This window comes from Periplaneta americana, chromosome 1, assembly GCF_040183065.1.
Source record: "Periplaneta americana isolate PAMFEO1 chromosome 1, P.americana_PAMFEO1_priV1, whole genome shotgun sequence".
NCBI classification, from domain to species: Eukaryota; Metazoa; Arthropoda; class Insecta; order Blattodea; family Blattidae; genus Periplaneta; species Periplaneta americana.
In genome coordinates, this window is record NC_091117.1 from 24,778,973 (window position 1) to 24,851,061 (window position 72,089).

General features: G+C 35.6%; 2 protein-coding genes across 5 annotated transcripts in view; one reads left to right on the forward strand and one right to left on the reverse strand.

Moving 5' to 3' along the window:
• Positions 1–3,433: 3,433 nt before the first annotated feature.
• LOC138716296 (serine/threonine-protein kinase haspin homolog) lies at positions 3,434–51,752 on the reverse strand. Of its 4 annotated transcripts, none has more exons than XM_069849269.1 (12): positions 51,504–51,752; positions 49,959–50,348; positions 47,356–47,495; positions 33,210–35,303; positions 30,274–30,486; positions 27,189–27,339; positions 25,687–25,857; positions 22,660–22,793; positions 19,115–19,248; positions 11,705–11,857; positions 8,326–8,468; positions 3,434–4,342 (listed from the first exon to the last, which is right to left on the reverse strand). In XM_069849269.1, the coding sequence occupies exons 2-12, from the start codon at positions 50,336–50,338 to the stop codon at positions 4,141–4,143; spliced, it is 3,915 nt and encodes a 1,304-aa protein (XP_069705370.1). In that variant the 5' UTR covers positions 50,339–50,348; positions 51,504–51,752; the 3' UTR covers positions 3,434–4,140. The 4 variants fall into 4 exon arrangements, with proteins under 4 accessions (XP_069705370.1, XP_069705539.1, XP_069705455.1 ...); XM_069849438.1 differs by having other exon boundaries at positions 33,831–35,303; positions 51,504–51,751; XM_069849354.1 differs by lacking the exon at positions 49,959–50,348.
• Positions 51,753–68,721: 16,969 nt separating this feature from the next.
• The window catches only part of LOC138716480 (major facilitator superfamily domain-containing protein 6), a 66,122-nt gene continuing 62,754 nt past the window's right edge, over positions 68,722–72,089 (forward strand). Inside the window, exon 1 of the mRNA XM_069849649.1 lies at positions 68,722–69,097. The gene's annotated coding sequence lies outside the window, so the exon portion shown is untranslated. The remainder of the gene's footprint in view (positions 69,098–72,089) is intronic.

The following is a 72,089-nucleotide window of genomic DNA, read 5'->3' on the forward strand; positions in this document are numbered from 1 at the left end:
TATCAGAGCTAGAAAAAATTTTAAATCAAGAGAAAGATAAGCTTATTGGACAGAGGTACGAGGGAGCAGCTATGATGAGTGGTGTATTAAATGCGATACAAGCAAAAGTTAGAGACTGTTACAAATATGCATATTTTGTGTATTGCTATGCCCATCGGTTGAATCTCATAATGGAAAGAGCCGCTAAACAAAATACAAAGGCTCGCATATTTTTTGCTAATTTATCCAGTATCCCTGCTTAATTCTCTTGATCTCCACATAGATAGTCTATATTAGATTCATGAGTTTCAAAAATAATTCCATCAGCTGGGGCAACAAGATGGAATTTAAAAATAAGAACAGTAAATGTTGTTCATGAGAAGGAGCCATTGCTAGAATATTTTGAAATTAAACAGGAATCTGAAACATCTAACAACGTCACAAATTAGGTAAACATCCTGGTGCGTACTCTTGAAGATCCTGAATTAAATTTCGGGCCCAGTTTTTTGTCATTTATTGATGCCTCATGCACATATATTATACAACCAACTACTGCACCGCCAGTTAGATGTTTCTAAGGTTCAAATCTGCATATCAAGATTTGTTAATGCCATACAGACAATACGGAACAATTGAGCAGCGAGAACTGTGAAAATGAAAACCCTAGCAAGCGTCGTAAGGTTGAAGGGAATCAGACAAGGATTGTGGCAGCCAAGGAAGTGTGTGACCTCATTATCACACAAGCTAACACTCGATTACAGTATCTTCTCTTCTGTGTCATCAAGAAAAATTTGAATGCTACAAAAGCTCATTTCCTGAAAATGACCTAAATGTATGTGTGAAGCTTTTTCCAATGTCCGATAAAGACAAACTAAAAATGGAACTCAAAAATTCAGAAATATCAGTGACACAGTCAAGCTCTTGCAGTTTCTTCTATCTGAGAACTTGCAGGCCTCATTTTCAGAAGTTGTGGAACTACTATGCATAGCTATCACCAGGCTTCGAGACTTTGGACCCAATACAATAAGTTTACTGTGCATGCACTATACGTTGTTGACTCTCTGCAGGTAGATAGAGATGTGTTGAGGTAACAACGTTGTTATTTAGAGTAGAGTACGGTAGTATGGGGAAACACACATATGTACATTCTGAAAGTAAATATATATTACACAATGATGTCAAAAGAATGTGAAAAGCATTTATTCTCCTGTCTTTTATAAGCATTTGTGTTTAATTATACACAGTGTTAATGGTGGAAATAAGCATGTAGCAATTTAAATTTTTTCATTTATCCTATTGGTTGTCTTTAGGAAGTGCAGTTACAGTACCGAATTGCAATGTACCTACTACAAGATACATTCTCAGTGTCTCAAACGTAAATATTTTTCGGTTATCCCTCGAAGTTTGTAGTGTAGAAAGCTGTGCTCTACGTCGCATGACGTGATAGGGCAAAACGAAAAAACCTAACATCATTGCAGTCTCTAAGAGACAGTCCTTTATTCTCGGGTGACTCTATGTCCACTAATTTGCTGTTTATGTTACACAATGTTCCATATCCGGTATTTTTACATAAAATTGATTTCCACTTCTGTTTTAGACGTTCAACAACCGGTGTACTTTGTGTCTATGCATCATTTTCTAAATTAATTTGAGGGCTTCCGGCATCTCTTGCTCTGACTTCTCTAACCGTGTTATAGTTTCAGACACAGATTGTATGAAAACCAAATTATTCGTCAGAACCTTCAAATCCAGAGCATTTTCCTTTGCGTATTTGTTGGCATTTATTCTACAGTACCCCCACCCACTGTACGCTTTACCACTATACTCAGTACGGCATTATGCGGATTTCCCACTGAACTGCTCTATCGGGTCCGAAGTCTCGAAGCCTGGCTATCACCATACCAATAACAACTTGCGAACCAGAACGTTGCTTTTCATATTTGAAAAGAGTAAAATCCTATCTTAGAAATACGATGAGAGAAGAGAGACTGATCGCACTAGCCATTTTGTCCATTGAAAAGACTATGTTGTTGTTGTTTTCTAATGCCAGGCGTTTGACAATAAAGTCATTTGACCTCTTGCACTCCAATATTTTTCAAAGATATTATCATGGTCAGCCACATAAGCACAGATTTTGAGGTGTTCCGAATCCATTTCTTGGTTTGAGTATTGAAAAGACTATGTTAAACGACATATCGGACTTTAATAAGGTGATTCAAACGTTTGCAACCTACAAGACAAGGCGCATGGAACTAATCTTTAAATAAAATAAGTTGCATGGTTTATACTGTATGCAGTCCCTCTGAATTCAATACCCACGAGCTGCCACTGTATGTTAGTATTTTGTTCTTTCAAACGTTATTGTTTGTGTGCTATGTGACCTCGCAGAGCAGGCATGTCAAAACCCTGCACATTGTGCACTGGTCTCTGTGCAACGTGCAGTTCCTATTCCCCTACCTGGAGGGAGCAAATCGGCTTGGAGAGGAATGCAACAGGGCTGTACAGTACCTATAGTAGCAGATCAGCTTTTGTTTCAGTAACACAGGTCAGTACAGGTGCTCATTGAGCTGTGATTGTGAATGCGTTATGGAAAATAAAATGAGGAGTCCACAGATATAACGAAGAAGAGAAATCACGAATCATATAACATAACTGTTATGATGTTTTCCTCAGCCAATAGTAATTATTTTAAAATGAAAGGCTTTCATCATATCATGTGGACCTAATAGTGATATGAGAATTTAAATCATATTAGTAAAGTTCTCAAAATATGATATTCACCTGCTCTTATTTCTTAATTAGTACTCTCACGGCAAGACAAACTTGACAATGTTGTTTTGGAGTTTGTACTAACAGCGATCAATGGTTAGACGACTTACAACTTTTATTTGATAAGCTGATAAGTGATGAGAATAGAGTGAGGAATACATGTGAGGCTCTTGAGGTTGTAAGGGAAGGAAGAAAGAAACTATTTGTAAGGCGGAAAAATAATACATAATGGCGAATTTTCCACCTCACGTTACTATATTATCTTAATACACTTAAGTTAATAAATCTTTAAACCTGACATAAAGAAAATGTCCTCGCTTCACAGCTTGTGAAGTACTCTTTTAACTCAATTCAGTAATGCTCCCAACTTGCTAATACTTGCTCTCAACGTTTTCCAAATAAACTATATATAAATTTAAATTCAAGCTTAATTTATCCAATTTATTAATAATAACGTGAATTTATATTAATATACAGCAAGGAAATGATTCCAGTGTAAAAGCCTCACAATGTCCTATTGCATGTAATTGGGAGTAAAATATTTTCTTTAACACTTGTGCACCAATGGTCCCAATAATGCTTGAGGAACAATGAAAGAGTATTACTTTGAATTAATCAGTACCTACTACGTAAAATGAAATATTATGTTCGTTTTTGTTGTTTCGAAATTACTGCAATATTTATATTTTCTTCAAATACTGTATACAAATCATGTAAATAAATGATTCTTTACAAACGACTGCATTGTGAATTGTAACTGAGTAAGTCTATTGTTTCTTGTGTTACAATTATTGTCAAATATAGACACTGACAATAATTGTGTTTTTTCCTTCTGCTAAGTATGTTTATAATGTCCAAATGTCAATTTAATTGAACACTAGAAGCGCAGAATAGATTCTTGTACATCCCTCCTGCTAAGAACTGGTAAGAGCAACACGTGAATGATGCAATCTGCACAGACCGGCGTTCCGCGCACATACACTGCTCTTTCAGTGTCTGATTTTTGACATGCCTGTTGTAGAGTGTAAGAGAAGGTCTTATGGTCTTAACTCTGCCAGTAAAATAAATAAAATAAATAAATAAAAATGCTGTAAAAGCGTAAAATACTTTGAATTGTTATAAATAAATCTGATCATAATTTTCAACAATCAATACAAAGTGTAAAGTATCTTTTTTGGATCTTTATCTGAATACTTAATGACTAAAAATTCAAATTCAATAACAATACTCTCTACTCAATCAGATGATTGAGAACGGAGTCAGTTGCACTATATACAGTATGTACATTATAAAGTTTTTTCATTGTTTATGTGATCGAATTAATTTTTAGTGATATTTAATCAATGTACACATTGCATCCTAAAGAGATTTCTAACATCTTTCCACTCAATTTTATTCAACCAAGTTACTGAGAACGAAATCAGTTGCACTTTGGTGGTCAAGTACCACTTTATAAAGCTTCTTCAGCTCTTCAATGCCCTGCTTATGCAATCTCGTTGATTTTCGGCGATAATTAACCAATGTACACATTTTCTCCAGGAGATAGTGCAACCACAGTATATTTGTAAAAGGTTTAAAAATATCCCACTTGTCCCTGAAATAAAGAAGAAACGTAAAACAATTAATTCTGTGTCAATAATATCATTCAATGTTAAAAATTAACATTACTCACATCATACACATATAAAAGCATGAATTACAATGTATAATACAAAGAAAAACCATAACGAATTTCAGTTTCCCACAGAAGTCTATGTGCCCATGCCTGCACATGCACACATTAGTCCCAACATCCAAATAATGCCCAGGCAGAAGGCTTTGTGTTGGTTATATCTTTCTTTGCGCACATCAATACTTGTAATACCAAGCAGTGTTGTCACATTTTCGTTGCAAAGATTATTCCTGGTTACAATAATTATTATTTTTATACCGACATTGATTTCTACTACCACCATCAACAGTGAATAAATGTTAAGGGGAGAGGATGGTATTTTTTGGTGAAAAATTAGTAAATTAAAAAAAAAATTCTTTAAAATACTCTGTGATATGTGTGAAATGCATAGCATAACATTTTGTGGGTATTTGTGCCCTTATCGGATATTGAGTCGCCATTTTTAAACTTCCTGCGTTATGGATTTTTAAATCACTCGCCCACTTTTATTGTTGTTTCCGGTAAATGAAATTTTCAAAAAAAAATTTTTTTTTTCTTTAAAATAGTCTTTGACATGTGTGGAATGTATTGCATAACATTTTGTGGGTATTTGTGCCCTTATCGGATGTTGAGACGTCATTTTTAAACTTTCTGCGCTATGGATTTCTAATCACATGCCCGCTTTTATAGGTTTCCAGTAACTTCATTTTTTTGCTACATTGCCAGAAAAAAATGGATATAATTTCTGAACTATCAAAGATACATGCATGAAATTTAGAACACACATTCTTTAGACTATTAGGAAACTTTTCTCTGTAACAGAATTTTGTTAATTGATTTCATTTTAAAAATACGTCCGTTTGTTTACAAGAAAGCAAATCAGAAAATTGTTATTAAATTTTAATTGTTTATTTTACAAACGTAGAGACTAATATCAAAATTCTGTTACAGACAGTTTGTAGAACATGCTTTAGCAAATACATTGCAAAAAACTGTTTGAATCTATCTTTAAAAACTGTTTAGATATATCGATTTTAGTACAATCCTGGATTGGGTATATTTTTTTTTCAAATTTGGGTCCCCAAATAATTCTTTTTTTTTTTTTCAAAATATTTTTATTTGGTTGAGTTGCCACAGCTATGAGCTCTCTGCATACAAAAAATTAATATTTTTCACCAAATAGGAAAAAAGTTTTAAAAAATACTATCCTCTCCCCTTAAGCTATAAGATTATTTTTAATTAAAATTAAAATTACTAACTTTTTTCATCATCAATCAACTCCAGATATGACAACATTAGTTTTTCTAGTGATGTGGGATTTAATTGAGTTATCAATCAGTTTCTATTGTAAAATTCATTGATAAAAAATGTTTCATCCAATAATCAAGTCGATTAAAATTGATCAGTTGTACTTGATATTAATTATTATTTTGTTAATGCAAACTCAGAGTAAAAATTCCGACAATATTAGACTCTCAGAAATTGCTTACTTCAAATACGATAATACTGTAATTTTGAAACTGCAAAGCAGTCTATCCCTATTGAAAGTTGAAACACAATGCGAAATCCTTGTCAGTTTGTCAGTTCGTTTTCCTAGCATATGAAAATACATACTTTTCTGGTATTGTCCCCCTCATCCCTTAGCCATGGCTACACTGTGTGCAAGTGAGAGAGTAACTATCTTCTTCTCTTTCTAAAATTTTGTAACCTGATTACAATAGGGGCCAGTCTGCTGTTCTGATGCAGTTTCTTTACTGAGTTCCTAGATGAAGCTTGTGTGTTTTGTTTGCTTAAGAAAAAAATCAGATTTCTGTGGTCTGTGGAAAAAGTAAAATCTCCATTATGTCATAGGCCTATGATAATTTTAATTTCACTTTGCTCACATTTTTGTCCAATTTTAAAGTGAGAAGTCATCCACGAGCTTGTCCAACACAAGTTACAAATTCAGGGTGGATCAACCAGGATCTGAACATGGGCCTTATGACATATTAAATTGCTCCAAATTTCGTTGTTCCATTTTTGTAATACGTCACTATTACACCACTTACACAATTCTCTGTCAACTCAGCTACTGAATTAAAACTCGTTCTGAGCATTAAGTAGGAATGTATGTCTCTAATGGTGTGGGTGGAGGCATGGTTACAATGTTGCAAATTACCAAGTCACGTCTCCAATCTCATTACTTTTTGAACACACCTCATATGCATTGCAAAACTGTACATTCAATTAACAACATTAAATTACATTCTCAACATCATTTAACCTCATTTAAACAAACCCACAAATGTGTGCACGATGCACACACACATGTTGCATATAATACTTACTTACTGCTTTTAAGGAACCTGGAGGTTCATTGCCGCCCTCACATAAGCCCGCCATTGGTCCCTATCCTGAGCAAGATTAATCCAGTTTCTATCATCATATCCCACCTCTCTCAAATCCATTTTAATATTATCTTCCCATCTACGTCTCGGCCTTCCCAAAGGTCTTCTTCCCTCCGGCCTCCCAACTAACACTCTATATGCATTTCTGGATTCGCCCATATGTGCTACATGCCCTGCCCATCTCAAATGTCTGGATTTAATGTTCCTAATTATGTTAGGTGAAGGATGCAATGCGTGCAACTCTGCGTTGTGTAACTTTCTCCATTCTCCTGTAACTTCATCCCTCTTAGCCCCAAATATTTTCCTAAGAACCTTATTCTCAAACACCCTCAATCTCTTCTCCTCTCTCAAAGTGAGAGTCCAAGTTTCACAGCCATACAGAACAACCAGTAATATAAATGTTTTATAAATTCTAACTTTCAGATTTTTGGACAACAGACTAGATGACAAAAGCTTCTCAACTGAATAATAACAGGCATTTCCCATATTTATTCTGCATTTAATTTCCTCCCAAGTGTCATTTATATTTGTTACTGTTGCTCCAAGATATTTGAATTTTTCCACCTCTTCGAAGGATAAATCTCCAACTTTCATAGTTCCATTTCGTACAGTATTCTGATCACGAGACATAATCATATACTTAGTCTTTTCGGGATTTACTTCCAACCCTATCCCTTTACTTGGTTCAAGTAGAATTTCCGCGTTTTCCCTAATCGTTTGTGGATTTTCTCCTAACATATTCACGTCATCCGCATAGACAAAAAGCTGATGTAACCTGTTCAATTCCAAACCCTCTGTGTTATCCTGAACTTTCCTAATGGCATATTCTAGAACGAAGTTAAAAAGTAAAGGTGGTAGTGCATCTCCCTGCTTTAGCCCGCAGTGAATTGGAAAAGCATCAGATAGAAACTGGCCTATACAGACTCTGCTGTAAGTTTCACTAAGACACATTTTATAATAATAATAATGAACACTGACTATCCATTTACTAAATGTTTGAGCAGAGTAAAGAAATTGAAAAACACACATTTTTTAAATAAGAAGTTCTCTATAGTAGGAGATTAATAGATACCAGTACCAGTACTCTTGTTGTGGACCATTCTCCTAAATAAGTAGAAATACGAAGATTCAGCCATTTTTCCGTGAAAAAGTATTAGGACAACATTGTTAGGCAATGAAGAATTTTTTACTTGGTTAGTTAATGATGCTGTCTCCACTAGGTTATTTAATATCGATGTAATTGGTGATAGTGAGACGGTGTTTGGTGAGATGAGGCCAAGAATTCGTCACAGGTTACTTAACATTCGCCTAACAGTTGGGGAAGACCTCAGAAAAAACCAACCGAGGTAATCAACCCAAGCAGGAATCACAACTATGCCTGAGCACAACTGAGGATCAGCATCCAAATGTACTATCATCTGAGCTATGCCGATAGCTATGAAGAATTTTCAGAAAGTCAACAGCATACTTTAAAACCTCATACCTCCCAATTAAAATCTATTCAAATCTAAGTAAAAGAAAGCAAAATGGATAACTTACTGGACACTGTCCCTCATAAGGCGATATATCTCAAACTGGTAATCGCCTACAGCAGTGAACAATGTTGGATCCTTTGACAGATCATTGTAGATACAGCAGCCATCATATGACATTCTGGATAGGGTGAAATCAATGATTGTTACCTGAAAAAGGAATTATTTTCATAATCAAGAAAATACAATGAAGCGATGCACATGAACAAAACACATTCACTATAAAAGCTGTAACAAACCAATATTCACAAATCATAATGAAGACAACTTTCCACAGAATCGCTAACTACTTTTATCACTGTCTAGAACTGTTATTACTGGTATTATCCAAAGAATAAATATTGGTGCAAGAGAGCTATTAATGAGCTCATATCGAAACCTTCCCTGAAGCCGCTCATATTGTTAGATCCTCACAGAGAATTGACATATATTAAAAATTAACTGCAAAGTTGCGAAATTGAGGGCTGCATGAAAGATTATCGAAAAATTCATTAGTCTCAGGCCTTGAGAAGCACAGTGCTTATTCAGCTGCCCCTCTAACAGCTGTTCATATTGACTGTCATTTTATGATGATTGTTGCCTTGTAATCACAGAAGACCAAACTGAAGAGCACAGAATAATTAGAATAATATTGCTGTAGCTGTTCTCTTGACCAAAATATAGTGTGGTAATCGACCAGGTACAGTTGTACTATCGATACTTAGCGCGGCACACTAGCATGCACTATCGGATGCAACAAACAACTTCAGTTATTCTATTATCTTTCGTAATGAAATAATGATGAAACTATGATATGCACTCTTTTTACTGTAAGAAAAATCCTAATGTAAACACAAGCACATGGCTGTCATATCCGTGATTGGCTAACAGTCGAAACACTCACACGATGCAGGAAAATATAGTTCCGTATTTGGAAACCATAACCTTGTATTATTTGAAAATAAAAATTGAATTCCAATTATTAAATACGATAAAACATATACCTTCACTCATATGTAAAAGAAAAGCTACTTTTATATTTTGTTATTTATTTTGAAAGCGGATGAAAATGTTATGGTTTATTTAACAATGCTCGCAACTGCAGAGGTTATATCAGCGTCGCTGGATGTGCCGGAATTTTGTCTAGCAGGAGTTCTTTTACATGCCAGTAAATCTACTGACATGAGCCTGTCGCATTTAAGCACACTTAAATGCCAACTACCTGGCCCGGGATCGAACCCGCAACCTTTGGCATAGAAGGCCAGCGCTATACCAACTCGCCAACCAGGTCGACTGAAAGTGGATGAATATTAAGAGTAATACCAAGGTAGTCTGTTCTTGTAATATGCTGGCGCCAATTAAGCTTCCTATCGTAAGCACGTGATAGTATAACCTGCATCCTCTGTGTGCGAGGTTACTACTATACATACATAAGAGTGGAAACACTCTCAAAAGTGGAGAGAAAGAAATCGTGTTGAATGTATATAGTAAGTGAGTTAAGAATTGGAATATATCAGTCCCCTAACTGCCCTTTGTACAACTCAAACCAAGAAATGGATTCGGAACACCTCAAAATCTGTGCTTCAGTGGCTGACCATGATAATATCTTTGAAAAATATTGGAGTGCAAGAGGTCAAATGACTTTATTCTCAAACGCCTGGCATTAGAAAGCAGTTCTGCATTGTGTAACTTTCTCCATTCTCCTGTAACGTCATCCCTCTTAGTCCCAGATATTTTCCTAAGAACCTTATTCTCAAACACCCTTAATCTCTGTTCCTCTCTCAAAGTGAGAGTCCAAGTTTCACAACCATACAGAACAACTGGTAATATAACTGTTTTATAAATTCTAACTTTCAGATTTTTTGACAGCAGACTAGATGACAAAAGCTTCTCAACCGAATAATAACATGCACTTTCCATATTTATCCTGCGTTTAATTTCCTCCCGAGTGTCATTTATATTTGTTACTGTTGCTCCAAGATATTTGAATTTTTCTACCTCTTCGAAGGATAAATCTGCAATTTTTATATTTCCATTTCGTAGAATATTCTGATCACGAAACATAATCATAGTCTGCAAAAGAATACAGAGACAAAACAAAGGAGGCCGACTGTTTTAGAGAAAATATTTTAAGAGTCCATTGCAAGAATGATGGATGTCATTTGGAATACATTTTGCAGGAGAAGCAATTGAAAGTTTGAAATGCTTAGTGCTCAAAGCTTAACTGTGATTTTCCGATCATTACTGGACAATGACTATCAGTGTTAATGCCATGTAACTCTCTATGTACATTCTATATGTCTTAAGCTATGCATTGACAGTCTTGGTTCATTTTCGACAAGAAAGTGACATCCATCATTCTTGCAGTGGACTCTTCATTTGTAAAACTTCGGAAAGAATAATAATTATATGATATTACCCGCTCCTTTAACATCTATTATGTCTTAGGTCCTATGATAGTCAATCAATTGCGCTGCAATTTTTTTAATTGAGATGAAATGGATGCTCTTAAATTGTGTATTTCTTTGATGTAACAGAAAGTATTTTTGCAGCACTATATTAAAATCGTGTTCTGACATTCTCAGCAGGTTTTTGAATCCAAACTGATCTTCAACTTTAAGCTCGTTTAGGATGTCTTTTGCATTGTGTCTTTTACTAAGATATTGCCGCACCCACATTCTCATTTTCTTCCTTTTCAAGCCCTTGTAACAAGCAATAGAGGCAATTACAAAAGTCAAATCATCATCGGAGTCCATTGTTCAAGGCTTGAAAACAAGACACTGCCTACATTAAAATCTCATAGACGCAAAGAAAGTCAAGTTTAACAAGTTCAATAGTGTGGACAAAGTGTTAAATGAAATTAGCATTAACATGTTCAATCAATATGTTGGGATGTTAAGGGGACACTCAACTTAAAAATTGGAGAAAAAGTGTCATAGAAATGAAAAAATTAAATTTCTACACTAATTTACGTGACAGAACTAAATCAATATGCAGAATTCTTCCCCTATTCATTGAGAAGTCACAGTCAAATGCACAAAGCCAAAAAATAAAAAATGATAATTAAAAGTGATATTTCAATTAATGATTGATTAAAAATTGAAATATTTTTTATTTTGAAAAGTATTGGATCTAATGAGCTGAGATTTTGCATGTTACTTTCCATATGTATATTAAACTTTTTCTCCAAATTTGAAAAAGATTGGTCAAATAGGAAAAAAGTTCCAAAATATAGTTGGTGTCCCATTAATGATAAAAAAATTTAACATTTAACATGTTGTTGTTAATAGTGGAGATGAGCCTTTATTCTTTCAAAGACAATATACATGCAAAACACAGTCAATTTTTCTCCTCCGTGTCCAGAAGAAAATGTTTTGAATTCACTACTGCTTAAACTACACACTCACCTGAACTCCTTTCGTAGGAACAGAAAATTCTTGTCCACATATTCTGAATACAACAGTCTTTTGAACAGTTTCAGAAATAAGAACATTTCCCCAGTGAAGATCACGATGTTCAAATTCCAGAGCCATTTCGGCAACAGCCAGTGCAAAGGCAGTCTGAGAAAAGAATATCTTAGTTTACTTCAGTGAAATATATGATTTATATTGTACTACAACGTGGACAGGAAACTTCACAAAACATTATAGATATATGATCCGCTTCTACAATATGGCGATGTAAGGGCAAAATTGATACAATAAAAATACCAATATAGTAAAAACTGTATCTATACTAGCCGTATCCGTGCGCTCCGCTGCACCCGTTAGAAATAAATATAAAGTAATTACATAATTAAAATAGGACATTTGATCCAGGGAACATTCGTGTTTGATAGAAGGATAAATCGTTTAATATGTTACTTAATTTAAATTGTATACAAATAATTAAAATGCGATCATTTTGGTCCAGAGACACACATTTGGTGCAATGACAATTCCTTTAACATGTTTCTTAATTTTTATTACATGCAACCATAGTTTAATGAAGATTGACATCATTTAGATTTAATGTGTATATTTTATTTTACTTGTTATAGGTTTCCATTGAATTATGGCAATAACTTAATTTTAACCCTGGTTTTCTACATATTCAGTAAATGGCGCTTGGCCCAGTATGGTTCTGAACCCTTCAAATAACTTAAATTATATTATATTATATTATATCAGACGTTACTGTAATAACATTATAGCATTATGTCCATCTAGAGAAACTACACTTTCCAATGGTGAAATAATAATTAATTATAGCCTACAAATTGGTTAATTTAGCTTCTGATATTACTTCATACAAACACAGAAACATTCTCTGTAGGCTATCTTTCATAGCTTTCGATTGTTGCTGTCCAAGGCCCCTTACAGACGAAGTCATTTGTTTTTTAATTCATTACACGGCTTTAGATGGCAGTTATTTTAATTTTAAAACTCATTTATCTCATTAAATATCAGTCCTATGAAAATTTTTCAGGGAATAAAACTTAATTGCAAATTATTTTTAAAGAAACTTTTGTTATGTAACATTTTTCACAAAAAATCAATAATAAGCGAGATATTTCGATTTATTTAATTCAGGCCCCCTTTTAAATAATGTATTTTGAATGCCATATAGCCTAAAATCTAAGTTTATATTCCAATTTTCATCAAAATCCGTTCAGCCATTATCGCGTGAAAAGGTAACAAACATACAGACAGACATACATAAATACAAACAAAAATTTCAAAAAAGCGATTTTCGGTTTCAGGGTGGTTAATTATATGTTAGGACCAATTATTTTTGGAAAATAAAAAATTACCAGAAACATTTCGGGTACAGATTTATTATTAGTATAGATTAGGTATATTCCCCTCCCCCTCCTCCCTCTCTCTGTCCGGAGAAAGTTTGGAACCTCACAATCTCGTACACAAGAATTTGCAGCACCCTTTCAAATTGACAGACCCTGAAGAAATACATGTAAAATTTAGGGAGAGAAAAAAATTACTTTGGCACAAGCAGTTTTGTAACATTTCTCTTTAGTGAGACGATCTCATCCTCAAGAATGATACAGTGTCAATGATGTTGACTTTCCGTTATGTTACCTGGTAGGCGCAAATACAGCAATATAAAAACTAGTGTTGTGGGATTTAATCGATTAAAATTAATTGGTTGTACTTGATATTAATTATTATTTTGCTAATACAAACTTAAATTACAAATTCCGACAATATTCATATCTCAGAAATTGCATACTTAAAAGCACAATAGTACCGTTATTTTGTAACTGCAAACACAGGTAGCAGGTAGCACAGGGAAAATTTTTGCACAAACACTTCAGAAAGAAAGTGTAGTGACCTGATTTACCCCTATTGAAAGTTGAAACACAATACGAAACTCTTATGAAGTTTTATGGTTTCCAAGAAAACTTTCACCTTGTCTTCCTAGCATATGAAATACATACTCCTCTAGGATTCGCCCCCCTCATCCCTTAGCCATGGCTACACTGTGTGCAAGTGAGAGAGTAACTAACTTCTTTTCTTTCTAAAATTTTGTAACCTGATTACAATAGGAGCCAGTCTGCTGTTTGGACCACTGCACTCTTTCAGGTTCTTTACTGAGTTTGTACCTGAAGCTTGTGTGTTTAGTTTGCTAAAGAAAAAATCCAGATTTCTGTGGTCTGTGAAAAGTGAATATGCCATTATATCATATGAGAATTTGAGAGGTAAACTCAGTGAAACGTTTGGATTTAAATTGAACGATTGCAGAGAAGTGCTTGATAGAAAAAAAGTTTTTTTTTTTTGTGTTTAATGATGCAGGTAACATTGTTACTATACTGAATACAGAGCGACACTTAATTCGGAGCATGTGCATGCACCCACATGTTTAAAATCATGAATGAAGCAGTATTAATTGGGTGAGTCTTCATATTTTTTTTTGTGTTTGTCTCAAAAATCTCTGGAGAAAATGAGACAACAAATTATAAGTCTACATAATAAATATGTTAGTAAATAACTAAAACGGTATTGTTTTTGTAATGATACAGTACATACAGATATACAACATTTTATACTTATGCTTATGACCGAACACAAATTAAATATAATAATAATTGTATAATAATGACAAGTAACAATAACGAATTAATTGAAGTACAGAGTCGAATCGCTGCAGCCAATAAGGCCTATTTTGCATTAAGCGGAATATTGAAATCTAACTGTGTGCACAAGGAAACAAAACTTAAAATATACAAAACAATTATTAGAAGTATTCTCTGTTATGCAAGCGAAACTTGGACATTATCTAAGGAGACAGAAGCTAAACTAGGTATATTTGAATGCAAAATACTCAGAAGAATTTTTGGACCAGTGCAAGAAAATATGCAATGGAGAATACATTATAATAACGAGCTATATAAATTATATAGAAGTTTCGATATTGTTACTTTCATCAAATTAAGGAGGCTTGAATGGGCCGGACATGTCTATCGGATGGAAGGGAACAGAATACCAAAGATCTTAGAAGGAAAAATACATGGTAAAAGACCAATTGGAAGACTCAAAAATAGATGGATAGATGCAGTAACGATCGATTCTGAGGACTATCTCGGAACAACTGCCTGGAGAAGACTAGCACAGGACAGGGAGAGTTGGAGGAAGAAAATTGAGGAGGCTAAGGCTCGACTTTGGGTTGTGATGCCATCGTAGTAGTAGTAATAATTGTATATTACAGTATATTAAAATATTTCTCAAATTGATCAAAGCTCGATTAATCGATTAAATTCAAAACATTAATTGATTAAATATTTTGATTATAAGTTATGTGACGTGAAATGTGGATGCCACTTAATATTATGTGTTGACAGTGATATTTGATGGAACAGCAGAGTTCAGGATGTCCTGTAGTAGTGAAAAACACAACATACATACTGTACAGGCCAGGCATGCAGACCTAGGCGACATTTGTGGCAGACATCATAAGCCAGAATACGTCACTCATCCCTTCCTTAAACCCCACGCATCATTGACATGGTAGGGTAGAGGGGGTTTGTATTCAGTGTCTAGTGCTACATGGTTGCAGATGGGTCACTGAGATGTCATTCAATGCCGGTGGACTGTGGAAGGGGAATCAATGCTTCCACCCTTCTCTCTCCCAGTTCTGCATCCCTGGTACAGGTCATCTCACCAGAAGTCTTTTTCTACAAATGCTCTATTCATTTGTCTGTGTAATAAATCAGCTACACAGAAGTTAGCAGTGTAGGAATTAATCTTACATTGTTACTAGTGGCGGCTGCACCCTACGTGCTAACGTGGTGTAGCACACCATAAAATTATCGTCGAAATAATATTGTTAAAAAACGCACATAATACAAATTCTACTTACAATAGTTCAGTATTTTCGATAATTTGGTGCTATAGACTCAATGGAATCCATCCTTACTCTCGTGCTAATTCGCAATTTAGCCCGGCTAGCAGTGTCTGCTCATGCGCAGAACAGCACTTCACCTCGCCCCTCCTTGATATTTTGTCCTGCTTTTTCACACAACACCGTGCTCACTATTGTGCAGCACGGTACGCTCTTCTTCACTTTGTTTTGGTGAAACTTTCTCTCTTCCCTTCTACATTCTTCGGTTCGTAGCAGTCGACGGAACAGTGCTGCCTAGACACTGCTAAAGATATAACTTTGAAACAAAGAAAATACGTTTTATATATGTAGCTTATTTTTGCTTTTTGTGTTTTTCATATTGAAATACATTTTTGAACGTTTGTGTAAACAGGTTTACTTTTATATAACCTCAGCAGATAGTTTTGAGTTTATTATCTACATGTTACGGGTCTATGTTGGCATGTCTTTTCGCGGGAGTCCGTTAAAATAGGGATTATTTTCCACTTTCAAAACAATGTGTGCAGGTTTATGGGATTTATTATCTTTTGTACTGTGGTCATTATAAATGTATATTCTGCCGTGTGTCTGTCTATATTTTGTGCCTAGTGTAATTCAAATATATAATGTAAGTTTAATGTGTATGTTAATCCAGAGACAGATTTTAGTATTGGAATTATAAACAGTTTCAAAAATATACTGTAGTTATATCACGATGAACTCAATCGATTCATTACTCAAAACTGCTTTCTCCAAGCAGCCATAGAAGATTAAATTAGAATAAAAAATCTAGGCGGCCAACACCAATATTGTGCAGAAAGTAAAGGATGTGTACACTAGGAAATGTAACAGAACAGATTATGACAACAGTGACTGGATATGTGGTTGCGAAATACGAAATGCTCTGTTCTGCTTCCCTTGCCTCCCATTTAGTAGCGGTGATTCATGTCTACGACAGGTATCAAAGATCTTGGTCTCTGAATGAATATATAAAGAAACATTCACACAGCAGGAAACATAAACCCATTTCATCTTTGTACGATTGGCACCGCAAATATTGAGCTTATGAAGAATCAGCATAGAAACATGAGAAAGTCGAAAAAATCGATATACTTTATCGAAAATAATTGATTGTATTAATTTTTGTGGGAAATTTGAACTAGCGCTACATGGCCACGATGAGACGGAAACGTCAGATAATCCCGGTATGTTCATATGTCTTACTAATCTGATAAGCAGCGTGGACAGTGTAGTGAGAGAATACATTGAAAATAACATAGTGTTTAAAGGCAATTCTAAGTCGATTCAAAATGTCGACGGATGGCTTTCACCTTAAAAAATTAGGAGAGTCTAAAAATATTTTTAGCACGCTATTATTTTCAGGTACGAGCCGCCACTGATTGTTACTACCTTTTCATTGAGATTATGAAAGTGTAAATCTATTCACCTGACAGTTGAGAAACACTGGTGAACATACAGAAGAATTCTTCAATATGACTGGAAAAGTTACTGATCTTCTCTTGATGGAAGAGTGCGAATCTAGTCATGACTATATCCACAACATGGACTAGAACCTCACTCTTCCACCAAAATGAAGAGCATACTTCATTATGATGAAAATCTTCATTATCTTTCAGCCTATGACAACACTGTGAACATCAGGTTGATATCAAGCAAAAGTTGGCTGGTCTCTAGTAGCAGAATAATTGATTCGCATCATCTTCTCTCTAGCTTCTCAGTAAAGCCCAGCAAGTTTCTGTTTGTCTATGTTGAATCCTTCACAAGTCAGCAGATGCTCTCCTACAATATATCTTCGGCTACATCACAAATTTTGCATTGTACTGCACTTGATATCCTGGTACCATCAATGAGTCAATACGCTGTCAATCAGAAAAGTGCTACTGTTCTGGGTAAAACTGTATATCTGGCAACTCTAGATAAGAGGACATTGAAGACATAAATGTTTAGTTGGCAGTGCCATCTGTACCTAGAAACTGAAGAAGCTATGCAGATGATACAAAGTCTATTCTGGGGATTTTTATATCAATTTATTGGCTGAATGTTATTAGATAACTTTGTATGAGATATGATCAACTTTACTTCTTTCCGACAGAAGCTGCACTTCTAATTATTTTAGGAAAAACATTCATTACTCTAAGTCAGAGGCAAGTAGCCTACAGTAACCACTACACTACAGTAAATTCTCGATTTAACAGACTACTGAGGGCGAAGGACTGTCTGTTAAATCGCAATTTTTTTAATATAACACTATAATATTAACATATTAATGTAACACGTTAAATGCACATACAATTTTTATAAAGCCAACATACCGTATATACGCAAATACTCCGCACATATTTTTCACGAAATTTAGCAAATAAAAACTGGGGTGCGTGCATTATTTGAAATAAGATTGGTACTGCTTTGCCTCAAACACTGGATCCTGTTATCCTACAGTGTTGGGCAACATGATTTTTTTTTTTTCAGAAGTTGATTACGACGATTCAATCACTAGTGATGACGATGAAAATGATGATGAATAGAGACTTTAATATTTTATTTCATATAAAAAAGGTAAAGGTATCCCCATAACATACCATGAAGGCACTTGGGGGGCATGGAGGTAGAGCCCCATGCTTCCATGACCTCGGCACTAGAATGAGGTGGTGTGGTCGGCACCATGCTCTGACCGCCTTTTAGCCCCGGGAAAGACCCGGTACTCAATTTTATAGGAGGCTGAGTGAACCTCGGGGCCGTTCTGAAAGTTTGGCAGCGAGAAAAAATCCTGTCACCACCTGGGATCGAACTCCAGACCTTCCAGTCCGTAGCCAGCTGCTCTACCAACTGAGCAACCCGGCCGAACATTAAATTCATAAAAATTGTAATTTGCATTTTTCTTTTGCTAATGTAGGTAGATAGATTTTCACATGCTTCTACAACAGCATGTGAAGATTATGACGCATTTCTTAAAACAAATTTATATTTTATTTAGTTTTGGTGTACACCATTATGTAGATTAATTTCTTGTAAATGAAACACAAATTACAGCAAATTTTATTTGTCATTTTCTCTCCTAAAATTAGGGTGCGTGGATTATTTATGTATATATGGTAATAACAGATCACCACATCACACAGAACTAACGTACATTTTTACCTCATAACATACAGCATGCTTCAGCCGACAGCCTAATCATAATGACAATTGCATGGCGCTAAATCGCATCACCACATCACAGAGGATTATATTTTATCACACTATATAGGGCATACTTCCGCTGGCAATCACAAATAATAATAATAATAATAATAATAATAATAATAATAATAATAATAATAACAATAACAATAATAATAATAATAATAAAAATGTCCGCAAAAAAATTGTCTGTTAAATCTGAATTCCATTGAATGGGAGGTTTGTTAAACCGAGTGAGGGTTTACTGTATATCCAAATAATACCTGTACAAAGATGGAATGTGACTGTGCGGCATTATTAAAATGGTAGGCTTCCAAGTCACGTCCTCCATTGGCCAACTCCAAGATTATATACAACTGATCCTCTCTGAACATAGATGGTGAGTCGTTTTCAGAACCTGAGAATAGAGTACATTTGTTAGTCTTCTCAGATTACAATACCAAATTTTTGGCAACACAATCACTGCAAAACCTTTTCCATTCATCTTACAGGTAACATTCTTGCTATTTCATAGCATTACAGTCTGGCAAGTGACGTTTCACGTAACTAGTGAAGTATTTATTGAACGAAATGGAGAGAATCTTACCTGAAATTCAGGGCATAAACCTCATAAAGATATAAGCATACTGCGCAGTGCTCAACGTGGTAAGTCTCTCAAAGGTCAGAACACATTGTTACTTTCAGTGTTAGTTCCTTCAAATACAATTTCAGTGTGTGTGTTTGTGTGTGTGTGTGTGTGTGCACTCTCAGTAAATAAGATCGTTAAATCATTGAAATGCCAGCAAAGAAGTTAATGTATTTTTATGTATGACACACATGTGAAAAGAGACTCATATCAAGACATTTATAAGCAATTGAAGACCTTCTTTCCAAAATGACGTAAAATCAAAATTAATGATTTTTCGAATTTGAATAATTTCAAGGGAAAACTTGTTCCAGGGCTGGGTATCGAACCCAGGACCTTTGGCTGAGTGCACCAATGCTCTACCGACTCAGCTACCCAGGAACTGTAACTGACACAGATCGATTTTTCCCTTTATATCCACATACCTCAAGTGGGCTGACAAGATGCCACACAATCTCTGTGCGATTTATATTGTGGTTTTTTTGTTAACAAACAGTGACGTTTATTAAGCAAATCTGGCATTCAGATCTTCTCAGCTCACTTGACATATATGGATATAAAGGGAAAAATTGAGCCAGTGTCAGTTCCTGGATAGCTCAATCAGTAGAACATTGGCGCATTCGGCCAAAGGTCCCAGGTTCGATATCCGGAACAATTTTTCTCTTGAAATTATTCAAGTCTCAGCTTCAAAGATACCTGAAAGTCAGATCTGCATAATGATTTTTCATTTTTTACTTTCATAAAGTAGTTTATAGATTCTCTCATCTTATAGCAAAAGTTTTAATCTCAACACGTCTTCAATCCCATGTTAATAGATATCTGAAAACTGCATTTATGTGCAAAGTGACGTAACTCCAATGTGAAAACTTATTTCCAATATGTCTTATATCCATGTTGACCAATCTGCTGGCTCTCTGGACGTCACATAATGTAATGCAGGAATATGGCTGCTTACAGCTGGTTGTGGAATAGTGCTGAGGACTTTTTTTTTATTTTTATTTTATTTATTTTGAAGAAGTTGTAGAACATCAGTTTGGACGGACTGCCAGAAAAAAGGCATGTACACTATCCCACTGGATGAAAAATAGAGAGAAATTGAGAAAATATGCGAGTGATGGCTCCATTTTTAATCTTATGTGTAAAATGATATACACCTATTGAGTGCATTACAGTAAATACGAAGTTAAATATACATTCAAAAGTATTTGTTTACCAAAGAGATCTATGGCACAAGCAAAATATCCGTTTTTGGGTGAAGCCACAGTATTTCTGTTCAGAAAAGACCAAACATAAAAAGAGCGAAAGACAATTGTGTAATACATTATTTTAAAGCGTGAAATCTGTATTACTTAGATTCATGGCTAATTTTGCAAAAATGTACAGAATTTTGAAAGGGAGCTTGAAAATGTTTCCAGTGGGGTAATTTTGTGTTAAGTATGGGACAAAGTTTAAAAAGGCTTAAATTTTAAATAATTTATTTGAAATATTTCTACCTATGTTTTCAAAGACATGTACTTAAAACTCTTTCATCCCATATATTTACAAGATTTATCCAATTTAAAAGTTAGTGGTATTCTGTTAAAAATGAAGTGTCCCATACGTAACTTACACCTCTCAGAAATTATATTTTTGTGACAGGAACATGTAAAGGAAAATCTTTGATCTGATAGCACATGTTAAGTATATATTGTTATGTAATGCATTTTAGCTACAAGTAGTTTCAGAAAAAAATAAAGTGAAAATAAACCAGTTAATGCTGATTTTTCTGCTGTCCCGTACCTAACAGGTATTAATGTTTTTTTTTTTTTTTGCATTGAAATGAGATTTTGGATTCCTGACTTTGGTATAATGTAAGCAAAAGCATTCTGTTGAATTATATAGGGTGGCACACAAAATGTCATACTATTTAATTATCACATTAAAATGTTAATATTGTAGTTTCGATATTTCTAACTGCGCTAGTGGATGCCGAAATTCATGGAAAATTCGATAGGTAGCATCACAATTCGGATGTAACCATAGCTACGAGCACAAACATCAATTTGTGAAATGGCGGACAACGGGCGATTGACTGTTGAACACAAGGTGAAAGTTGTTCTGTGTTGTGAATAAACAAAACGTTCGAGGGAACCTCCTCGCATACTGCATGAAAAAGAAATGTTTGGGGCAAAAGTTTCTGTATGGGCCGCAATTTCGAACCACGGAATCATCGGTCCAATTTTCTTCGATGAAATTGTCAACCAAGTTCGATACAAACCATGTTGGAAAGCAGTTTTATCCCCCATTTCATGGCAAAACCTCTCCCTATTGAAACTCAGTGGTTCATGCAGGATGGAGCCTGTCCACACACTGCAAACACCGTTCTGGATTACCTGCACGAGATATGTTTGATCTTCGTGTGATGTCACATCGGTTTCTGAACGACTGGGTGCGGCAAAATGTGGCCGCCTCATAGCCCGGACATTAATCCGTGAGATTTTTTTTATGGGGATTCCAAAAAAGAGAAAGTCTACCAAAGGACGCCAGAAGATGTGGTGCAGCTCAGAGCCCTTCTAGTGGAGTTGTGCCGTGCGCTATCTGAAGACGTGTCGAAAAGTGGTGACGAATGTAAGGGTTCATTTGCAAGAGGTTGTGAGGCAAAACGGCGGTCATATGGGACATGTTTTGCATTAGAGATAAAATTCCAAATCCTAATTATTAATTCTGTATAATTTTGTAAAGCTTTAATACAAATCAATACGTATTACGTGTAAAATAAATAGTATGACATTTCGTGTGCCACCCTGTATGTAAGTATGTATTTTTAAAAACTGTAAATTATATTTCAGTTCAGGAAACTGTATTGCAAAATGTCCCTACATAACACACAAATACTGTGGCTTTAATCTTTTTCGCATTATCTGGGTAACTCTTCCCAGTCATTAGTCGGATAATCGAGAGTTTACTGCAATAGAGAAATTGAAATCGAGAAAAAATGTTGTACAGGATGGGAATGTAAAAGCAGAATTCGACTGTAATTCATTAATGTCTTTATACATGAGCTTGTGTTCTACATCACAAGTAAGTCTGTACACAATGGATGATTTTATTATGAGTAATGGTGTAGCAAATACCATCCACTTTGATACCAGAGCACACAGACAGAGTGGCTTTTCTTGAAGACAATAAAAACTGCAAAATTACCTTTGTTCTCGTTGTATTCATCCCAGAGGTTTATCAGTTGTTTTGGGTATTCACCCTGAACACAGGAACACCGTTTCATTTCAGAAAAACTGTGTGTCGAATTTTCTTTGCCACTGCGAAGGTTGCTGAGTTCCCTAAAAAGAAATAGAGTACAGTCTGCTAATAAAAAATCATTATAAATTTGCTGACTTTGAAAAGGAAATGCACAAAAGTTACAGCCATAAACTGATATAATTTTTACAGTACAAAATCAGTCATTCAGGAATATTTCAACATATGAGAAAATTTTTTAAATTCACTATTATATAATATGTAGGAAGGAGGGAAGCTTTTAAATGTACATTATACAGTAGTGTACACATCTCAAAACCTTGCTAGAAAGATGAAATTTTGCGAACTCTTTCCCCATGCTTCCATCCCTCTCTTCCCCAGTTCTACAACCCTGGTCTAGTTTAAAGCTATGAAGAACTACGAGAATAAAAAAATTAAACTCCTTACATAATTCGTAATTTAATCAAAATTGGATACTCTTTTTCCTTTCAAGAGCCTTTTTCGTTAAGATTTCAAGCATCGAAAAAATAAGCATGGGAAACCTGAGGTCGTTTATCCATCCCATCTACAGTACAATGAACAACGTCTATGATTCCTCTGATGACATGGAAGATGATATGTATTTCTTGTCTGTTGAAAATATGGAGTTTAAAATACATGTATGTTTATTTTCTTTATGTAATTAAAAAATTAACTTTGTTACGAACATTTTACACACGAAGTCTGAGATTAGTCAAAGTTAGACTAAAGGTATTACAGCCAACATACAGCGGTACAGATAAAAGCCACAAAATGGTCCATAATTACTGAAATTGTATATATTTAGTACGAGGTTGTTCTGAGAGTAATGCTTCCTATTTATTTTCACGGAAACTACAACTGATCAGAGAGCATAATAACACAGTTAAATAGAGCAAGATTTCATTTACATACAGTTATTTTTCCACATAGTCATCACCATTCGTTATGCATTTTTGCCAGCGATGAACAAGAGCCTGCATGCCATGCTCATAAAAATCTGAACTAGCAGAGGCAAACCACTTTCTTACAGTTGCAAAGAGAGCAGCCTTGCCTGGAAAATGTTACCCACATAGTCCTGGACTACACAGCCCTAAATTTTGAAATATCAAGAAATTCTGTTCAGCCTCAGTCAATCTTCATTCAAAAGTTCAGGAAACAGTATTATTATTGAATTTCCAAGTTTATAGAACCCTATTTTACCCGAAGGCATATTAGGACTGTAATTAAAGCATACGTATTATAGCCCTGTACAAATAGTTACATAAAATGTATACATAATTACATCATAAAATACACATATTACATTAAATGTGTATGACAATAAAAATCATATTTATATTATACAAAGACAAAGATATAAGATAAAATATATATAACATATAGAAATAGATACACAATATATGAAATGCAGACATATTAACATATTACATACAGTACTTTCCCAGGACATTTCACACAAAGATTTGTTACTTAAAAAAAAGTGAGGATTTCGTAGAAATATACATATTACTTTTAAGGACGTATATGCCATAAAAATGACATGAAATAGACATGACATACTAGTGCATGTTCAAAACATAAGACATAGACATATTATATACAATACACAGAAAAGACAAATAAAAAGGAAAATTACATAAAAACATACATGATATGAAACAGTGATATTATAGCTATTATTATTATTATTATTATTATTACTATTACTTCAGTTTTGAAACGCTCTTGCCAAATTCTGAGTCATCATATTCACTCTGTTTAATTTTTTTTTATTCACTTTATATTCATATATGTTTATTTTAATTTTCTTTCTACAAAATTCATGTAAACATTTAATATTGTAAAATTCATATAGGAGAGTATACTGAGTCCTTCTGGGCTACCTCCAATGGGAGGCAGTTATTATCTTATCTATTTCCTTTTATTGCAGCCTGTTTTGCTCTTTTGCATGTTAAATTAATGATAAAAAAAAAGACCCGGAATATATACAAACAAGATTAACACATTCATATATCCTTTATAATTTCATTAACTACAACGTCTCTTACTATGGCAGAAACACATAAACTAGCTATTTATAGTGAATTGTGAATATGTGATATGAATTTCTGAAATTCTCTTGAACAGCATTTCTTTTTAAACGTAAAACACAGGGGTTTTTCAAATTGCCCAGAACATGAGATGACATGTGACAGTAACAAAAGGCGAGTTCTTTCGAAAATTGGGCAATCAAATAGGAGGTGATGAATAGTCTGGTCACTCTCCTCGCATTTACATATGGATTCATTTACATTATTGATTCTGAACCGTTTAAAATATATTTTAAATTTTCCATGGCCTGAAATGAATTGCGTAAGCACGAAATTGGGTATCATGTGTTTACAGTTTAACCTACAGATTATTGTAGGAAAGAATAAGTCCCTAGTTAGAGAGCCGTTATTACTTCCTTGCCATTGAACATCCCAGCATGCTAACATGTGTTCCCTTAATTTATGTTTTATGAAACTGACAGGAATTTTATGGTAATTATCTACGGCATTCATGGAACAAGCAAGCTTGGCTAGGTGGTCTGCCCTTTCATTCCCTAATATACCCGAGTGCTCTCGAACCCAGTTTAAACAAATATGTTTGCCGGAGTTTGCAATATTGCGTCTGACATTTACGCCAATCATATGCGTATTATATTTGTCCCTAATACAGTTCAAAGTTGCCTGTGAGTCACTGAAAATAAGTGCACTGTAGTCTTTGCTGATACACCACTCAACAGCCTTATCAACTGCAAGCATTTCAGCTTGGAAAACTGTACAACACTTGTTAAGTTTAAACTGTTGATAATGGGTTTCTTGTTCTCTTTTGAAACAGACGAAAGCACTGCCGACAGCCACCTCATTCTCGTTGATAAACATACGAGAACCAGTAAATTGTCAGGAAACAGTAATATACAGAAATACTTACATTGCTATTACAATCTCTGACAGTATCTCTTCGAATTTTTTCTGTGGCTCCCCATTAACAAGACAGTCACCTTCAATGGGAATTATTTTCAAAACAGACTTATCCTCCCCTTCAGACATGAAAACTTCACCATAAACTCCTTCACCAATCTTTGTACATGTCGACCAATAACTGGAACAGATGATAAATACATAGTATTGTACATTATTTTATATACTTACTTACAAATGGCTTTTAAGGAACCCAAAGTTCATTGCCGCCCTCACATAAGCCCGCCATCGGTCCCTATCGTGTGCAAGATTAATCCAGTCTCTATCATCATATCCCACCTCCCTCAAATCCATTTTACTATTATCCTCCCATCTACGTCTCGGCCTCCCTAAAGGTCTTTTTCCCTCCGGTCTCCCAACTAACACTCTATATGCATTTCTGGATTCGCCCATACGTGCTACATGCCCTGCCCATCTCAAACGTCTGGATTTAATGCTCCTAATTATGTCAGGTGAAGAATACAATGCGTGCAGTTCTGCATTGTGTAACTTTCTCCATTCTCCTGTAACTTCATCCCTCTTAGCCCCAAATATTTTCTTCAAACATCCTTAACCTATGTTCCTCTCTCAGAGTGAGAGTCCAAGTTTCACAACCATACAGAACAACCAGTACCGGTAATATAACTGTTTTATAAATTCTAACTTTCAGATTTTTGGACAGCAGACTGGATGATAAGAGCTTCTCAACCAAATAATAACACGCATTTCCCATATTTATTCTGCGTTTAATTTCCTCCCGAGTGTCATTTATATTTGTTACTGTTGCTCCCAGATATTTGAATTTTCCCACTTCTTCGAAGGATAAATCTCTAATTTTTATATTTCCATTTCATACAATATTCTGGTCACGAGACATAATCATATACTTTGTCTTTTCGGGATTTACTTCCAAACCGATCGCATTACTTGCTTCAAGTAAAATTCTCGTGTTTTCCCTAATCGTTTGTGGATTTTCTCCTAACATATTCACGTCATCCGCATAGACAAGAAGCTGATGTAACCCGTTCAATTCCAAACCCTGCCTGTTATCCCGAACTTCCCTAATGGCATATTCTAAAGCGAAGTTAAAAAGTAAAGGTGATAGTGCATCTCCCTGCTTTAGCCCGCAGTGAATTGGAAAAGCATCAGATAGAAACTGACCTATACGGACTCTGCTGTATGTTTCACTGAGACACATTTTAATTAATCGAACTAGTTTCTTGGGAATACCAAATTCAATAAGAATATCATATAATACTTCCCTCTTAACCGAGTCATATGCCTTTCTGAAATCTATGAATAACTGATGCACTGTACCCTTATACTCCCATTTTTTCTCCATTATCTGTCGAATACAAAAAACATTATTTTATATAAGAGGACAATTTACAAAGTTGGCAGAAAATCTCCTAATGCAAGACGCCTGTTATAATAACTTTGTAGACTGTTATTGCAAAAAAATTCAGTTTGTACCTGGGAGGATATGCCACAGAAAACGGGACTGGATTCTTTTGGTTACATCGCTGAAGCACTGCACTTCGGGCAGTGAAGAATTCTGGCTCATGTACAAATGACTCCTCAGTTAAACTGACCTCTTCTTCCTCATCCTCTTCTATGGGTGAGGCTGCAAAACAAGCTCTATTACACACTGAACAATGTATTTATTTCATCTATTATTTTTCTTAAAGTTCTGAACTAAAGTTATAACTGACAATAAAACTGTTGAGCTCATGTCAAAACCACTCTCAATTTGCGCACATTGTTGGATCTCTAGAAAAGATAGAAAATTCTGAAAAATTAGCCGAACATACAAAACTGTAAGGCTGCGAGATTAAAGGCGAGGTAAAACATTACAGGAGGTGACAGGTGAAATTTTGGTCATTTTCAGTCAAAAATAACATTTTCGTTTTCTTCTAAAAATAAATCAGCTATCTCTTATTTATATGTCGAGCAAGTTTCAATGCTCTGCGGTGCTCGAAAGCATGGGCTTTATGCTTAAATGAATATTTTTTAAATAAAAAATGAAATATTTATAGTGGCAATGAAAAATTTATATTTTTAGGTAAGGAGTGGTTATAAATTTTTTCCCCCCTTTTGAAGTAAAGATATAGGAAAACTGATGCGTGATGCGTAAATATTGTATGCCAATGGTCTTGGGGGGAAGAGGGGGGGCGGACATTACTAAAAAATTGAGCGACACATTTCATTTTGAAATATGCAAATTTTTCAGAATAATTTTGTTAACTCGGAAACTAATTAATTCACATAAATGAAACTTCGCCATATCATGATTACGTGTACAAAAAAATAACGGACCCAGCTTGAAAAATGTAGAAAACAGAAATTTCACCCATCATTCCCCTTAATGAAAAATTAAGCAGCCACCTGAGCAAACAGTGTTCCCTCAACTGCATTCGGCTAAGTATTGAGTTCAATCCGCTAGCTCATTTGATTCCCAGGTGGCTTTCTTTGAAAAGTACCAAAATGGATGGTCTCCTCCTCTCCTTACTTTAAGAATGACAAGCAGTGAGTACATTGTTGCTATGTTTCCTATGGTTTATAAAAACAAGAAAGAACTATTGTTACAATACGAAGAAAAGGAAATAAAGTTTATTTTGATTAATATTGCGCCTATCATAATAGTATAGAAAACAAAAACTAGTTCATTCACTAATGATAAAGTAAGTAAGTTGTACTTTATACTATACATTTTGAGTTTCTAAATATTATAACATTAAATTGACCGAGTTTCAAATATCCTCCCCCTTTCTTCTCTCTCTCTCTCTCTCTCTCTTGGCATGTTAGGATTAGAGGAGTTCGGACTAACATCTACTGTATCTTTGTTATAAATGATTTATAGCTCTTTAAACAGACAGAAAAAAAAAAAGGAAAGAAAAGTAACGCTAAGTCTTCAACTCATAACTAAGCAGCGGATTCCTATGTAATTAAATATTTTTCTTGCGTGTGATAAAACACAATTAAGAAAGTTAAAAATTCCGAATGTCAAGTTTCAAGTTTAAAACCCGAATTTTATTTCACATAAAAACATATATTTTCACAAAAAAATTATGTAAATACTTATTTTCAGGAAATCTATTATAAACACACAAATCTTGGAGTTTTTTTACTTAAATAATTGTTTTACAAGAACTTTTAAATATTTTAAAACTAAATCAATTATATCATTCAGAAATACGTTATCTTTTTAAGAATTCTTGGTTGTTTCGTGTTTCTATGGGCTGTGTGGTGTATCCGTGATCCATTTTTGTAATAGTATCGCCTCAAGTTCTGAGAACTGCTAGGTAGCATATCAGTGTTATAATATGAGAATAAATTAGCATGGACAAGAAGGAGAGATTTTGCAACACATAATTAGGAATGTTTATTGTTGCTGAAGATGATTTCATTCCGTGCTTTGTTTGTGAAACACAACGGATAAGAGCTCGGGTATAAACATGATTTAATTTAAACAAATCTCTCGCCTCTTGTTCATGCCTATGAAGTGAGGGAATACATCTTGTTGTGATTCCCCGTTACCGGACCATAAGCATAAGCTGCGTAGTGTAGACGTGGTGGCGTCGCTATAGGAAGCTTTCCTCCGACATTGTCAGTCAGTAGCTAGAAACATTTTTTTTTACGTGAAGACATGTGTATATTAGCCTCTTAAGATACCTAAAATCAAATCGAGTTTAAGTTCGCGTCTTCAGCAATATATAGATGAATTTAAAAACATTTTTACTACCGACAGAAAAGTGTTATTTTGCCAACCATGTGGTAAATCAGTAAGTGCAGATCAGAGCTCTCAGGTAACTCAATTTTTTCTGGAAACAAGCACATTGCCGCTGCTTCACATGTGCATTCACAGCAAAATAGTGGATATAAAAAAATGTGTGAAGTTGCTCAAGTATTGGAGGGTGTGACTGTAGGTGTTTGTGACATTCCTCTCTTTAAATATGCATGTCTGACGTCCTGTGATGTGGAAAGATTGTTTTCACAGTATAAGTCGTTGTTCAGAGATAATGGGCATGCATTTGTGATGGAAAATTTGGAAATGACCTTTGTTGTTCACTGCAATTCTCGGACAACTACTAGCAACTGATACTCAAGTGTGATTGTTGAGTACCTAGTAACATTTTTTATTTTTAGCAAATATTTTCGTACTTTTTAGCACATAAAAAATAAATATATTTAAATTTTTTAGCACATAAAAATCCGCTCCCTACTCATAACCTCTCATTTACTACGCAGCTACATTACCTCTAGACCATGGGTTCCATGCAACAATATTATTATTTGAAACAATGACAACAAATTATTGGAACTCTGCCATTGCACGAGAACTTCGTTCACATGTAAACCTAAGCTCTCACAACATCAACCTGAATCTTCCAAAGGGGACTTAGCAAATGTTTTTTTTTTTTGTCTAAGATGACACATGGTATATTTTGTGTCAAATCCAGTCACATAAGCACAAATATTCTCTCATACACATTATCTCTCTCCATCCCACCTCTCTCTGTCATATGTAGTAACATTAAAAAATAAGAAAGAGAATTACCAATAATATTTCTCCTGCACTTGGTGGTGTAGATGTTGGTTGGAACATGATACACATCACGGAAGCTGGGTGAACACTGTTGCAACTCTTCCTGCACATGACTAGGAATCACTACATGTGAGCGTCTCCTACAAGAAAGACGTCTCAACGATCTCTTCCTCTCTAGGCTAGTATTATGATCAATGCTGGCAGGCTTGCGAAATATTGCATTACCTGAAGAAAAAAAGAGAAGCAAACACTGGAACTACTTACGCTCCATTCAAGTCTTTGAAATTTGTTACATTTCATTACCAACTGCTTGAATTAGTTATTTTTGTTACTGGTAGATACCTTGGATTGTGTATATTGCTTTCTTATCACATAAATAAAACTGATGTTTGCGTTTTTCAACCAATTTACACAAATTAATGCATTATATATCAGTAGAAGTGGGACTATCATCGAGAAGTGTCTTATACAATCGAAACCAGGAAGTGAAATTACAATGTTGAGAAGCTTTTTGCTATAAAATATGCCGAAATGAGGGCCTAAACCAAAAACAGAGTAGTGAAAAAAAAAAAAAAAAAAAAAAAAAAAAAAAAAAAAAAAAAAAGTGAGCCAAACACGAAAAATAGTAGACTGGAATGAGTCCGAAAATGCAGACCAAGGAAAAAGGCATTTTCTAACCTCTCTTCTTCAGTTTACAGTGAAACCTCTCATTTACGGACATCGAAGGGATGTAACAATCTGTCCGCATCTGGGAGGTGTCCTTTATTGGGAGGGAGGCTACCCAATCTAACAATAAATTTATAATATGCATTATGTATCCCTTCGTGCTTTAAATGAAATATATTACTGTAGTTTAATTGTAAATACAGTATACTACAGTAAATTCTTTGTAATTTTGAACTACAGTAGATAAGACCGAAAAAGGAAAATACAGTACAATGCCATGCAATTTTATTCTACGCCTACAGTTACGCAGTACTGTAATTTACAGTTTTCAACCTAACCTTTACATTCAGGTGCCATGTCTCTCGAAACAGAACTGATTGAAGTGAGAGAATAATCCTACTAACCCAACCATGTGTCAAATACAATTTTACGATCGCGGAAACCTTGGACCCATCAGACAGGTTAAATTTTATGACTCTGTTTATCCACCCGCTTCTAGCTAATAAGGGGTAGCCAGCTGGGCTAGTGATAGCCTACAAGACCCTTCTTTCATGTTAAGGAATTTCTGTACAGTTCTCAAAACTAAATTTTTCATTTTTGTAACACATTAGGTCTTGAAAACCAAGTTCTGTCCGCCATCAGGAGGTAAAGCAAGCTTTAGGACTGTGAAACAGCTGTCCGTGTCCGTGTCTGAGAGGGTCCGTAAATGAGAGTTAAATTTATCATTATTTCTACATTATTTCAGTTGGGACATTAAAATCTGTCCGTATTTGAGGAGTGTCCGTATCTTGTGGGTGTCCGTAAGCGGAGGTTTCACTGTAGTTTCAAAATATCAATGATTTAGTGTATGTTCCTACACAGCCACCAATCAATGAGTGCAATGCCCATTCCAACTTGTGTCAGCAATTTAGAATTAAATCTTAGTATGCCATATAAACACTTCAACTCAAAAGTGCTCAAGTAATTGAAAATCAATTTATAAACCATCAATTTGGTTCTGTGTGCTTCCTTTTTTATATTTTATTTTATCTATCATAAACCAATTGTTTAATTTTTAAATTCTGAAGAGTAACTTAAATTTATTATGTCTCACTATACCAACACTTAGAAGATTACCGCACATTTACAACTTAAGAAGCTCCATACGTAGAGGTTTCACATTCTTTTTTAGGTTAATGCAACAAAATACACAAGCAAAATCAAAATACAATAGAATTACGATAACTCAAAATAATACATTACATCAAAATATCTACTAACTAAAATACTGTTAACCATTTAGCAAATTTTAAGCATGTAGAAATAATATTTCCATTTTAGTATGCACTTGTACATAATCATGCTCAAAAGTGATAAAATGACTGTAACAAAATAAACAAGCAGCATTCCGAACAATGGTAAACAGATTACTCAACATACCAATGAAACAACAGGATTACAACGAAGAGCTAAACACAATCAAATATAGCACAAGAAAATGGATACAACTCTAACATAATAGACAACATAATACGTAAGACAAAACATAATCACAAAAAACATAAGAATAAAACACAAACACAAGAACACAAAAAATACATCACACTAACATAGAAAACAAGAAATTAAATTACAATATCGCATACAGAACAAATAATACTCTACAAAAACATCTCAACACACAAACAACACAAACAAACAAATACAACCACACAGGCGTATACAAACTCAAATGTAACACCTGCAACAACTTCTACATAGGACAGACAGGCAGATCGTTTCAAACACGTTACAAAGAACACATCACAGCCATAACAAAATTACAAAACACCTCCACATATGCAGAACACATCACAAATGCTAACCACACCCACAGAGACATCAACACAGACATGGAAATACTACACATCCAACCAAAAAGCCAGAAACTAAACACACTAGAACAATATGAAATATACAGACACACAAAAACACACCCCAACGAAATTCTCAACACACAACTCAACTTCAAAAAACACACACTCTTTGACTCTACACTATACCACAGGAACACACCCTCACAGGAAACAGAACAAGTGGCGCCAAGACCAACCAGTTCTGAAGATGACCCATAAATAGGTCGAAACATGTAAATGAGGTACGTTGAAATTTAACACAGGAAAGTCTTACCACACATATTCCGAAGTGATACAGTGTTAGAAGTTGTGTAATCAAGATGTATAAAATAAACAATTCACATGCACCACCAAAAATGCTAACGAACCACTGTACCATTAATATCCAAACAGGCAATACTAACATACCTGTACTTTCATTTTCTTCTTTTGAATCCTGACAACTCTGTCTTGCTACTTTAAAATGATGACAATCAGATGTTCCTAAACCACTGGAATATAATACCTGATCAATGTCTGGTACCACTGGTGACATGGTTTGCATAATATTACCCTCACATAACTGTCCATCTTGCACAGATTCTTGAGCAAGCAGCAATTCCTCTCTATTAAATATCTGTACTGAATCTCTTATAAGCATTAAAGGTATGTCTGAAAGATCAAGGGACGTGTCAACATGAACTGAACTTCCTTCTTCTGAATCCTGACAACTCTGTCTTGTTACATTAAAATTATGACTATCAGGTGTATCTAATACCTGATCAACGTGTGGTGCCACTGGTGACATGGTTTGCTTAATATTACCCTCATATAACTGTCCATCTTGCACAGAAACTCGACATTCTTGAGTATGCGATTTCTCTCTATTAAAAATCTGCAATGAATCTCTTACATGTATTAAAGGTATGTCTGAAAGATCAAAGGAAGTATCATGTACTGGATTTTCTTCTTCTGAATCCTGACAATCAGATGTACCTAATACCTGACCAATGTCTGTTAACACTGGTGACATGGTTTGCTTAATATTACCTTCACATAACTGTTCATCTTGCACAGAAATAACTTCACATTCTTGAGCAAGTGATTTCTCTCTATTAAAATTCCGCACTGAATCTCTCACATGTATTAAAGGTAAGTCTGATAGATCACACAGCGTATTATGAACTGAATTTTCTTCTTTCGAATACTGACAACTCTGTCTTGCCACTTTAAAATGATGACAATCAGATGTTCTTAAATCACTGGAATGCAATATATGATCAACGTTTGGTACCAATGGCGACATGGTTTGCTTAATATTACTTTCACATAACTGTCCTTGCACACGTGACTTCTCTCTATTAACAATCTGTAATGAATCGATTCTAAGTATTAAAGGTACTTCTGACAGATTGAATGATGTGCCATCCTGAATTGAACTTTCTTTCACTCTTTCTTGATTCATCTCACTTTGATTGCATGAAATGCTCAAAGCAAGATTTCTGTTACATTCTGGACCAATAGAACTTTCAATACAGTCTATACTGTTTTCAAAATCGCAATTACTGTCTATTAAAACTAAATTCGAAAGATGAATTGGCATCACCACTGAGTTTAATGCACTCTCGTTTACTTCACTTTTGCAGTCTTGTGTTACGTTCTCGGCAGCTACAAGTTCACGCTCGTTTGCTGATTTAATGTTCATCATGTCAGATTCTGAGAATTCTAGGCGTGATGATTCGGGAATGTGATATGAACTCTGCGCATCAGAAACAGATGAGAAACCTAAAAAACTGTCACTGCTACTACTTTTTTTAAAGTCTTTTTCACTTTCTTGCAATTTTACATCACTATCTTCATTTAACTTGTCTACATTATTTGTATCTGACGTGTTTACTATAGAGTCACAATGATAGTCAGACTTAGTACTCCTGTTTTTAACACAACTCACTTCAGTCATCGATTCAGAATACTCGCCATGTCTACTAACATCTCTGGCAACTTTAGAGTCACTGGATTCTAAGGACGCAAAAATATTCGAAACAGACGTATCAGGCACTAAATTTATGACATCTGCAGGCAGACTCAACTTTCGGAATTTTGATTCGTCTTCATTTTGCCAATCAGCTGATACTAACTGAATATCGTTACATGGAAGATCAGAATTGTACTCTTCAATCAATTCAGGATGAACTGAAGTTTCTGTATTAACGTCATTATCACTTTTTCCTATTACCTGAATACTAACACACTGTCCTGGATGTGATAATGCACTCTGAGATTCTATTCTGTCTGTAGTTACATCACTTACAGTTCTGCACTGTTTATTGAAGTTTATGGAAATGGGGGAAAAATGTGGAGACTTTTCTTCATTTTTCTCTTCAATTTTTCCGTTTGGTGTACTTGTAAGGCATGTGTTCACTTTGCTTACAGTCTTAAGACTTGACATTCTCAATTTTGCAGGAACTTGTGAAATGGATAGTTCTTTTATGCCAAGTGTTTGCAATTCATTCCTGGCTTTTCCTGAAGAAAAAGAAAGAAAAATTAGAATAATTTGGATAGAAAAAGATACTGCGCAAATTTAGAAACTAAAAGAAACAAATAGATGTTTATATGCACACCAATAGCCAAACAGAGCATCAGCTTTTTATTGTGGCCAACTGACCATTTTGTTTTTATATTCATGACAATCTCCATTTAAATGTAATATGAATGTCAAAGTTTATTAGACCCTGGATTGTTGGTTTCCAGGCTTCTGTCACATCGTCTCGACCCTCTTGCTGTGGTTGTCCTCAGAGAGTCGAAACATTAGCTCCAATAATCGAGATGACGGGGCAGAAGCCCAGAAACCAAGAACCCATGGACACCGGCTGTGGAAACCTACGTCAACACCTATACTAGACCTTGCTTCACTTGTTCACTCAAATCTGTTTATGACAAAAGATACCGATTTTTGCACAATGAGTCACTTTCTGCTCTTAACTTTTTTCTGATGTAGCCTGAACAGTTCTGAGACTTGAAAACTTTGCAATGAAAATTACAGTTGAACTTGGTTATAGTGAACACAGCACGTAACATCTCAGCTACAATGATAAACATTAGGTAGTACGGTTTTTATTTGTATTGAACAAATATGGTTTATTATTTTTATAATTAGAGACGAGAATTTCATGCACTATAAAATCCCAAAATATGCATGCATTCAAACTAAGAAAATGCACTATTAAGCGAAAAATACATTAAAATATGTACTTTTATTTTTGTTCCAAATTTATTTCACTTGATTTTATTTTATTTTATTTTTTTTTTGCAAAGTTAACGACTAACAACATTTCTAAATTCCAGTGGCGTAGCGTCAATGTAAGCTAAAAAGCTCAGCTTCCCCATTTAATAATAATAATTTCATAATAAACCTGCAGCCTATGGACAAAATTATTTATTAATTTTAATAGAATTTATATTTACGCATTAAATATTGTGATGCGGCAGCTCAGGATGATTTGTGATGCAGCAGTAAACAAGAAGCCTGCACACACCAGCTTCCAAGCAGACTGGTTTCTTACACTCATTCTTCTGTGTAACCCACCCCGCAGATTTTCCATCCCTTTCTAACTTAACTATACTGGTCGCAAGGCTCGCAAGAAGCTAGCTTCAGTAAGTAGTTTCCAAGTTATCCCTTTTCGTCAGTTGTGTTCAGTTGAAGTGTTAGTGTGCATTGTGGCTGATATAATAAATAATGAGTGAAATAACAGTACCTGATACCAATTTATTTGAATTTTTTTAGGACAATTCTATTATCAAGACTGACTTACGAACAAAAGTGTGATCTAAAAAACAAATGATCGACTCCCTTGCTGTCAATGAAGGACACAACCAAAAGACAGACGCATACTTACATAATGATATTAATACTGTATCTATTGACCGTTAATATTGTGATTCCTCTATGACAGGGAGTGAGCTAATGTTATACGTATACGTGTCTATTTGTTAGAGATATGTGTAAACCGTGAAATCATATTTTACTACGTACCATTTGAGATCATGCCTTATTTGTGTTACTTACGAGGTTCCAACCAATCTTCGACTGCTGACTTGACACTGACTACTATTTATTTTAAGACTATATTTTTGTAATACGTTTTATCATATTGCATGAAAGACAACTCGAATTAGCTTCCCCTGCTCAAAATTTCATGCTACGCCACTGCTAAATTCGTTTCTGTGAGGATCCTGTGCTTGTCAATCAATATGTTTTTGTAGACAGAGAATGACCTTCCTTCATCGCAAGAAGTTATGGGTGCAAACTTAAATGGGCATATTTCTGATAGTGTCAGGTAAAATTCTCATTCAAGTTTTCGCCACAAATAACCATCTTCACTGAACAAAAGAATCTGTAGTCCGGGTTCGCTTTTATGAAATTCCTACTGGTACTGGAAAAGGGATAGAGTATTTACAACCTCCCATAAAAAGGGTGCTTTTGACCTAAATTATTTGTCGGCAGTTTCCTTGAACCCTCTATTTTTCCTTTCTACTATTCTCAAAACATCCAACGTAATAAATCCATTTATGACACGCAGTCTGTAGAGGGTCGTTGGTAAAATGTTGTAAAAGTGAACTTCCGCCGTCAGTAAAGTATTGAATTTCCGTCCAAGGAAAGGTCCTGTAACATCTTTCTGTGCAAATCTTAACATTTTATTTTATTTTTCTGTTATTTAGTTTTTTCTTTTCTTTTCCTTCATCAATCCTGTTTCCTGAAGCTAAAATAAGAGATATAAAAATCAAGAAACTGAGGTGTCCACTCAAAACCATTAAAACATGCATTTAAGGGGAGGCAGAGGTGAATACTTCAAAATCCACAAAATTTATCCGATTTGTTTGAAATTGATCATGGAACTAAGTATGTTATTAGTAATGGACATACCAAGTTTCAACTTTCTAAGTACAACAGTTCTGTAGATATTAATAATTTTACAAAACTTTATATTGTTTGATATAAAATGCTCCATGCACCACATTATAAGAAATTTTCAATATTTCTTTTTATTTATATGTATATGATTATGTCTCATGACCAGAATATTGTACGAAATGGAAATATAAAAATTGGAGATTTATCCTTCGAAGAGGTTGAGAAATTCAAATATCTTGGAGCAACAGTAACAAATATAAATGACACTCGGGAGGAAATTAAACGCAGAATAAATATGGGAAATGCGTGTTATTATTCGGTTGAGAAGCTCTTATCATCCAGTCTGCTGTCCAAAAATCTGAAAGTTAGAATTTATAAAACAGTTATATTACCGGTTCTTCTGTATGGTTGTGAAACTTGGACTCTCACTCTGAGAGAGGAACATAGGTTCAGAGTGTTTGAGAATAAGGTGCTAAGGAAAATATTTGGGGCTAAGCGGGATGAAGTTACAGGAGAATGGAGAAAGTTACACAACACAGAACTGCACGCATTGTATTCTTCACCTGACATAATTAGGAACATTAAATCCAGACGTTTGAGATGGGCAGGGCATGTAGCACGTATGGGCGAATCCAGAAATGCATATAGAGTGTTAGTTGGGAGACCGGAGGGAAAAAGACCTTTAGGGAGGCTGAGACGTAGATGGGAGGATAATATTAAAATGGATTTGAGGGAGGTGGGGTATGATGATAGAGACTGGATTAATCTTGCACAGGATAGGGACCGCTGGCGGGCTTATGTGAGGGCGGCAATGAACCTTCGGGTTCCTTAAAAGCCATTTGTAAGTAAGTAAGTAAGTATTTATATGTTCAGAAAAGGTATATAAATAATGATAAGTATTAGTTTATTATGGGAATAATATAGTAATACAGTTATCTTGGTTTTAATTTCATACTTTTAAGGGCACAATATCAAAAACTAACATCGGAATATGAAAATGAAGATAATAAAAATGGAAAAAACCAAATTTTCATTTTTTCTTCAGTTTTGTTCGAAAATTTCACCTCTGCCTCCCCTTAAACTGAATATAATGTATATTATATGCATGATTAAGCTAAAAATTGCTTAAATATGCATTATGCATGTTTTTATCCCCAAAAAGGCCAAAACATGCAAATATGCACGGAAAAAATACACATATTTGGAACCGAAAAGTAATGAAATGGATAAGTAGTAAGTTTAAGCTATGTCCTATGTTCCTATAAAAACATGCATTTGCCTGGAATTCTCGTCTCTATTTATAATTAAACATTTACAATAAATAGAGCCGTGATTTTTCTGTTACCAGCCATAAAACGCGAAAAATGATTTTTAATTTTGGTTATAAATATGTGCACATTGAGTGTCCAATATAGTTTGCCTATGACAATATGCCGGAGAGAATTTTTCTCTGCTCCTTCCTTCCTTCATCGTAGGGTAATGAAGAATTCCTGTACTGAAATATTATACGTACTTTGGTACATCACAATAATCTTCTATGATACTGTAACCAAGTTCAACTGTATACATAATTCTTAATTTTGTGACTATGTTCACTATGAATTTATATTTTTGAGTCCATATTTATTTATTTAATCCAATGCTCTAAAATTTTGAATATTTACCATTTTTCTTCTGGCTTGTAAACTTTCATTTCTGAAGTCTGCAATTTTGGTCCATTTTCATGTATTCTTGATTCATTTATAATGTAGGACTACTCAGGAAAATACGACATTGGTAAGCTGTAAATTCCTCTTTAAGTCTATCATGTCCATCTTCATTAATCAAATTTGAGAATCTTTGAATACATTATTCAAGAGGAGAATATAAAACATTTTTGTGTGATATATTTACAATTTCTGCATTCTAAAGAAATTGATCCTCGATTGGAAATTTCTTTACACATTTTTCTCCTTTAAGGAAGATTTACATTCTTTTTTGTCGTGTTAATTTTGTTTTTCTTAATAATTTTCCATTCGGCCATAATGTAGTACTTAGTTGGCATCTCTGAAGTAATGATAAATTTACATACTGGTATCGATGGAAAATAATACTTTTTACCTGTGTAAGATACTAAATAATTGAGGAGTTTATTTTCAAAACAACTCTTCTCTATTTCCATAACTTTGTGGGAAATCACGAAAAACATTTTTAGGTCTAAAATTGTTTACTAGATAAGCAAGAACATTATGAAACCAAAGAGTTTGGGCGCATTTAGAGTTAAATAGGAGCATGAGAGACTTTTATTTATTCCAAAGCTGGAATTAATATTTTGTCGAAATTTTTGCTGTTTACAAGAGTAAGTTTAATTCTAATAGTCACTTTTAACGTAAGATTTTAGTGGTTTAGAGGGTGTTGTGAAGCCAAATCATGACAGTTGTATGCAGAGTTATATTTGAAGAATGCATGGACACCGAAAGCTCATTTTCGTTATCAGGCGGACAAGAGACTTGAAAATTAACTCCTCAATTAGACTCATTAGACAATATCACCAGTTTACCAAGGGCATCTTAAGGTAAATGTTCTGTGGTCCACAACATATGTGCCGCAAGAACTGCACAAATCGTAATACGAGGCGCATCCAGAAAGTAAGTTTCCCTATTTTTTTAAAAAAAGAACACACACTTTCAGGAAAACATTTATTGGCAACAGGTACAGCAATGTTTCAGCTATTTTTCAACATAGCCACCATCAGAATTGAGACACTTGTCGTATTGTGGGATCAACTTTTGTATCCCTCTGTCGTACAACTCTGCCTCCTGTGAATGGAACCAGTGTGTGACAGACGTCTTCAGCTCTTCGTCATTGCCAAAACGCTCACCAGAGGACAGGAATTTCTTGAGGTGCAAGAAAACGTGAAAATCGCTGGGAGCAAGATCAGGACTGTAGGGTGGATGATCAAACAACTCCCAGCCAAATTCCGTCAAAATGGCTGCTGTGCGCCGAGCCATACATTGACGAGCATTGTCATGGAGGAGCACAACACCTGCAGTAAGCATTCCACGCCTCTTGTTTTGAATGGCACGTCGCAATTTTCGCAGTGTTTCACAGTAACGGTCAGCGTTCACTGTTTCACCTCTTGGAAGGAAGTCAATGAGCAGAATGCCCTTCCTGTCCCAGAACACCATGCACATCACTTTCCGTACCGACAGCGTCTGTTTGAATTTCGTCCTGACCGGAGATCCACTATGCTGGCAATGCATTGACTGCTGCTTGGTTTCCGGGGTGAAGTGCGAAATTCAAGTCTCATCGCCCGTGACGATCCTGTCGAGGAACTCGTTGCCGTCGTGATACCGTTGCAGAAATGTCAGTGCTGCTCCTAAACGTTGCATTTTGTGTTTGGGTGTCAGGTTTTTCGGCACCCACTTGGCACACACTTTCTGGAACAGCAGGTGCTTAGTGACAATCTTATGCAACAAGGATCGCAATATCTCCGGAAAATGGCTGCTCAGCTCCGTAATCGTGAAGCGACGGTTCTCCATGATGCACTGCTGCACCAGCTCAACACAATCATCATTGATGACGGACGGTCACCCACTGCGCTCTTCATCATGGACACTTTGACGACCTTCGGAAAACTGCTACACCAGAGACGCACCATCTGCTTATTCATGATGTTCGGCCCATAGACCTGACAGAGCTTCCGATGAATTTCAATTGGTGCAATGCTTTATGCATTAAAGAACTTTATCACCGACCGAACCTCGCAGGCAGCGGGAGAAGGAATAAGAGCTTCCATTTCGGACCACTGCTGCCATGCTACTGGCACCAGCTGGGACCTGTTCGGCTGGCATATGATTGATACGTCATAGATCTGTTACGCATGCGCAATTGACATGGCTAATTACGCGCAACTGACACGGCTAATTACGTTTACTTTCAAGGGGAAAAAATCGGGAAACTTACTTTCTGGATGCGCCTCGTATTTTTGTGGAGTGTATTCAATGATCAGAATCACTCCTGCCACATGCACAAAATTTTCTGTCATTTTAATCAGTTTGAAGCTGAATGTGATAGTGAACTGCTGTTCTGGTTGTACTGTGAACGAGTGAAAAAAGATGACCAATGAAATTACTGTTGCTTGTTCACTGATCAACGAAAAAGAAAAGAGAAGATATAAAAGATTTTGGGTGCATAACATTTATAATAAAAGATCTGACCATGGAGAATTTTATACTTTATTTCCGAATTTGTGTCTCATACTATACATCTGATTGATAATAATGCTGAAATTCCTGTAATATTGTTCACTAACCAAAATTTGTCTATGACACTATCAGCAAGAGTCGAACACACCAAAAGAGTTGCTCTCCTGCTGAAAATGTAAGCTGTATTTTCCAGACCAATGAACACACTAGTATTGAAAATTATATAGAAAATATGATATTTTGTGAATAATTTCGAAAACCACAATTTAAAGTCACACAGAATTAGTGTGCACTCAAATGTTGGTTGCTTGACGGTTGTCAACCCACTTTGAGGTCTGTGGATATAGAGGAAAAATTGGATCGGTGTCGGGTAGAGTTCCCGGGTAGCTCAGTGGGAGAGCGTTGGTACGTTTAACCAAAGGTCCCGGGTTCGATACCCGGCCCCGGAACAATTTTTCCCTCGAAATTATTCAAATTAACTTTACAGGGAGTTATTCCTGAAAGCTTAATTTGCATGATATTTTGTTTCGTAGAGCCCTTGAAAAGGAAACAGCACAGACCTGTGAATGCTTATCTTTACAGATGGTTGTGAAGGAGTTCTACAGGAATTCCAGCTCTATACTCTACCCTAATTATCTGTATGCAATTATGGTTAAAGTAGTAATGATCTAAAGGCTCGTCTCCATTATTAAACATTTAACAACATGTTAAATGTTAAATTGTTTATTGTTAACATCCCAACATGTTGATTGAACATGTTAATGCTAATTTCATTTAACACTTTGTCCACACTGTTAAACATGTTAAACTTGACTTTCTTTGCGTAGTCCACCATAAACAGATTTTAATATTGTATTATAGATAGTGTCTTATTTTCAAACCTTGGATAATGGACTCAGATGATGATTTGACTTTTGTAATTGCCTCTATTGCTTGTTGCAAGGCCTTGAAACGGAAGAAAATGAGAATGTGGGTGCGGCAATATCTTAGTAAAAAAGACACTATGCAGGATACATTCTAAACGAGCTTAAAGCTGAAGATCGATTTGGATTCAAAAACTTGTTGAGAATGTGAGAACACGATTTTAATATAGTGCTGCAAAAATACTTCTGTTACATCAAAGAACGACACAATTTAAGAGCAGCCATTTCATCTCAATTAAAAAAATTACAGCACGATTGATTGACTATCATAGGACCTACGACATGATAGATGTTAAAGGAACAGGTAATATTGTATAATTATTCTTTCCGAAGTTTTACGAACGTTGACATACATCACCAAATACGACCATTACTGACGTCAACATAGTATTAACGTTCAGCGTACGACGAGAGTGCATGAAAGCTCTCTTTTGTATTATCGAGAACAATTAAATAATAATAATTCCAGTTCTCTAAAACAGTCTGCCTTCTTAATTTTGTCTCTGTATTCTTTTGCAGACACATGCCACAAACAAGGCCTTTCCATCAGTGCATTAATTTTAATCTAACATATTTTCTTTCGTCCACTCCATTACTTCGAACAACTTACAGCTAACACCAAGAACCAATTATACTGTAGTATAAAAATGATCAAAATACGCGCCACAAAATCGGAAGTTAGTTGTTGCTATGGAAACTGTACGAACTTTGCCGAACTGTACCGATGCTGCACGAGCAAATGAATTGACTTGACATGTTTTCCATTGCTGCTGGAAAACACGCCAACATGTTAAAAGTGTTAACTTCAACATACTCAGTCAACATGTTAAGTCAATTGAGACTTGAAATGTCCATATACATGTTAAATTCAACATGTTATATTTAACATGTTGTTGTTAAATGTTTAATAGTGGAGACGAGCATTAACTTACAGCAAGCATCATACGATTTTTGAAATGTAGGAACTAGGAAGCAAAAGAAAATTGGCAAAAATAATACATCTAATTACAGTAGAACCTCTATTCTCCGTAGTAATGAAAGGGGTGAGACGAAAGGTTACTAATAAAAAAAAACACACACACCTCTCGACCCCCTTCCCCAACTAATTCAACCTTCACGCACGAGTGCAGGTGATAAACTAACTCGCAACTGTCACTGTATGGCACGGTATTCGTTAGTGTAGAAACAAGCAGGGAACACACTAGCTATGTGGGCAACGCAACAAATGAAAATCCCGCAGCGTAACAAAACAGTGCCACTCTATATACACATGGCATTATATAGGAATGTCAAGGGGCAGCGCAAAAAGTTCAAATTATTCATGATTTCGAATTTAAAATGTTCGCATTAAACAATTTCGATTGTATTTGTTCATATAGGTATGTATTCACGTTTGCGATGATGCTGGTGTTAACAGAAACCAAATGACCTGGAAATGTGCAAAAACTTGCCCAGACACAAATAATTTCAAGGAAAAATTGTTCCAGGGCTGGGTATCGATCCCAGGACCCTTCGCTTAGCGCGCGAATGCTCTACCGACTGAGCTACTCCAGGAACCATACACGAGAGCTTCACAATTTTTCCTTTGTATCCACACAACTGAAGTGAGCTGACAAGATGCCAGATGACATAGTTGAGTTCTGGCGTCTTGTCAGCTCACTTGAGTTGTGTGGATACAAAGGAAAAATTGTGACGGTGTAGTGTATAGTTCCTGGGGTAGCTCAGTTGGTAGAGCGTTCGCACGCTAAGCGAAGGATCCCGGGATCAATACCCGGCCCCGGAACAATTTTTCCTTGAAATTATTCAAACCTGCTTTACAGGGAGCTATTACCTGAAAGCCAGATTTGCATTGCCCAGACATGTTCAAACATTTTTAACAAGAGCCAGAACAGGTCACATTGTCACACAATTGCACCTACACCGATTTCACATTTCTGATAATCCTACTTGTCTGTGGTGTAATAATCATGATGAAGATCTGGAACACATTCTTCTATACTGCCCATCCATAAACCACAAAAGATGTAATTTAAAATCATGAGTACCAGTTGCAGAAGACACAGCCCTGCAGTATACATTTGACTACACCCCAACTCTGGCTACTAGAAACAGGCATCTATAATGAACACCAATCAAAATACCCCTCTTTTCTCGTGAAAAACAACACCTGAATAGACTACAGTGGACTTTATGTTGTCAGCAAACAGCTGGATACATTAAGAAGATTGATTGATTAGTGCACTACTGAATATAGTACCTATGAATTATTAGCAAGGGGAAAAAAATATCACCAAAACAAATCACCCTCATTATTTTGGATAAATGGGATTTTGCTGTACACTGAGGGCAACACCTATGGTGGCAAAAAGAACTACAGCTTTGGCAAGTTGCTCATAAATGGTGACGTTTGGGTGAATGGTGCAAAGACAAGTATCCACGATTGAATTTAAAAAAAATCTTTCCCAATTAATTACCAAACCTTGCTCAAATTGTACTAAAGAACAAAGTCCAACCGGCTTGTCTTAAAATAAACATTGGTAAGATTCTTTCCCGAGAACTTGGAGTCAGTAAGGATGCAAATAGATTTTTCAGAAATTTGAGTAACACACTGAAGAGCAGCATCAATAGCTAGCAATTCAGTGTCAAGACTGGAGGAGGATGAACATGGTATGAAATAACTTTCTTGATATTTTGGAATATAATACCCTGCTCCTGATGTCCCATTATTAGGATTTAGAGATCCATCTGTATAAATTTGAAGGCGATCCTTATATGTACTGCAGAGTAGTTCCATGGAATCTAACTTAAGAATGTATGGAGGATCATTTTTGGAATGATTTCCTGGAATTTGTATGCTATGTTCTAGAATCACCCATTTCCATGGAGGAATTTCGTTCACAACTGGAGTTTTAACAATGAGTGTGTCTGTGATACAGATTGGTATTTCTTCTTTTTTTATTTTATAGAAATTACACAGGATATCATCTGACAGTTTGAATAACATCCGAGAACTGAATAAAAAAGAAAGTTTCAAACAGATAAAGGAATAAATTACCAACGTATGCAATTCTGGCATTTAGTATTTTCAATAAACTGATGTTATTTCTCAAATGAAGATATTATGTATCATGTGTATTACTCCCAGATCAAGTAACAAGTGAGCAATATAAATAAATTAGTTCAATATGACAGAAGAAAAGGCTACTCAGACGTAACTTAATGAAGACTGAAATAATGTAAAAAATTGTTAAAATTTTAAGGGCCAATTGTATAAACCATTTGATCTTAGATCAGAGGTTAAATTGATTCTTGTTTCAGCTGGACTTGGAATTTTGTGTTGTATAAAGTCTAATCTGAGATTAATTTGTCTCAAACTAAAGTCAACTTTGACTGAAGAAATTTCTCCATTAAGTTAGATGATCCAAGTTCAATTATTTCTTTTCTGTTTGAAATATACAAGTGACAGATTGTGCAAATAAAATATCCATTATTATTAATATTAATAGATATGATAGGTACATTTATATATATTTCTTTCAATTTCTTGCCTTAATACACAAACAATCTTATATTTTATAAGGCTCTATCGTGTTCAGCAGTATCAAATAACATAATAATTATATTATGTTTATAACAACCATTAATTATTAATGGATATGATAGGTACATTCATAAATTTTCAATTAACTGTATTACTAAACGAAAATTGTCGTTTTATAAAGCTTTATTATGTTTAGCAGTATCAAACACCATAACATGATAACTCTGAGAACAGTCAACCTTCTTCTTATTGTCCGCCATTATTTACATTGCACAAAAAACCAGTGTCTCCAACAGAGTGTACGGAAAGTCGCCAAAAAGTAGTTGGAAAGTCGCTAGATTTCTCATTATCAACAAAGAAAGATTAAATTTTGTCACTACGGGGTGCTAAAAAGGTCACTAAATCCCTATTTAAGCAATATAAAAGTTAAAAGAAATTGTTGTTGAAAAAGAGTTAAAGTCGCTAGATTGGCAACACTGAACAAACCTGTCCGCGCATCACGTATTTCACCTGTTTATGCGATGTTGCCAAATCCTTTTCACGTGAACTTAGATTGCATTTGAACTAAGGTAATTTGATCGCAGAAAAGATTTATACAATAGAAGAAGTGTTTGAATTCGGTTCACTTTTCGATCTTCGATCAAAGTTGATCTTTAGTCAGGGAGTTTTATACAATTGGGCCTAAAAAAGGTATATAACTGACCAGTAGTTCAGGAGACACTGATGAAGACGTAACATCACGTCGAAACGAGCCATTTGTCCAAGGTATACCTTTTTTAAAATTTTAACACTTTTTAACATATGACTAAACAATTTTATGTTTTTAACAAACAAAGTGTTAACGTGAACTATAATCAATGTAATGTAAACAATATTGTTTTTGTATCATTGATGGGTTTCTTCAAGAATCTCGAAAGTGTCCCTCCCCTCAGCATCACAATAACTTCTCTTGATATCATAAAAATAAATAAAATAAAATAAAATTGTATCAATAGTAAAGCAGGCTACTTACTTAACGATGAAAACATTGAGAGGTCACATGATGTCTCAGATGCTGAGCTTCTCAATTCATACCTCTTCTCCGATGTGTTTATACTACTGCTGCTGTATTCACTGGTCTTTGAGCTATGATGAATTTTTGGTGGTTGTAGCCTGAAATAAAGCAACATTAAATCCAACTCATTCAATATCTTCATTGCAATTACACAAATTCAGTTTTTTTTAGTACTAGTGGAACTCCTGCTAAGTTTTAATTACAGTTCCATGAAAAAAATTAGTCGTGTATACAGTGACCAGGAGGAAAGATTTGATTTGACAGCTCTAATTAAACACGTGGAAGGTACAGGGCCAGTACGATATGTTGCAACTTCCCTGACTCCAATGGCAGACAGTCAGCTGGAGAGTGGGTGGGTAGGTAGATGGGCAGGATGGAAGGAATTTTAGAGAATATATCTATGAGGCACCACCATGTCCACTTCCTGTGTGGTGCCAGAAAGGCAAATGATGTATCCAGTTCTCAATGGCTGAGGGATCCAAGGAGCGGATGGTAGTTAAAATACATATGTTACGGAGCTGTCATAAGTCACTTCTTTGCCTCCAGGAGCTATAGGAATGGTTGTTGAACAGAAAAAGTCTTGCCGTCCACTGGCACCGTGAACGGCCGAATATTTGTTAGGCCGTATATGGCCGAATGCCGGACAACCGGAAGAAGAGCCGATCGATCGTCCACTGGAGCCGACACTTCGGCCGTCAATTACCAGTTGTATGTCCTCGTGCTGCATGCTTATACTTAATACATACAGCCACCGGCGTGGCTCAGTCGGTTAAGGCGCTTGCCTGCCGGTCTGAAGTTGCGCTCGAGCGCGGGTTCGATCCTCGCTTGGGCTGATTACGTTTGGGCTTTTTCCGAGGTTTTCCCCAACCGTAAGTTGAATGCCAGGTAATCTATGGCGAATCCTCGGCTTATCTCGCCAAATATCATCTCGCTATCACCAATCTCATCGACGCAAAATAACCTCGTAGTTGATACAACGTCGTTAAATAACCAACTAAAAAAGTACATACATATATACAAATGGCTTTTAAGGAACCCACAGGTTCATTGTCGCTATCACAAAAGCCTGCCATCGGTCCCTATCCCTATCTTGTGCAAGATTAATCCAGTCTCTATCATCAAATCCCACCTCCCTCAAATCCTTTAATACTCGTATTATTCTCCTATTTACGTCTCGGCCTCCCCAAAGGTCTTTTTCCCTCCGGCCTCCCAACTAACACTCTATATGCATTTCTGGATTCGCCCATACGTTCTACATGCCCTGCCCATTTCAAACGTCTCGATTTAATTTTCCTAATTATGTCAGGTAAGGAATACAGCGTGCAGTTCTGCGTTGTGTAACTATCTCCATGGGTAAGTTTCATCATCTACACCTACACAATAAACTTCTAGAAGATAGTGCTATGTTTTTCTATTACTATCGGATGAATGTTTATACATTAAATATATTTCAAATGTAATTCGTCCATCAATCTCAAAATGGTCAAATTTCAGAGAAGTTGTACCACCTGAGAAAAGTTTGTCAGTGATAGTAAAGTAAGTAGTACATGAATAATAATTTGTTAAGCCTTAGAAGTTTTAGTTCACTTGTTTAATGAAAAAAAAAAAAAAAAATACAAGATGTAATTAATTTTTCGGCGTTCATGGCGAAATTCATGGAAACAATGACCACGTGTTGCTCTGTTCGGCTGAATGAGACCGGAAAATCCCATCTGAATTGGATCCAATCGTCATTCGGCCGTCTTCGGCCGCAAACGGCCGAATAGGGCGAGTGTAATGGACGCGCGCCAATGCATTCTCTTGTTGTGGGATCATTCGGCCGTGTACGATCGTAAACGGCCGAATTCGGTTCCAGTGGACGGCCAGCCTAACTCTTCTCGGGTTCTCAGCCAGGTGAGTTGGAGATTTGCTTCCAAGCTTTCGACGGCTAGCTCTGCCATCTTCTTCAGGGAATGAAGTGATGTGGGACCATGTCTAGCCGGTATATATGTAATGGTAGGGCTTCCCGCTGCGGGCCAATCAGGAGCTCGTTCCTAGTCCCGACCGCCAGGCGTATATCGGTCGGTGGAAGCGGTAGCCAATCAGGAGCTGGTTGCTGGTCCCAACTGTCTGCCATGTGCTGGTGGTACTAGCTCCTGATTGGCCTGCAGCGGGAAGCCCTACCATTGCATATATACCGGCTAGACATGGTCTCACATCACTTCATTCCCTGAAGAAGATGGCAGAGCTAGCCGTCGAAAGCTTGGAAGCAAATCTCCAACTCACCTGGCTGAGAACCCGAGAAGAGTTATTCTACATCAAACGCCGGGAAAGCCTCAAGTCATAGGTTGTTGAACACATTTTTATATTTCTAATGTATTTTCACACATCGAAAGTAAGCCATCAGTTCTTCACGCACAGAAAGAAACAAAATGTGTGTTCGAAATCAACCAATAGTTGCTGAAAAAAACTGCATACACTAAAATTTGTAGCAATTACAACTACTAAACTCTCCTCTCTTAACACATTACATTTTTTAAATTTATACAGTAAGCTTAATAAAAATATATAAAAACACTCACTCTGGCAGCTTCCTAATTTTGTCAAATGTAGATTCACCAACAGATGGAGATGAAATTGTAAAATCTTGAATTGTACTGGCACTATTTTTCTCACTGATGCACAACCGTTTTGAACAATTGTTTTCCTCGACATTATTCTTCTTCTTACTGTACGTCTCTACAAAATTCTCCTTGTTTGCAATTTCAACTTTATTCAGTTTGCTTTTGAACTTTTTAATGTTCTCAACATACAGTGCATCGAACACAGGAAGAGATTTCTCACTGTCTTCAGTAACAGTGCTGTTAATAATTTTAAAAACATTCTGAAAATTGTTGTAGGGTCTTTTTTTCTTTCTTTGAACATTTCTCTTGTATGTTTTTGACACTAAAATTGGTGCCATTTCTTAAGACCTGCAAAAAAAAAAAAAGAAACAGTTCTAAGCTTATAATTAATACAGCTAATTAAAAATGATTTAAAATGTTTGTAGTTTTCAATATGAGGTGAGGATTTTGGGCTTTCGAATCAAGTCACAGATGTAGAAATGTCTGTATAACAATTCCATCATCAGCGAAGATACGTGAAAGACCCAAGAGATTATTATTAATAATAATAATAATAATATTACTAATAATAATTATTATTATTATTACTATTACAAGTAGTAGGCCTATGCAATATTAAAAAAACAAGAGAAAATCGAAACGTTTTAGTGATAAATTAAGAGAACAATTTGGCTTCTGGAAAAGCAGGTCATATGCAAACAGATAGGAACTACTTTACTTTAAAAATGATATAAGAAATTTAACGTCGAAAAATATTTGGTTTTCATATATTTAAAAAAAGCATTTGATAGATTGGATAGAAACAAACTCATGACCATACTATCAGATGGTGTTCCAAATAAAAAAATAAATGCAATCTATAATAGGTATACAGAGTGAATCAGCAAGAATAGCTGCTAATAATAAAACTGTAATCTACATTTTTCTGGTGCTCCCCCTCCCTGCCGCCTAGCCCTTTCACTAAGCTCGAGCGATCCTGCAAGCCAGTACTTTCACAGCAACTTTCGATCCTTATTTTCGGCGTGAAATTGACGTCGGCATAATTTTTTTTCGTATATGATACGTATGACCAGTCTGACTCGACTACAACCCAAGGATGTAAATACATTTGTACTTGTAGGGCTATAGTAAAGAAGTACAACCCCCCCCCCCCCCAACACCAAAACAACTTATAAATTTGACGGTTTTTGCTTCCAAAATCCAGTGAACTTCCCGTGCGCTAGTTTATACATTCACTCTTCTTTACAACATAATTTTCCAACAGAACAAGTAGGCCTATGTAGCCAATTGTAGAAAGGCTACACTCTTGAGTAGGCTATATAACTCTTAAAAAAATAATTATAAACAATCCGTAAATCATAAACCAATCTCCGAATTCTTAATTTTATGCTTTTAATTTCGTTCACGTTCATCTGTTCTAAAATTACACAGCAATAGACATTAAATATGAAGTAGCGTACTAAATAGTTAACTTCCTCTCACAGATGTAAATCAAACTCTTACCATTTAACTTAACCACAGAACGCCAACATACATAATACTTCTGATTCGCCTTTCCTCTGATTCAAATAATAAACTCACTCGGAAGTCCTTTAATTAATTATCTCAAACTCTGTATGAAACAAAAAACTTTAATCCTTGTTTTCGCTGTAACCCACATAAACCAACGAACTTTAAATTGAAATACACAAAAAGTTAAACTTTCAAGTCCGCGTTACTACATAAGCCTCCGGATTATGTAACTTTGCGGTCATTCTCTCACTTTCCATGGTAAGTAGTATCTCACGTACAGAATTAGGGAACTGAGGTAGCCATATTGGTTCACAGATATAAATCATAAGTTGTCTCACAATGTATGTAGTAACTATAACGTCATTGATTATCCACCTGTTTACCTTCATATCCTTGCAGATCACTTACAAAATATAGCATTTCGAGTCAGTTTTCGCACGCACAATGGTGTACGCAGAATTTTGTTGAGAGGGGGCGATCATTATAAAAATTGTTTACAATTATTTACATTATCGGTATTTTTTGTGATATTATTATTATTATTATTATTATTATTATTATTATTATTATTATTATTATTATTATTATTATTATCATCATCATCATAATCATCATCATCAGCTGACTTTTCACAGAGGGTTGTGTTACGAGTTCCGGGAAGAACGGTCGCGACATCAAGCTGCGGCTGCGAAGAAACATTTGTCAATGTGAAAATTTCAATAACCGCGCGAGAATCACTATGCGACTTCTTGCTAAAAAGAATTGTAAAATTGAGCTTTGCGATCGCTTATACATTCAAAGAATCCGAAACGATAATATGAAGTTATATTAAAAATATGGACTGTCAAAGGCACAGAGCGTTAAACGAACGTTTCACAATAAAGTCAGAACTGAATCTAACGAACGGGTGAATACCACTCTTAAAAATGATTTGCAAGATTTATTTCAACGGTTTTTGTAATCATTTAATTTATATTGCAAAAAAAAATCAAGATATTAACTATTTAGATTATGTTTAACTATCTGCGTGTATAGCAGCCATTGCCCATTTTTCTCTCGGGCCGTTATCGCAATAGAGTACTGCAAACCTTGGGCAAAAACTATTGTTTTCTTGCTTAACGGTGCTTCGTCGAGGGAAAAGTGTAATAAAAGTTTTGTTTTAACACGTATAATCACCTCTTAAATTTTGGTGCATCGGTTCCCTTCCACTTTGTATATACAGTATATATGACGCTGTATCAACTACGAGGCCATTTATAGTCCCGTCGCTCTAATTTCCGGGAGCCAATCGCGTTGCAGGTCGCCTACATTTAAACGTGTGCGTCTTCTGATTCGCTGATGAAGACGTTATTCATTTCTTAAGGCTCGATAAATACTTAATATAATCGCCCGCCATTTTGGCTCTTTCGTTGGCGTCCGCAGAAAGCACACGAGGACGTTATTTGCCGCTCAATTATTTGCTGAATTACAGTGCGTTTGATTTATTATCATAGGAGCTACGACATGATAATGTTTAACGGTGTGGCAAATAGATTCCTCGTGTGGTAGCTCGGCAACAAAAGAACAAAAATGGCGAACGATACTACCTATCTAGAATTTATAGAGCCTTCACTTCCTAAGACGTAAGCAAAGAGGAGGAGTCACGCCGGGAATAACAGTGTCGCGACTATAGCGTAGATGGGATTGGTGTTAGCGAGATGATATTTGGCGAGATGATGCCGAGGGTTCGCCATAGATTACCTGACATTTATTTTATAGTTGGGAAAACCTCGGAAAAAACCCAACCAAGTAAAAAGCCCAAGAGGGAGTCGAACCGGTGCCAGAGCGTAACTCCGGAACGGCAGGTAAGCGTCTTAGTCCACTGAGCTACGCCGGTGGAAACTTACAATATTACTTATTTTGCTTTTCAGTAACTTCAAGGAACACTTCACATACTAAGTGGTCTACAAAATAGAGATTCGAAATAAATGGCAATAAATCACAGCAATCGGCATCAATTAAACATTTTGTTTTGGATTCACTTTACAACCATTATTTAAAAGTAAAGTATGATAAAAGTTTAAAAATAAAACACTTAAAAACATCACTTTGTTGAAAGAAAAGCTGAAAAGGTGTATATACTGTATTATGATATGCATGTACTTATCGGAGTCCTTTCCATCTTTTTTAATTGGATATTTTACAACGCCTTATCAACTGCTGTGGTTATCTAGCGTCTGAATGATATGATGGTGATAATGCCAGTGGAATGAGTCTGGGGTCCAGCGCTGAAAGTTATCCAGCACCTGCTCTTAGTTGGTTGAAGGAAAACCTTGAGAAAACCTCAACCAGGTAACTTTCCCCAATCAGGAGTTAAACCTGGGGCCGCTCGTTCCACGGTCAGGCATGCTAATCGTTACTACAGGTCTACAAGTGTACAGAAATCTGCACTGTTAAGTGCAAGTTACAGGGTATAGGCGTTTCTTTATTTAGTACAGGACTTGTACAGGGACATCATTTTATTTTTACTAACATTTTTAATATTAACCTGGCTATACCTTTGGATCAACGCAGTTTGCTACCCTCTTCCACGACTGGAGTTCGATGATACTGGCGTGATGTACAAACAAATCACTTTACTAGGTATAGGAGGGAAGAAAAGTAGTTCATTCATTTACGTAAACTAGTAAATACGCGATTTTGAGTTTGATCATTTTCATTAGGTTTTTGTTTAATCAAAATACAGTACAGTATTAACAATGAGTGTTTTTACTCACGAACTGAGTTATCCATTCGGACGTATTCATTATGCAGTGTATATTATACTGCCTACAGCACATTAGCATACAATATAGAGAAAGAAGTGAAATTGAAAAATAATCATAATATGGATATTTAAACACATTTTTGAAAATGGTGGCAGTTCATTTCGATACAGACTTCAGTTCTAATGTGTATATTATCGCACTATAGACTATTGCACCTAATCCCAATTACCAGTTTCGTCCTTCGTACTAAGTAATTCATGTTGAAATAATTCTGTACCTACGCTATAAAAGAGTACCTTACGTACTGTAAATTCAATCTTCACTTCTGCCCGATCCGAAAAGATAAAATTACTCAGACATGCTATCTACTGTCCGTCCAAGTGGTTATGTCATAGGGTCGCAGAAAGGGAGGAAATCCTGTGACAGTTAATTACTTAACGAGGCCCTTTTATTTAAGTTATTTAAAATAGTAGTATAATATTACGTAGACGTCCAATCAAGTCCTAACAGAAATTAATGTTTTCAGAAAAGAGCTGAGACAGCCCAGACACTAGCTGGCGATTAAAAGCTGGTGGAGGAAACCGGGATACGACGTAGACAAATGGACGACAGTACCTGTGCGAAAATGATTCAATATTGAAAGCTCTTTCGTCACTGGAAAACGCAAACATATTTTTGGAACGTACTGTTCACTATGACCCTAAGGCTACAATGACTGTATATGCAGTCTTGGATCTGTGTGGAGGACGGTTGAACTTCATTAGCAGAAGGGGTGGGAGTGAAGTACATTGAAAAACTCAGGTACTATAAAAATTGAAGTAAAAATAAAATGATGTCCCTGTATAACTTGAAAGGAAAAGAAGATATTTAAGAAGACTTGTATTTCGTAAAAACAAGCCCCTGGCCTCTTTCTGCGAATTGCCTCCTTTAATCGTTGTAATGCTGCACAGTACCCGTCAGCACATCAGCTGTGATTGTCGTTCAGTCTCCATAAACTCGAGCTGAAGTAGGGTTGGGTCGTGTTGGATCATGTGCAGTGTGCACACACGGAAGATATTAATTTCATTTAGCATGCAAGGAACTATTATCGAGGGAATCTTACTTTGTTTTATGATCAACCCTCATGTACCTATGCAGAATGGTAACGTAAATAGATAATGATGTACTAAGAAAAAGGAAGCTTGATTGTCGATAAAAAGAGAATTTAATTAATCGACAGCAGGAAAGCCAGGGAGAGAAATAATACAATTAAGGCTAGTTCACAATAAACCGGGAACGGAAACAACAACGAGAACGAAAATATTGTAAAAATAAATATATTTACATGTGAGCATTCACAATGCTCACATTTAAATACATTTATTTTAACATTATTTCCGTTCTCGTTCTCGTTTCCGTTCCCGGTTTATTGTGAATTAACTATGGTGAATGCTCACATTTAAATACATTTATTTTAACATTATTTCCGCTCTCGTTCTCGTTTCCGTTTCCGGTTTATTGTGAATTAACTATGGTGAATGCTCACATTTAAATACATTTATTTTAACATTATTTCCGTTCTCGTTCTCATTTCCGTTTCCGGTTTATTGTGAATGCTCGCATTTAAATACATTTATTTTAACATTATTTCCGTTCTCGTTCTCGTTTCCATTCCCGGTTTATTGTGAATTAACTATGGTGAATGCTCACATTTAAATACATTTATTTTAACATTATTTCCGCTCTCGTTCTCGTTTCCGTTTCCGGTTTATTGTAAATTAACTATTGTGAATGCACACATTTAAATACATTTATTTTAACATTATTTCCGTTCTCGTTCTCATTTCCGTTTCCGGTTTATTGTGAATTAACTATTGTGAATGCTCACATTTAAATACATTTATTTTAACATTATTTCCGTTCTCGTTCTCATTTCCGTTTCCGGTTTATTGTGAATTAACTATTGTGAATGCTCTAATTTAAATACATTTATTTTAACATTATTTCCGTTCTCGTTCTCGTTTCCGTTCCCGGTTTATTGTGAATTAACTATTGTGAATGCTCACATTTAAATACATTATTTTAACATTATTTCCGTTTTCGTTCTCATTTCCGTTTCCGGTTTATTGTGAATTAACTATTGTGAATGCTCACATTTAAATACATTTATTTTAACATTATTTCCGTTCTCGTTCTCATTTCCGTTTCCGATTTATTGTGAATTAACTATTGTGAATGCTCACATTTAAATACATTTATTTTAACATTATTTCCGTTCTCGTTCTCATTTCCGTTTCCGGTTTATTGTGAATTAACTATTGTGAATGCTCTAATTTAAATACATTTATTTTAACATTATTTCCGTTCGCGTTTCCGTTCCCGGTTTATTGTGAACCAGCCTTTACAAGGTCAGTATACTCAATAGCACTAAACTGTAGCTGAAATATTCTGATGTATTAATAGAGACCGTATACTGTCCCAGGGTGTACGGAGATAAGATTAGTTGTGCAATGTGCATAGACTACAGTACATGACGCGACATTATACTTGGAGCGTGTCACACGTACGTATTATCAGGGAACATTTGCATATTGTGTGTGCTGCAATTGGCGTTCTATTCATGATTCAAAACTAGACCTCGAAGACTGTTGAAAATGCATTCCATATACATTAATACTACGATGACCTTTCCTACAATTTAAATTATATTTGTTGATTTATTTTACTGGTACTGGTAGAGTTAAGGCCATAAAGCTTTCTCTTCCACTCGACCAGTATAAAAACATATAGTAATTATTAATAATATCAATACAGAGAACAATGGAATAATAATAATAATAATAATAATAATAATAATAATAATAATAATAATAATAATAATAATAATAATAATAATAATAAGGGCAAATTCTATGGCTAAAAGGTAAAATGTGAGAGAAAAATAATAAATATAGTCAACGTTTGCCACGATGAAGATACCATCAGGATGTACAACATATCGCAAAATCTTATTTTTGTCAAGAATTGACATCCCATATTGCCTTGGAACCACAGAATTATTCGTACTGAGCTCAACGGCGATGTAGTCAAAATTCTAACAATTCTAACGACGAGGATAGAATCCGGAAAAACTTGCATGCTAGTAAAATGAAATAGGTACAAAAGTAACCCAAAACACTGCAGGAGTTAGGCTACACTTAGCTTACATTTCTGAAGTTGCAAAAATTAATGGAGAGAATTTCTTGTATGTGGCCGACAAAGAAATAAAAATCTACCACTTATACTTGTGAGAGTAATTTAACTGTTTTACGTAATATAGAAAAGAGCGTGCAAGGTGCCTGATTTAAAGAGGGTTTCTTTCTTTAGGCAGCCCAAATATCAGTCGAGACATGTGGGAGGTATTTAATGGTTTCGCAGGCGGAATCAGAGGTGCGTAAAAAGTCCACTGACATCGTCACGTGAATGTTACGAATTTTAGTTTTTGTATGTTAATTTTATGTTAAACATGTGCAGTCAATCTGTTATGTTATCTATTTTTTTTTTTTCGGATAACCAACGTTTCTTACAGTCGCGTTTTTCATTGGATAGTGTTTTATCGAGTCATTTACTCTTCTCATAATATTATTTATTAATACATCCCTCAAATTAATTTCTTTTGTTTCGTTAGGAATAAATAATAAGAACGTACCTGTAAAGTACAGACAGCGTAAAGTTTTAACACAATTTATTCATTCATTTAAAGATATTTTTGAATATGTCACTTCTAGCGACACTACCATGAAAACGTCACAACCTGGGTAGACCAAGAAAAACGTTGGATTCAGATTATGACATACCAATCCAGTCACTGTTGACAATTTACCCGTATATGCAACGTCCAACCGTGTCTGTAACAATCTTGTCACTGTTGAGAATCATTCCTATGCAAGGTCAAACCGTGTTTGTAACAATCTTGTCATTGTTCAAAATTATTCCTATGCAACGTCCAACCGTGTTTGTAACAATCTTGTCACTGTTGAAAATTATTCCTGTGCAACGTCCAAACGTGTTTGTAGCAATCTTGTCACTGTTGAGAATTATTCCTATGCAACGTCCAACGTGTTTGTAACAATGTTGTACTGTTGAGAATTATTCCTATACAATGTCCAACCGTGTTTGTAACAATCTTGTCACTGTTGAGAATTATTCCTATGCAACGTCCAACCGTGTTTGTAACAATCTTGTCACTGTTGAGAATTATTCCTATGCAACGTCCAACCGTGTTTGTAACAATCTTGTCACTGTTGACAATTATTCCTATGCAACGTCCAACCGTGTTTGTAGCAATCTTGTAAATATTGAGAGTTATTCCTATGCAATGTCCAACCATGTTTGTAACAATCTTGTATATGTTGAGAATTATTCCTATGCAACGTCCAACCATGTTTGTAACAACCTTGTAAATGTTGAGAATTATTCCTATGCAACGTCCAACCATGTTTGTAACAATCTTGTCACTGTTGAGAATTATTCCTATACAATGTCCAACCGTGTTTGTAACAGTCTTGTCACTGTTGAGAATTAGTCCTATGCAACGTCCAACCATGTTTGTAACAATCTTGTAAATGTTGAGAATTATTCCTATGCAACGTCCAACCATGTTTGTAACAATCTTGTCACTGTTTAAAATTATTCCTATGCAACGTCCAACCGTGTTTGTAATAATCTTGTCACTGTTGAGAATTATTCCTATGCAACGTCCAACCATGTTTGCAACAATCTTGTCACTGTTGAGAATTATTCCTATGCAACGTCCAACCGTGTTTGTAACAATCTTGTCACTGTTGAAAATTATTCCTATACAACGTCCAACTGTGTTTGTAACAATCTTGTCACTGTTGACAATTATTCCTATGCAACGTCCAACCTTGTTTGTAACAATCCTGTCACTGTTGAGAATTATTCTATACAACGTCCAACTATGTTTGTAACAATCTTGTCACTGTTGACAATTATTCCTATGCAACGTCCAACCATGTTTGTAACAATCTTGTCACTGTTGAGAATTATTCCTATGCAACGTCTAACCGTGTTTGTAGCAATCTTGTAAATGTTGAGAGTTATTCCTATGCAACGCCCAACCATGTTTGTAACAATCTTGTAAATGTTGAGAATTATTCCTATGCAACGTCCAACCATGTTTGTAACAATCTTGTAAATGTTGAGAATTATTCCTATGCAACGTCCAACCATGTTTGTAACAATCTTGTAAATGTTGAGAATTATTCCTATGCAACGTCTAACCATGTTTGTAACAATCTTGTAAATGTTGAGAATTATTCCTATGCAACGTCCAACCATGTTTGTAATAATCTTGTAAATGTTGAGAATTATTCCTATGCAACGTCCAACCGTGTTTGTAACAATCGTCACTGTTGAGAATTATTCCTATGCAACGTACAACCATGTTTGCAACAATCTTGTCACTGTTGAGAATTATTCCTATGCAACGTCCAACCGTGTTTGTAACAATCTTGTCACTGTTGAGAATTATTCCTATGCAACGTCCAACCGTGTTTGTAACAATCTTGTCACTGTTGAGAATTATTCCTATGCTACGTCCAATCGTGTTTGCAACTATCTTGTCACTGTTGAGAATTATTCCTATGCAACGTCCAACCATGTTTGTAACAATCTTGTCATGGTTGAGAATTATTCCTATACAACGTCCAACCGTGTTTGTAGCAATCTTGTCATTGTTAACAATTATTCCTATGGAACTTCCAACCGTGTTTGTAACAATCCTGTCACTGTTGACAATTATTTCTATGCAACGTCCAACCGTGTTTGTAGCAATCTTGTCATTGTTAATAATTATTCCTATGCAACGTCCAACCGTATTTGTAACAATCTTGTCATGGTTGAGAATTATTCCTATATAACGTCCAACCGTGTTTGTAGTAATCTTGTCATTGTTAATAATTATTCCTATGCAACGTCCAACCGTGTTTGTAACAATCTTGTCATGGTTGAGAATTATTCCTATACAACGTCCAACCGTGTTTGTAGCAATCTTGTCATTGTTAACAATTATTCCTATGGAACTTCCAACCGTGTTTGTAACAATCCTGTCATTGTTGATAATTTTTCCTATGCAACGTCCAACTGTGTTTGTAACAATCCTGTCACTGTTGACAATTATTTCTGTGCAACGTCCAACCTTGTTTGTAACAATCTTGTTACTGTTGAGAATTATTCCTATGCAACGTCCAACCGTGTTTGTAACAATCTTGTCACTGTTGAGAGTTATTCCTATGCAACGTCCAACCGTGTTTGTAACAATCTTGTCACTGTTGAGAATTATTCCTACGCAACGTCCAACCATGTTTGTAACAATCTTGTCACTGTTGACAATTTTTCCTATGCAACGTCCAACTGTGTTTGTAACAATCCTGTCATCGTTGAAAATTATTCCTATGCAACGTCCAACCGTGTTTGTAACAATTCAGTCATTATAGACAATTCTTACGCAACGTCCAACCGTGATTCTGACCAGAACACACTAACTAAGTTCGAAATTCTGGATTTAACGTTTTCAAAATTTTCAGATATTGTATAATTAAGTCACAACGTGGTTAGGAAAAACCTAAATATTTTTGAATTCTGCATTATTATCAACATTGAGGATATGGCAACGGAGTTTGCATGGGAGGTCCAGAGGAAATAGTCGAGAAAGATGAAAGTTGCATGCATGGTCGGAGGAAAAACAATAGAGGGAGACTACTTCAAGGTAATCGTGTACCAGCAGCACGCAACAAGTAGGCTACGGAAATGTCGTCGTTGGTCCATGAATCTTCGGTATGGTATAAAAAAGACGTGACCGTAAACAAGCTCTAAGAATGCTTAGAGTTGTACGTAGAAATGAACCTACGCTGTGTGCTATTGTACAGAGACATGTGGGTCTAGGTACTGCGATATTTTCAGACGAGTGGCGAGCTTATCAAAACATGCAGCAATGATCTGGTTTCAATTACATTCACCACCCAGTAAACCACACTGTGAATTTTGTCGATCCAAAAACGGGAACAAACACCCAAAGAACAGAAAGAAACTAGGATCATGTAAAAATTATTGTTTTGTTGAGAACAATGCGCGGGTCAAAATGACAGTTGATGATGACTGGTCACCTGACACCGACTTTATTCGTTGTCAACATAATAAACTTTACTTGTTGCGCACAGGAAGCGGTCCGCGATGTGCTCTTGTTTACAAAGCTGAACACTGCCGAGAGATGGAACACCTCCTTTAACAGATAAGAGCGTGCAGTAAATTGTAACATGTAACATGTTGAAGTAGTAGAGATTAAGGGTGTTTGAGAATAAGGTTCTTAGGAAAATATTTGGGGCTAAGATGGATGAAGTTACAGGAGAATGGAGAAAGTTACACAACACAGAACTGCACGCATTGTATTCTTCACCTGACATAATTATGAACATTAAATCCAGACGTTTGAGATGGACAGGGCATGTAGCACGTAAGGGGGAACCCAGAGATGCATATAGAGTTTTAGTTGGGAGACCGGATGGAAAAGGACCTTTGGGGAGGCCGAGACGTAGATGGGAGGATAATATTAAAATGGATTTGAGGGAGGTGGGATATGATGATAGAGACTGGATTAATCTTGCACAGGATAGGGACCGATGGTGGGCTTATGTGAGGGCGGCAATGAACCTGCGGGTTCCTTAAAAGTAATTTGTAAGTAAGTAAGTAAGTAGGTAAGTAAGTAACGTGCTGAAGTAGTATGTATTCCTTGTTAAGGTAAGGTAAAAGATAAAGGTAAAGGTATCCCCGTAACATGCCATGAAGGCACTTGGGGGGGCATGGAGGTAGAGCCCCATGTTTTCCATGACCTCGGCACTAGAATGAGGTGGTGTGGTCGGCACCACGCTCTGAACGCCTTTTACCCCCAGAAAGACCCGGTACTCAATTTTATAGGAGGCTGAGTGAACCTCGGGGCCGTTCTGAAAGTTTGGCAAAGAGAAAAAATCCTGTCACCACCTGGGATCGAACCCCGGACCTTCCAGTCCGTAGCCAGCTGCTCTACCTGTTAAGGTAAGCCAGGAGTGAAATTTGAGCCAACTTAGATGGAGAAGTAAACGAAAAGTCTTCATTTCAAATAAATTTGTACTAACTAGGATGATATTTCATAACGAAGTCAGTGGCGGCTTGTAACCAAATATTCGCAATTATCTCGTTTGCGGACCCATGTTTACTGAAACCGTTTTGCTTCTATTATCGTATACTTTCAAATATTTCAGTTTTCGCTATTAATAATTTTGATACACCCTGTACAAAGGGTATGAAAGACATATCTTCCTCGAAATTGCAATCTTTAAAACGACGATTATTGCAACCAATTACTTGAGACCATTTTAAAATCTTAATGGACTGTGTTTTGAACTAGTTTTAAGGTGAATAGCTTGGACAAAAGCCTGAATATTGTAACCATTATAATTTATAACGAACAATGTAATTAATTTTGACACAGATCGTTCACTCGGAATATAATTTAAGTATACTGTACGTCTGTGTTTAAAGCGGCGTAAGTACAGCAATGCATTTCACTGTTACCATTTAGCTCTTCGTTCTTTACTAGAAAAATAAGCTTAAACTTGTCTGAAACGCTAAATTATTCAAAAGAATGATTGCCTCCAAACTTACGATGTTCGCTGTGAAGGAAACAGCTCAGCTGATGTTCGCACGGTGTTGATCGTCAACGTTGTAATAATAATAATAATAATAATAATAATAATAATAATAATAATATTAATAATAATAATATTATTATTATTATTATTTATTTATTTAATCTGGCAGAGCTAAGGCCAGTAGGCCTTCTCTTCCGCCCAGCCAGACTCTAATTCTAATTGAATACAATTGCTTACATAGTTATTACATTAATATCGAGACCATAAAACAACATGAAAGTAAATAATGAAAGTTGGATAAGTAATGTTAGTGTGACAATAATAAACATTGGTAAGAAATAGTAATAATAATAATAATAATAATAATAATGAGATAATTTAGATATTTATCTGTGATATATATATATATATATATATATATATATATATATATATATATATAAAACCATTAAACATTGAGAAACCTGAAACAGCTATTATTGTTAACAAGAATTGTTAGAAAAATATTTCGTTAGCCTATTCTTAAATTGGTTTGACGTCTGACAGTCCCTGACATTACTCGGTAGGGAATTCCAAAGTCGAGGAACAGCCACAGTGAAAGAAGATGAATATGAGGATGTTCGATGGGAGGGACTGGATAATATTGAGGAGTGTTGTGATCGTGTGTCTAGGTTATGATGGATGGATAAATTTTGAAAAGGAGACGCAAGATAGACAGGAGTGGAGAAATGCAATATGTGAAAGAGAAGGGAAAGACAGTGGATTTTCCTACGACGGAGCCAGGACAACATTTCGAGGGATGGTGTTACGTGATCAGCTCGGCGAATATTGCAGACGAAACGGACGCACATATTATGAACACGTTGTAGTCTCTTGTACGCTCGGCGATGATCGCTTGACTAATAAATGTTCATTGTGGACACAAGTGTTACTTATAACAGTGCATGGAGTGGACCCATATTCTACTAGCGAACCTTAGTGTAATCAGCCGGTGTGGGGTGGGGAATGTTCCTAACTTGAGGGTTAGCTCAATAGATCATGAAAGGTCGCAGTGTTGGGCATAGTGCTCCCCCCCAAAATTCCATTCTATTCCACCCCAGCTCCAATTAGTTCGCATTATCTAGGTTCTACTCCGTACTAATCATGGTTGAGACTTTACGCGAAAGAAAAGTTATTTACATTACGTATTTACGCGTAAATAATGTGTAATTAACGTAATAAATGTAAAATACGTAAAACCTCCAAAAACTTTTATTTTTAGTATCCCTTTCTTCAATTTGTGATGAAAATTTACCGTTTGAACTACCAACAAACCTAGCAAATAACTCGAGGCTACCAATTAATGTTAAAAACTGGAGACCTTAAGAAGATTTTGCAATTCATACCGGATGAAGTGAAAGGTTTCTACACAGAACTGTACAGATAGCCTACGACCAATAAAGATAGTAATGCCAGTGGAAGCGAAGATTGAAAAAAATAAGTTCATTAATGTTCTGACATACAAAAAGTCTGTTCAGCCATGCTTCCCAACTCTTTGATGATTAGACATTACCACAAAAAATTTGGAAAATTATTACATTTAATGAGTTATTATGTTCAAATCATAATATTTACCTTAAACTGTTATACTATAAAAAGGCCTTTCTCACTACAATAGTTTATTTTTAAAACCCCACAAGTGACAAAAACAAAACTTTCGGGAATCAATAAAAACTGTTTAGTTTAATTAATTTTAATTGTCAAAATGTATTTAACAAGTGATATAGTTGCTGAATGTTAGATTTATTCATTATTAGTTGTGTTTTATAATATATATAGATAAAAGCCCCCCAAAAATTAATTATGGTTTGTCCCAGAAAACTTTCGGGAAATCAATAAAACTGTTTAGTTTAATTAATTAAATTTTAATTGTCAAAATGTATTTAACAAGTGATATAGTTGCTGAATGTTAGATTTATTCATTATTAGTTGTGTTTTATAATATATACATAAAAGCCCCCCAAAAATTAATTATGGTCCTTCCCAGGAATCTGTGGAGTAGCTTCGCGCATATGGGGGCGCAGTCTATTTGTGTCGTAGTGTATTGCGGGCAGCATCAGCTCGAGGCCGCTAAGGGGTAAGATGCTCGTGGTAGAAGGTAGAGTTCAGATAGAAATTATCCCCTCCTGCAAGCGATTGCTCTCTTCGTTCAAGCAATGCCTTCCCCAGAGCAGTCATTGGCCCTAGCCCTCCCACATACTACTTGCGCAGAGGTCTTGTTTCGCCTTTCTACTCTACAGATTCCTGGGACGGACCATAGTTAGGATGTTATGGGGTTTTTCCAACAAACAAAGAAACAAACTGAAAGTAAGCAAAACATTGTTATTTTTCTAAGTATTAGAGTGAATGAAGGTAAATATGAACAAATGTTATAATCCATGCAAAAACTAGTGTATAAAATCAGAAAAAAATTCTGTTGCAACAGACATTTTTCTTATCAGGACTTAAAAGGAATTAAGTAATTGATGTTTAGATTGTCAAAATCAATTAAATGTTATAGTTCCGTCGCTCTAATTTCCGGCAGCCAATCGCGTTGCAGGTCGGCTACATTTAAACGTGTGTGTCTTGTGATTCGCCAATGAAGACGTTATTCATTTCTTAAGGCTCGATAAATACTTAATATAATCGCCCGCCATTTTGGCTCTTTCGTTGGCGTTCGCAGAAAGCACACGAAGGCGTTATTTGCCGCTCAATTATTTGCTGAATTACAGTGCGTTTGATTTATTATCATAGGAGCTACGACATGATAATGTTTAAGAGTGTGGCAAATAGATTCCTCGTATGGTAGCTCGGGAACGAAAGAACAAAAATGGCGAACGATACTACCTAACTAGATTTTATAGAGCCTTCACTTCCTAAGACGTAAGCAAAGATGAGGAGTTACGCCGGGAATAACAACGTCGCGACTTATAGTTTATTATTCCGTGTATAAAACAGTTTTCTGCATTACGTATTTTACACGTGAATTACACGTTAAATGCGTACAGGTAATTTAATACGTAAAGGTAATTTACTCGCCCAGTCCTGAATTGGGAAGTATAGGAATTTTGCCAGGACCTCAAGAAAAGAAAAAGAAACGAATAATGTGAAAAAAGCGTAAGTGGGAAACGTAAATAAAAGAAGTTTTACGTATTACCCCATAATTTGCGAGGCCCGTAACTTATTGCTGTGGCATGCCGGCCCATTCACAATAAAAATTAAACATAACCATAACATAAACACAGAAGTTTGCGGCCAGGTTATCAAATGGGATCATTCACAATGATTCACATAAACACTGACATTAACATTACCGTAAGACGTTAACATGAAAGTTTGCAAACTCCAAACTTCCATGCTTATGCTTACGTGATTTGGGAACAGAACACAATCGTGGACCGCTGAAGTATACGACAGAATATGAGGAAATGGCGTCGTTGTTATGTTTCCATGGTTACCAAGTATGTTTGCTGTTATGTTTATGTTTCCATCAGGGGCGGCTCGCCCATAAGAGCTGCGGAGCTGCAGCACTCCCTGCTTTGTCAAGAAAATAAAAATAATTTTAATTTTAATTTGTAGAATAATTTTTTATAGCTTTTCTTAAGTAAATTGCTTTATATTTCATCTGGCCGGGAATATGTACTATTATCTTATGCATAATATTTTTGCGCATTGACTGTATTGGAATTGACACTGCAATCAAGTCGTCCTGGGATCTGCAGGGTGGTCAGCTCATAGAGTGTGTGTCTTGCATGGTCAGGGGGTAGAGAGGTGAAGGGAAGCAGAGGGAAACTGCCGCTGTTTAAAACCCATATTTCGCTGCAGTGGCTTGCAGAGCCAGGTGACAAGGGAAGATCTTTCCTCCCTTCCCACACCGCTATTGTAATGCTGCGTCAAATGGATTCTCTATTCCCTTGAAACTTAATGACAACATTTTTATTTTCTCTTCACATACTTATTGTTGTTTAATCTCATCGAGTTAATGTAACAAAATTAATATCCTCTTTTGCCTTATTATTATACAGGAACATCACTTTATTTTTACCAACATTTTTAACATTAACCTGGCTATACTCGGAAACACTGTTGCCCCCTTCCATTACAGGAGTTTGATGTTACTAGTGCAATATGTAAACAAATCATTTTACTAGGTATAGGAGGAGAGAAAAGTAGTGTATCCATTTATGTTGTAGGGAAATACGATATTACGATTTTCAGTTTGATCATCACTTTTACGGAATTTATCAAAATACAGTAGAGTAGTAACATTTTTTTTTCAAAAACTCAAATTTTTAGGCGGCTATGTTCGTTATGTAATGTCTACTTTATTTAGCATATTAATTATTGATGTTAACATACAATATAGGGAGTGCATTTAAATTGAGGGGCTCATAAGTAAAGGGCTGTAAGTGCACTTGTTACTTTTGAGAAAATGGGGTTTATATATTTAAGCTTTCGTAAAACCGGTGAAATTTTTATTTAAATTTTAATGTGTGATGCGATGAAAATATTCCTTTGCCACTAAAATTTTAGATACTTTAGTTTACACTAGCATTCCTTTGCTTCTAGACACTTCAATTAAAAATAAGCTAATCTGAAGTTTTAAACAACTTGTTGAAAATGGTTGCCGTTCATTACAATGCAGGCTTCAATTCTTTACGCATATTATTAAAAACATTTTGAAGCATATTCTCTGAAATTTAATTTATCGTTTCTTCAATATAATTTTTAGTACGATATTATTAATATAGGTTCTTCTTTCTATAGAAAACGCAACCATATTTCTGAAACACACTATACACTGCAGTGTTTACTTCACTGCTTGAAGACTTCGAATGCAACAGCGGCCGTAAGTTTGTGTGTCTGACGGGAGCAAGGACATTAGTGAAGGGGTGAGAGTGAAGTACATTCAGAAATGCAGGTACAATAAAAATGCAAGTAAAAATAAAATGATGTCCCTGTATATCCAGCCTCCAGCAGAACCTAGTATTTGCCTTAACTCAAAATGATTGCGCGAGTAGAATCCTTTTGATAGAGCATGTAAAATACGAAAGCGACCTCTTTCCAGTTTTAGAAAATTGTTGACCATCAGTATATCCGAGTGTTGCTTTGGTGTGACATCTTAGTACCGTAACTTAACCAGTGCAAATGTGCAAGCATGAGTGTGTGTGAATTACAGAATATTAATTTTTCTCAACTTTCCCTTGGGGAGAAGATTGAAGTGAAATTTGAATAATTTCGAGGGAAAAATTGTTCCGGGGCTGGGTATCGAACCCGGGATCTTTGGTTAAACGTGCCAACGCTCTCCCAACCGAGCTACCCGGGAACTGTACCAGACACCGATCCAATTTTTCCTCTATTGACCAATTAACCAAAGGTCCCGGGTTCGATACCCGGCCCAGGAACAATTTTTCCCTCGAAATTATTCAAATCAACTTTACAGGGAGTTATATCTGAAAGCTTGATTTGCGAAGTGAAATTTGTTTATACCAAAATCTATTGCAGCGCCCCCAATCCACACGTTCACGAGCCGCCACTGGTTCCCATCGTGAATGATGGTATGACTTCTTGATTTTACCGTAACGTTTACATTCTTAAGTTAACGCTTACGTTATGTTTAATTTTCATTGTGAGCCTTCGCCAAGAGGCTCCTGTGTCCCCAAAGCAAGAAGCGAAGAGGGAACTCTGGTAGAATGTGTGATGCTCGGCTGTTGGGAGCGCCCCTCCGCGGTGGGTCCGCAGAGTGGGGGAAGCTTCCAACTCTCCTGTCACAAATGACAGCAGGAGCAACGCCAGTGTGTGCGGGGAATCGGAGTTAATAGAACGATGGTAGCGCTCGTCCTTGGTTTAAAAACATTTTTCCTGTTTCACTTACCGGGATCTATTGACGCGGGCAAGTGGGCTAAACACACTTAACGTGCAAGTCCCAGTTTCGACGCCGACGGGGGCACAACTCCAAGGAGAACCTGTGCAAATACGGGGCAATGAATTCTGTTCACGTAGGAAGCACGTGTCACCACGGTCAAACAACCATTTACACTCAACAATACGAGAACAGCAGTGAGTGAAAAACTAGACAAGGATTCACGTTCCACTCTAAAAATAGATTGATGAAGGTCACCTTAACTGCGTCGTCGTTTGGGTACAGGTTACGGTAAGTGGGCCTAATTACTCTTTTTATTATCATTATTTACAGTCTGCATGAATGTGCAAAAAGGAAAAAAAAAAAAAAAAACCGCGCTAATTTGAAGAACCAGCTGTGATGACCATTAATTATCCGTGCGCTTGCGCAGTAAATATTATTTCACAGATCTAACTTTGAGAACACTAAAATTTCATATGAATCGATGTAACCTCAACAGAAACTTGAAGGAAATTAGTGTTTATGAACTTCATTTTCGATGTGTGCGTGAGTTGAATTATGTTCACACTGCAGGAGTTCGTAGGCATTAAAGCCATAGTCAAGTCTGTTCATTGGTCAAGGCAGGCAGCTGTCCAATAGATGAATGCGCAAGCGCAATCATTACATTAAACTACCGTTTATAAATACTGTTCAGTACTTCAACCCGACAGCAGTTGTGTTCAAGTTTGTCAAAGCGTTATGGTGTCGTCACTTTGTATCACCGGATTTACTGCCGTGATGCATTTCATTAGCCTACGTCCAATTAATAATTCACTGTCTATGCAGTGTTTTCATGAGTGTTTCATAGAGATGGGATAAACTGTTCTTTTTAAGAAACAGTTTCGACTGTAACCACAGTCTACTATATACAGTCACGTTTTGAGGGTGCTAGAAACAATAGACTGTGCCGGTACTATTTTGCATTGCCTGTAATGAGCCGATATTAGCGATCCTAGTGGTGAGCAACTATCTAATGTTTGCATATTTACTACGTATTGAGCTTCGTTATTGTATATACTAGACTGTGCTGTAACTGTTTCATGAACGAAGCTGTTCCAAAATAACAGTTTCAAAGAAACAGTTTCCTAAGAACATGTTTACAACATCAGTGCCAAGTATTCCAACTGTTTCAACCTCTCATCTGCTTCGGGAACATGTTTCAAAGGCCTTGAATCGTCTATAAATCAGCTGTTCAGTGTATTATGACGACGAAAGTCATTTTTCGTAGGTTACTGTTAAGGGTACAGTAAATAACTGCAATTCAAAATAAATCGATTTTAGTACAAATAACGCATATAACCCTAGGAGAGCTTAATAACGATGACATTAGCCGATGATATTGTTCGCGGTATACTAATAATTAACACTATGTCAGGGCACCATGAACATATCGATTTTAGTAAAAATAACGCATATAACCCTAGGAGAGTTTAATAACGATGACATTAGCCGATGATATTTTTCGCAGTATATTAATAATTAACACTATGTCAGGGCACCATGAACATATCGATTTTAGTAAAAATAACGCATATAACCCTAGGAGAGTTTAATAACGATGACATTAGCCGATGATATTTTTCGCAGTATATTAATAATTAACACTATGTCAGGGCACCATGAACATATCGATTTTAGTAAAAATAACGCATATAACCGTAGGAGAGTTTAATAACGATGACATTAGCCGATGATATTTTTCGCGGTATATTAATAATTAACACTATGTCAGGGGACCATGAACATATCGATTTTAGTAAAAATAACGCATATAACCCTAGGAGAGTTTAATAACGATGACATTAGCCGATGATATTTTTCGCGGTATATTAATAATTAACACTATGTCAGGGCACCATGAACATATCGATTTTAGTAAAAATAACGCATATAACCCTAGGAGAGTTTAATAACGATGACATTAGCCGATGATATTTTTCGCGGTATATTAATAATTAACACTATGTCAGGGGACCATGAACATATCGATTTTAGTAAAAATAACGCATATAACCCTAGGAGAGTTTAATAACGATGACATTAGCCGATGATATTTTTCGCGGTATATTAATAATTAACACTATGTCAGGGGACCATGAACATATCGATTTTAGTAAAAATAACGCATATAACCGTAGGAGAGTTTAATAACGATGACATTAGCCGATGATATTTTTCGCAGTATATTAATAATTAACACTATGTCAGGGCACCATGAACATATCGATTTTAGTAAAAATAACGCATATAACCGTAGGAGAGTTTAATAACGATGACATTAGCCGATGATATTTTTCGCGGTATATTAATAATTAACACTATGTCAGGGGACCATGAACATATCGATTTTAGTAAAAATAACGCATATAACCCTAGGAGAGTTTAATAACGATGACATTAGCCGATGATATTTTTCGCGGTATATTAATAATTAACACTATGTCAGGGCACCATGAACACATTCTCCATCAATGGACAGCTAATAATTAGGAGATTTATTAGGGAATTTGATTCGTACAATTAAATTGTGCGATCCTACATAGGCTACTGTTGCACGAAGGCCGTGTAGAACATGGATATATCCGCCCCTGAGCACGAGTTCTACTCTTTCAGGGGCGAGCTAAAGTTTTTCTGTATATATTATATTTTATGTTACAATTATTAGCAAAATAATAAATAAATAAATAAATAGATAGATAGATAGATAGATAGATAGATAGATAGATAGATAGATAGATAGATAGATAGATAGATAGATAGATAGATAGATAGATAGATAGATAGATAGATAGATAGATAGATAGATAGATAGATAGATGAATAGATGAATGGATGAATGGATGAATGGATGAATGGATGAATGGATAAATGGATAAATGGATAAATAGATAAATAGATAAACAGACAAACAGACAAACAGACAAACAAACAAACAAACAAACAAATAAATAAATAAATAAATAAATAAATAAATAAATAAATAAATAAATAAATAAATAAATAAATAAATAAATAAATAAATAAATAAATAAATAAATAAATACTTTCGATTGGAGGTCAATGATAGCGCTATACATGTCCTTTGCAGACAACAAAAAAGAGGAAAACTGTTTATAAACTTAACTGTTTATCTGTTGTAACCATGTGGAACGTTGAAGTTATCACTGGAGTTGTGTAACACTCTTTGGAACAGTTGAAACAGGTTATATCACGAAACTGTTTCGATACGAAACAGTTTCAATTG

Excerpts from the sequence above, each read along its gene's own strand:
- LOC138716296 (XM_069849269.1), bottom strand. The coding sequence starts at position 50,338 with ATGGCACCAATTTTAGTGTCAAAAACATACAAGAGAAATGTTCAAAGA. Across the intron at positions 47,496-49,958 it reads AAAATTAGGAAGCTGCCAGA|GCTACAACCACCAAAAATTC; the intron begins GTGAGTGTTTTT and ends GCTTTATTTCAG. Across the intron at positions 4,343-8,325 it reads CTTATGAGGGACAGTGTCCA|GGACAAGTGGGATATTTTTA; the intron begins GTAAGTTATCCA and ends TCTTTATTTCAG.